The 72,089-nt window shown below is 47.1% G+C and overlaps 2 protein-coding genes across 2 annotated transcripts; both read left to right on the plus strand.

Moving 5' to 3' along the window:
• Window positions 1–24,174: 24,174 nt before the first annotated feature.
• Window positions 24,175–40,755, plus strand: LOC125383537 (integumentary mucin A.1-like). Its single transcript, XM_048401885.1, has 8 exons — window positions 24,175–24,216; window positions 24,936–24,977; window positions 25,560–25,607; window positions 29,917–29,956; window positions 30,960–31,140; window positions 37,738–37,759; window positions 38,557–38,857; window positions 40,184–40,755. The coding sequence occupies exons 1-8, from the start codon at window positions 24,175–24,177 to the stop codon at window positions 40,489–40,491; spliced, it is 984 nt and encodes a 327-aa protein (XP_048257842.1). The 3' UTR covers window positions 40,492–40,755.
• Window positions 40,670–57,463, plus strand: LOC124128737 (uncharacterized protein MAL13P1.304-like). Its single transcript, XM_048401886.1, has 13 exons — window positions 40,670–40,684; window positions 41,581–41,829; window positions 43,061–43,309; window positions 44,559–44,807; window positions 46,057–46,305; window positions 47,501–47,776; window positions 49,006–49,254; window positions 50,450–50,725; window positions 51,856–52,080; window positions 52,866–53,141; window positions 54,371–54,619; window positions 55,815–56,090; window positions 57,221–57,463. The coding sequence occupies exons 1-13, from the start codon at window positions 40,670–40,672 to the stop codon at window positions 57,461–57,463; spliced, it is 3,081 nt and encodes a 1,026-aa protein (XP_048257843.1).
• The last annotated feature ends 14,626 nt before the right edge of the window (window positions 57,464–72,089 follow it).

Genomic DNA, 72,089 nt, shown 5'->3' on the forward strand with positions numbered 1-72,089 from the left:
TTTTTATATCCACTCAGTTTACTCTAGCCACGTTCTGAAGGATATTTATGTGTCTGACAAAAATAATTTTATCATGATATACAAAAACGCCTATGTTATTAGACAGCCTGGGTACTTAATTTCATTCTTAAAGAACAACACGCGAGTGCCGTCACAGTAATACAATCCAAATTAATAACCTACATTACAACAAGAATCCTAAGAAAGCTAATTCAAATCATTTTCGTTGAAACATTACTTATGTACTTATCATAATCAAATCATTACTACTTTTACCAGCGTCACAAGTGCCACCAGCGCAACAAGCCCAACTAGTGCAACCAGCCCCACCAGTGCAACAAGTCCTACTAGCGCTACAAGTGCCACTAGTCCTACCAGCCCTACCAGCGCCACCAGTCCTACCAGTGCCACTAGTGCCACAAGTCCAACCAGCGCTACCAGTGCCACGAGTGCAACTGGTGCCACCAGCGCCACCAGTCCTACCAGCGCCACAAGTGCCACCAGCGCAACAAGCCCAACTAGTGCGACTAGCCCCACCAGTGCAACAAGTCCTACTAGCGCTACAAGTGCCACTAGTCCTACCAGCCCTACCAGCGCCACCAGTCCTACCAGTGCCACTAGTGCCACAAGTCCAACCAGCGCTACCAGTGCCACGAGTGCAACTAGTGCCACCAGCGCCACCAGTCCTACCAGCGCCACAAGTGCCACCAGCGCAACAAGCCCAACTAGTGCGACTAGCCCCACCAGTGCAACAAGTCCTACTAGCGCTACAAGTGCCACTAGTCCTACCAGCCCTACCAGCGCCACCAGTCCTACCAGTGCCACGAGTGCTACTAGTGCCACCAGCGCCACCAGTCCTACCAGCGCCACTAGTGTGGCTCCACCATCCAACTGTATTATGAACTGTGACGGTCTGTCTGATGGAAACTTTCAATCGTGTTACTCCTGCGGTGCCTTTGCAACCTGTATCCATGGGCACTTCATAGACAAAAGGCCGTGTCCTTCAAGTCTTGTCTGGGATGATGGACTTAAGATGTGCCTTATTTTTTCATCGACATGTCCATGAACAATAACACCATAAGTCAACTGCCTTTGGGGATCAGTTGATATGTGAAACCAACTATTATTAACGCTACAATCTCAAGCGCCGCAATTCGTTTTGCAGAGTTGCATCCCTTGGGCACGACAGAAACTTACATCGTGGGTTCGAATCCCCGTTCACCTCGATTATGTTTGTAGATTTGTCAGCGCCACAACATGTCTGTAAATCAACTAAGCCATCATGATTCATGCACTTTTCAACATTATTTTTATAGTAATATATTTAGATAATTTATTTCCTTGCACGATTTTTTTATCTGATATACGCAGTCATGAGATTGCAATATTTGTATTTGAATAAAAATGTCATATTCTTATTCTATTTACTTCCTGATTTTCTTAGGAGTAAAATGAAGAACATCACGTCGGCACCATTGGGGTCTATAGTCAGCACCATCACACTGTATCACAGCTGTTTATTGCCAGCAATATTACATTTATATCACAACGGTCTATAGTCAGCACCATCACAATGTATAACAGCTGTTTATTGCCAGCAATATTACACTTATATCTCAGCGGTCTATAGTCAGCACCATCACACTGTATCACAGCTGTTTATTGCCAGCAATATTACATTTATATCACAGCGGTCTATAGTCAGCACCATCACAATGTATCACAGCTGTTTATTGCCAGCAATATTACACTTATATAACAGCGGTCTATAGTCAGCACCATCACACTGTATCACAGCTGTTTATTGCCAGCAATATTACACTTATATCTCAGCGGTCTATAGTCAGCACCATTACACTGTATCACAGCTGTTTATTGCCAGCAATATTACATGTTTATCACAGCGGTCTATAGTCAGCACCATCACAATGTATCACAGCTGTTTATTGCCAGCAATATCACACCTATATCACAGCGGTATATAGTCAGCAACGTCACACTGTATCACAGCTGTTTATTGCCAGCAATATTACACTTATATAACAGCAGTCTATAGTCAGCACCATCACACTGTATCACAGCTGTTTATTGCCAGCAATATAACGCTTATATCACAGCGGTCTATAGTTATATGTTATATCAAGGCGTGTGTCAGTATGTCACGACATGTTATATCAAGGCGTGTGTCAGTATGTCACGGCATGTTAATTCGGAAGGGAAGAAACCATCCCATGCTATTAAAATGAAATCCGTGACTTCCGAATCTTCAGCACCGAGGAGAGGCAAAGAACGAAAACTTCCGGATAGAGTAAGGGTAAGATATTTATACCAGGCCGGTGAACTCGAAGGAGGCCTACGTCGTGCAACCGATCCCATATGGTCCCTTAAGACGTATAACATTAGTCGATTGGTTACGAAAGAAGGAGAGCCTATTCTTTATTATCTTCAAGATGGACCGGGTAGGGCATTTGTACGAGAAGAGTTGTTCATAGTTCCCGACGGTACGGTATTACCACCATAACCATAAGCATAGGTAGTTACACCATCATTATCAATCCATCTCTTTGTATCTAAGGGGGAAAGTCTTTAGTCAGCACCATCACAATGTATCACATCTGTTTATTGCCAGCAATATTACATTTATATCACAGCAGTCTATAGTCAGCACCATCACACTGTATCACAGCTGTTTATTGCCAGCAATATTACACTTATATAACAGCGGTCTATAGTCAGCACCATCACACTGTATCACAGCTGTTTATTGCCAGCAATATTACACTTATATCTCAGCGGTCTATAGTCAGCACCATTACACTGTATCACAGCTGTTTATTGCCAGCAATATTACATGTTTATCACAGCGGTCTATAGTCAGCACCATCACAATGTATCACAGCTGTTTATTGCCAGCAATATCACACCTATATCACAGCGGTATATAGTCAGCAACGTCACACTGTATCACAGCTGTTTATTGCCAGCAATATTACACTTATATAACAGCAGTCTATAGTCAGCACCTTCACACTGTATCACAGCTATTTATTGCCAGCAATATAACGCTTATATCACAGCGGTCTATAGTCAGCACCATCACAATGTATCACAGCTGTTTATTGCCAGCAATATTACACTTATATCTCACGTATAAATACGCTTTAACCGTTGTGGATGTGGCTAGTCGATACAAAGAGGCTGAACCATTAACATCGAAAGAATCAACAGAGGTAGCTAATGCACTGAGTCGCATATACAAACGTGGACCTCTAAAATGGCCTAAGCTATTTCAAGTAGATCCTGGTCGCGAGTTTATGGGATCGGTAACTAAACTCTTAACAAAGCACGATGTGGAAATCGTCCGTGGTGAAAGAGAGGCCCACCGCAGTCAAGCTATCGTCGAAAGATTTAACAGGACATTAGCGGAACGTTTGTTTGGCTATCAGTATGGGATCGAAATGAAATCCGAGCGATTGAGATCAACCGAATGGGTGACACGATTATCAGCCGTTGTATCAGCGCTGAATAATGAAGTAACGAGATTAATAGGGAAGAAACCATCCCATGCTATTAAAATGAAATCCGTGACTTCCGAATCTTCAGCACCGAGGAGAGGCAAAGAACGAAAACTTCCGGATAGAGTAAGGGTAAGATATTTATACCAGGCCGGTGAACTCGAAGGAGGCCTACGTCGTGCAACCGATCCCATATGGTCCCTTAAGACGTATAACATTAGTCGATTGGTTACGAAAGAAGGAGAGCCTATTCTTTATTATCTTCAAGATGGACCGGGTAGGGCATTTGTACGAGAAGAGTTGTTCATAGTTCCCGACGGTACGGTATTACCACCATAACCATTAGCATAGGTAGTTACACCATCATTATCAATCCATCTCTTTGTATCTAAGGGGGAAAGTGATGTCTTGTTCATTCTTAATCCATATATCCTATGATCGTAACTTCTTAAAGAGTTCATCTCGTGTTTGAACGTTCTACCGTTGAATAATGATTCTTTATACTGTTCATGTTTGATATGCTTTTTTACAACATACTTCTTAACGCCCTTAGCTTTTCTTATCTCTCCATTATCGGACTTCTTTATAGAATACATCTTAGGTCTTAATCCCACATACTCCGCTATAGGGGTCCCAGCACATTCATCCTTCATCTTACCTAACACCTTTTTATTTACTACGCTGTGCAGTGGATTATCTTTAGGGTAATCGCTCGTGTCGTACATATCTATTTTTTCTGCCATATCTTTATACACATCCTCGGTTTGTATTTCCATCAACAAAGAATCTGTGTCGGTATATAACACCTCGCATCTATCGCCGTATTGCTTCTTAAGTTCGTTGTAATAAAAGTCATACATTAAGTGTTTTGACAAGTCGAGAATACTCATACCGACGTACACCGGTCTGTTGAATTTTATATTACTCTTCTGCATATGCAACGCGGCTAAGTCGTTATCAAATATCTTGCTTCTGTTAAAAGCCGGACTGGCTATAAGTTTCCTGAGTCTTTCTTCCTCATTAGATCTGACTAATTTAACATCAATACGCTTCCTTAGATTCTCCATAGTTTTACCAAATACCGAGTTATTCATGAGCTTATACAGATTCTTTTCGAAATCGCTGGTAGCTATCTTTCTTAAATCTGTGTTCAACCTTATATAGGGCTCCATCCAAGGGCTTTGATCAAACTTTAGAACTCTGTGTATTTTCTTAAGTTTCATGCCTAACGATAGATACAACTGGAGATTTCTGTAGTGAACTATATATTTTGTTTTATCCATCAAATTTGGTACGAGTTTTTCTACGTTAGCTAACCTACTATTACCCATCAAGGAGCGTTGATATTCCGACATCCAATCTTTATTAACCATTAATCTTTCGGGAGCTAGCGGATAACTGTTATGATCTTTATGTAACGAACTTGGATATTCCAAGTCAACTTCTAGTATGTACCCTTTATTCACTTCGATATTATGGATATTATTCACATTGATATCATTGACCCATTCAAAACCACCCGTGGGTAAAGGTTGACTCATAGCCCATCCGTACAAATTGTTCGCGTCGAGATATAATATGTGCGTGTCGGGTTTACTGGGATCGTATCCTTCCACTAATTTATTATTAGCCTTAGAATACATTTAGCTGCCATCGATATACCACCTCTTAATCCTTTCTCAATAAACAAGTGCATATCGTAATCTGTGAGTAATTTTAGTTCTACGCCGGTCTTCTTCAACAATGCATCCCACGATAGTCCGGGACTGGAATAGTACCATGCCGGGTCCAAGCCATATTGTTTGAAACATGTCTTTCTAAATATCTCGAATATATCGGCGAGTAACAGTACATCGGTTTTTTAGTACAGATCGTGATAATCGCCTATATTCTTACAACCTAATTTATCCCACACCGTCAGAGCGTGTTCATAATCGGCATCTGTTATTCTAGATTCTGTTAAGTTACTATAGAATGATTCGAGGGGTGGTAATTCAGTTTCTTCGAATCTAGACCAATCATCCATATATTCGTAAGGATATACACCTTTTCTCAGCAACAAATGACGAGTTATCTTATCAGTATATTTATTTGTTATCGCGAAGTCATCGGGATTGTTCGCATTAGCTAAATTGTCCAGGGAAGATAACAGAAACTGTACGGAGTCTATGAATCTAAGCCCATTACTTTGCTTTGTTCTAGATTTCCCATCCTTGTCCCTATAATGTATAGGTTTAGTCAACGAGAACGATATGTATTTTTCCATATTATTAGGAATGCACGTTAAACCGCCGTCGGTCTTCGAGATAGCTTGCATAATGAGATGTGAATCGTATCCCCTAAGGTTATGAAACACAACGGGGATGGGTATTGTTTGAGAGTTCATTTTTAGTTTCAAGTTACACTCGTTATGCGCGGCTCCCTGATAATTACCCGTGACGTGACAATGATCTCTTACGGAATCCCCATCCAGGGGTTTATTACAAACGTGACAACTCGTTGACTTCTTATGGACCCTCCAATCATCCCTCGTCATACGCATGGGTTTCTTACACGATAATTTTTCCCTGATTATTCTCTCTTCATTTTGTAGATATTCTAGGAACTTTCCCGCTGCATCGGGACCTCTGTAAATCACGGGAGTGTTTGTTTTCCCATCATACCTTACAACTATATATCCAAACCCACAAGGAATATGTTCTTGAGTTTTGTACGTAAAACTATTATCTTGATTATTATCTTGATTATTTTCTATGGGTTTGATAAGCGCTTCGAAGTCGGCGTAAATTACGTACGGTACTGGCATTTGATTACAATAATGTTCAAATTTTAATATATTTTTTCCCTCTTTAGGCATATCGATCCTGATAGCATTCTGTCCAACACCTCTACAGTCTTCTTTATGAGCTTCTAATAGATCTTGTCTGCTGTACCCATGCAGGCATCTTTCGCAGAAATATTTCTTTTCTTTATGTTTTGTTTGATCGTATAGCAGCCTGTTTAAACTCTTTATCCACGTATAATGATATTTACCATCTTTTTCGATCAGAAATGAATTGATTCTGGGGATATTTTCCGGAGCGGAGCTTATCCTGTGTACAACAATTCCTTTAGAATGTCCGAAAACATTTATAGCTAAATTATTTTGCTTTTCCACCTTATCAATTTGTGATATTGGTGTAGGTTCGTCTATACCATCGAAGTTGAGTCCATCGTTTTGAGGATAGCTAGAAGGTCTATTTGCAATTTTAGAATCTACGAGGAACAATGCAGATCTTATCATCATTCTTAAACAGTCATCGGATTTATTTTTTACGTTAATTATGGCTTTTTTCTTCTTATAATACGGGGGTAAATCTATATAAGATCCACCTTTGAAGGGCATATAATTTGCTATATCTAAATATAAACTATCGATTTTATCCACACCCCAACCCGAACCTCTATTAGTCCAGCGTTCTAAAGTTTCCTGTATTCTCTGAATTGATGTATCTAATGATGAGTTTATAGTATCGGATTCGGTTATAACTTCTTGATTGCTACGGAAATATGGTTCGGTATATTCGGTGCTATCGTCTGTGTTACTTTTACTCAATGTCATTTTAATCGTCAGCTGGTATTTTATACTATGTAAATCATCTAATTCCTCGTTAATTTTACTCGATATGATGGGCTTAATATCGTTAACATCCATGTTGGAATTAATATCCATCTTCCAACCTCTTAGATATTTACCAACGCCGGCGGATGTGGGTACAAATATTAATTCTTGTTGTTGATTATCATTATCATTATTATGTTGATTATCAACATTATCAATAGGTTGATTATTATCTAGTAAAGCGATCAATTCAGCTCTTCTCATTCGAGAATAACCTCTCAGCCCACTGTTTCTCGCTCGAACTTTGAGTTCTCTAACAGTCTGGGGTCTGTTGTATTCCAAACCGAGTAAATCCATCAATTCAGCTTTTCTCATACGAGAATATCCATGCAGTCCACTTTGCTTTGCCATAGCTTTTAATTCTCTGACAAAAACCATTGTGGTTGAATGGTATATGCAAAATGAGACAAATGTCTAATTGGTTGTTTTCATATATCTAAATACATATTCTCCCCAACCTATTCCTCTCATTGATGTAATCTCTCTTCCTAGCATAAATAATTTGGTTCCTGACCCTATCAGCACCGTGTTCCTTGCATAAACAATAACGACCTTTGACCCCTATCCCGCATACAGAACACGTATAGTTGATGTTTCCGCGCCTGATGTAATAGTTGTGTATCCCGCAGTAAAAAAAATCAACACATCGTCGGTTACAAAGGGTAGTCTTTCCCATGAGTGTAAACTTGCAGTTATTCATGGTATATACATCTATCATATCATTTGTCTAAATGCAAATCACAGCTACACTATTGATTAGGCTATTTATAGATCGCTCATAGCCACAGCTGTCACTCTGACTTACGCATGGTATAGCTGAAAATCAATACAGAAGTCAATCCCAACATGATAAATGTGACCTCTCGGTTCTTTTGTTCCTCTGACGGTGTATAAAACTGACTCATTGTTGGTCTTGGTATCGGGTCTAGTTTTTTCCCATAAACGAGGAAGTATTCGTGCATGGCAGATTCGACATCCTTAAACGTTTGAATTGAATGTCCTTCCTTAATCAGTTGTTCATGAATAAAGTCTAATCTCTTCATTCTCTGCTGTGTATATTGTAACTGGGCTGCTTGGTATTGTTCTAAAGCTTCATTATGTCGTTTACGCTCCTCTTCAACTTCTTTAGCGTTTGATTCCCTCATACTGGAAAATAAATAATTACTCCCCTAAAAAGCTAGAGCATTAACAACAGCTCCACCGACCATCATCGCAATTGTTGCCATATTTATATGAATATAAATATTCAAATGTTTAATTACTTCATTATGTCTTCCGGGATTAGTCCTTGTTTGATGAGCATATCCTTCGTTGCCATAGCTAATCCAATATCCAGAACCATCATTGGTATGTCATATCCATTAAAATCTAGCTTGGGAGGTGTGGCTTTAGTAATCATTTTAGCCATACGGGCATAGCCAATGGCCAAGCCAGTGACCACCGCTGAATGATACGTCGCGTTTACCAACATTTTACCGTCTGTAGCTGGAGTAGTCATGCTTCTTATAGCATTATATGAGGACTAACCTCTAATTGAACTTGTTGTTGCGGCGGGGGTGACGTTTTCTCTTCTTCGGTCTTATAAAAGAACCATACAACCGCTATACCAGCAACTCCTACTAGTGCCCATGTTTTAATCGGATTTGAATTATTTATTAATTTCGCTTGTGCGCCAGCCCTCCCTTTCTTCCTGCAGCTATTTTCAAAGGATTCTTAGTAACTCTGGGTTGTTTTTTTGTTTTCTCATTCACATGTGGTGGTTCCTCATTCATTTGTTGTTCCGCAATCTGTTGTTGCGTTTCCACAATCTGTGGTTCCTCGTTCACAATCTGTGGTGTCACCTGTGTCTCCATTTATATTATTAAGTGGGCACGTATGTTTAAATTGACAATACCTAGCCGTTATTAAAGCTGTGGTGAACGGAGCTAAGAACATTCCGAATCTATGATAAAACTCACAGCTCACTGCGCTTATAGCGTGTTCGATGAATGGGTCTTTCTCGAGAGATTCGCATAAATACAGGCGATGTTCTGCCGGGATGGGGAGAAACGTACTAGCTACGGCTGTGTATAGTTGTAATATAGAAGACCCTATCGTTTTAGTCATGGTAGCTCCCAGTCTAGACTCGTAACGAGAGTACAGTTTTTTAATCTCTTCGTCGGTCATGTTATCAATTTTTTCGATGGTATAATTTTCCCCCAAATATTGGGAACATTTTCCACCGGCTACCAAAGCGGCGAGTCTTTCTCTATGTTTATCTAAAGATTTATCTAAAGATTTATCAGCATCAGATTCTTTGAGCATTTGTTCGATGAGTTCGTCGCATTCCATAATGTAATACCTAAGGAGATATTTAAGTCTAACATAATATAATATGACATATCCAATACATCCCGTAATAATGAACTGTTGCGAAAGAATGAGGATTTCGAACCACATTTTATGTAATATTAACCGCTAATGTTCAATTTGCTATAATTTGCTACATTTTGCTATAATTTTGCTACATTTTGCTATAATTTTGCTACATTTTTGCTATAATTTGCTAAGCAATTGCATAAGCAGCTGGTTGATCGGTTTTTAATACGAGTTTACAGTGCTTCGTTGCCGCTAACACTTTTCTGACTTTATCTCGTTCGCCCTTGGTATAAATAACATCATTTTCGCGTAAACATTCCTCGAATGAATCTCGGTCTTTGCAATGAAACAGCGCTACCCATTTGGTCTGCTCTCTGAGATCTTTCAGGACAGAGTTGTATTTTTGAGTAAGTACCCAAACGCTATGTTGAGTATGCCGACCGGAGAATGCTAAATACGAAAGCATATCTTTCTTTTTTGTGAGTTCTTTACTCGCGCTGCAGTCGTCTATTACGAAAAGGGTCGATTCTCCTTTGTATTTTTCGTGACATACTCGGAGGCAGTCTTGTAAACGATCGCCCGGATCGACTCTGTGTACCCCGTCGTCATTCATTATCCAATCTCTCGATAGGTAGGTTTTATTAACGCTTATAGTCGGGCACAGAATAATGATATGATCGAAAACGTCCCGATAATGACTTTCTAAAATATCTAGAATAAAAGCTGTTTTTCCGCAGCCCGTTTGCCCGCATATGATAGCGCAGTGCGGATCTTTAGGTAAAAGATTATCAATAGATTGCTTGCACGAATCTCCCATTCTGTATATTAAGTTGCGCATCCATAATCACGTACAAATATATGTTTAATTTACCAGCCGCTTCCTGAAGCTTCGTTATCTGTATGGTGGCACCCTCGCTAGCATTTTCTATTCTCCTCCCACTGCCGTGTAATTGGTCATCGTCCGTTGTTCGCATGTCGAGCCATAGCGCGTACTTCGTGGTGAGGTATTCACCCATCGATACACTCCCGAGAGACAGATCTTTCACGACCGCGTTAACTTCCGGAGAACGTTTTATAGAAGGAAGTTTTTTAATCTCATCCCACTGGTGATACGCTAGCATTCCTTGGCTATATAGTTGATTAGGAACGCCTTCGATAGTCAATTCTACTTTTGTAATCTTGGGATTGTAAAACTTCTCGGTATTTCTTTTAAACGCATCGGAGGGGTCCTCGAACAACATTAAAATACCCTTCAGCGACCTCGTGGGAACGTTTAGATTGATATTCCACATCGTATCTTTTTTGTCCCTCGTGATCTTTCGGTGTCGCAGCACGCGATCGTACAAAATGGCTAAACTTCCGGTATACTGGTTACGAGTTTGTCTGGCTAGTTCGGGATCCGTTATCATATCGTACTCCAGCGAGATATTGTTAATAGAATAGCTAGCATCATCATTAGCAGATCTGATTACTCTACCGTAGTCATTAAAAGTGAGTTCGTATTCTAACCTATCGCCTAGGGATGCTTGATAAAAGGGCATGTGGGAATCTAGTAATTCAAAGTCTAGGGGAACATAGAATCTGTTACCTAATGCGTCGGCAACGGCCTTATCTTTTTCGTTGGTATCAACACCATTTTCAGCACCCACACGCAGTCTCAATGTGTTCTTATTACAAATACCTTGGTACTGTAAGTTTTCCCGCTCTTTATCCGTTCTCCAGAGATCCATGTAACAATAGTATACATGGCTATCGTCGATACTCAAAACCTCATTACCGCTAATTTTAATGGCGATTTTCTTAACGATAGCACGACTTATGTTCTGAACAGGCTCCCTGTTAACGTCTGTAGAAGTCAAACTAATCGTAAACGCTAGTCGGACAGTTCCCGGAACTAACACATCGTGTGCGCCGAGATTAGGAAAGCGAACCAGAAGCGTTTGATTCTGATCTATGGTACTAGGGTTATTAGTTATAGTTACAGACTGACGAATTGCTTTGACCCCTAATGGATCTCGAAGTCTACGTTGTGGGTTTAACTTGCGTCCGTATTGCGAAGACATTGTTTATATTGAAATTATGTACCCTATGTTTAATATAAAAATGGCTAATTTTGAACATAATGTCTTAGATCTAAGTACATTTGATGACTTTGATAACCCAAATGAAGAGGGTACTGATGAAACCAACTTTGGTGGCACGAATCTTAACGATGAAATTTTACAATCAACCGTCAATAATTATTACGATGCCTTAAAAGATGATAAAAATTATGTTATCCCAATAGGTCGTGAGTATTCAAAGTTTATGCTTGATAGTAAAGGAATATTGCGACTGCGTGACTCTCCGCATATTGATCTTATGCATTATAGTACTCGTAAGCCCCTAGCCTTGTCTACTATAGCTGGTAAACATAGTCGCGAGTTTGTTCGTGATAAATTAGGTTTTGTAGAATACGGACGACTTCCCGCGAAGACTACTAAGGTTCTTCGAACCGTGCGTACTGAACTTGTTAATACAGATAATTTGGAAGAAGCCTCTAACGTGGCCTCGAACGGACTCGGAGAAATCTTAGATACCTATTACGATAATTCCACGGTCAGTGTATCACCATATTCAGAGTTCAGTATTAGGGAATTACGAGGTCTTGACAAGGCAATGCGAACAGTGCGGGGAGAACTCATCAATAATATAGCCAAGATATCCGAAATCGACAAGCATATAGCTCAAGAGAAAACAAAACTCGAACAGGCGGGCGATGAGTTCAGTAGTCGCCGCGTAGCAGAAAGATTACGTAACTTAGAAGACGAAAGATCGGCCCGCATCGAAGCTGCTTCCAGTAATAGAAAGGCACTTCGTTCGCAAATCAGTCGTATTCGAGAAACTATCGATCAAGTCCTTAACGATGACACTACACTAGCCGATAAAATTAAAACATTGTTCAGAGAACAGGGAATAACCATTGTCAGTATTTGAACCGCGTTGGGATTTATTATATCGACTTTGACTCTCTCGTTAACAGGTGGTAGTACAGGTGGAGGTACACCTCCTAGCGATAAAAATGGTATAAAAGAGTGGATAAAAAAGCATTTAAAAGCATTAGGTTCAGCACTGGGAAAGCTCGCTGAGAAAGCCGCGGCCGCACTTCCCGGTATAATAGGGAGTGTTGTTTCCTGGCTATTGAATTTATTAGCTAAGACCACCACTTGGCTTAGTCAAAACTTGTGGGGGTTGATCGTAGCAATTGCAGGGCTGTTGTACGTGTTTGCTAAGAACTATTTAACCAAATCATGAGTAAGCCAACCGAGACTCCACCCACTACGAGCGCTGTTTTTTCATCGATATGTTGTTGATTTTTAGCCTCAATATGCGGTGGTACTTGAGCATTAGTAGATGGTTGATCGATAAAAGATGGTTGAGCGATAGTTGGTGTTTGTGGCTTGACCCTTTTCGCCCGTGATCGTTTGCGTTATTAATTCAACGTTAATATCTGAATTTATACCTGGTTTTTGTTGATCGGTAGCGATAACAATTTTATTGTTATAGCCTATCACTTGACCGATCTTAAGTTCCATATTACTCGGAGACATGTATAGTCCCGGCGCATAAACGAAGTCCACTTTGGATTGAGCGTACTGTAATGCATCTTGAAAACGCTTTATAGACGATGGTATGTCAACTGGTGAATTAATGGCGTCCTCCACGTTTGCGACAAACTGTTTTTGTGCATCGAGCGCCGTCCCAGAACCGATAATGGATGTTCGTGTTTGCGATTGTGCACCAATGATGAGTTTTTAGAAAATAATCATACATTCTTATGTAAAGTTTGCTGGTATGCAACAACTTAAACGCATTAAATGGACCTTTGTTAACTTCTTTAAATAAATCATCGCTTTCTTCTTTGACGGTTATTTCCCCTGTGTAAGGAACACCTAGACCATGGTTTGCTCCTTTAATACGCCAATCTTTACTCGTAGAAACATTAAATTCCTGACAAATACGCTCATACGCGGACCTATTGTACGGATTATTTGTGGAATTCCACGCTCCATCCTGCGGTAATGGAGCACTAATTACTTTAAGTATACGTCTAATCTGATAATACACGTGAAATAATAAAACAGACTTATTTAGCATAAATCCTGGGGCATTAACAGATACGCCACATCCCGTTGTGGCACACCATATGGCAAAGTTTAACTGATTCTGCCAAAATTGCATCGGATTGTGAAACCAATCGTGCACCATTTTATCGCTAGTTGCCGTGACCCTGTACTTTTCAAAGATATCGGGGAATTTAACGAAAAATTCAGCACCAGAGGCAGTTACTATAATCGATTGATTAGTAATGTATCTCGATTTCATATTTAAGTTATGATATAGTATCATTGTATATTTAATATGTATGTTACACTCCCGGGAATAACAAATGGTCAGTCTATTGAACTGCTTCATACTATCGATAACTCGGATGGACAACTCGAAGTAGCTCTATGTGATGTAACGTATTACCCACGGTGGACCAATATAAATGCTTCGGAAGTTTATAAAGATATTATTATACCTAATGGTGGTTACATTACTATACCTGATGGGTATTACAGCGTATGCTCACTCAATGATGAAATTTTTAAGCCTAATGGATCTAGTCTAACACAAAATGAGGCGACTGGGAGACTGGAAATAAACAATGGGAAAAAAGATATATATATTCACGAGAACTTATTAGTTAAACTTGGATTTGCAACACCACCAAGTGGTATATACGGTTCTATGAGTTTAATACCTAGAAGAGCTTCTGGAGATAAATTACCCGATTTAGTTCCCTATAAAGAGTTGTGTATCCATCTTGATCAAATAAGCACGACGGATAATATTCAACTAGAAAGTCCTTCAACTATACTCAGATCTATTCCAGTGAAAAATGAAAAATACAATAGCGGTAGAACGGAATCATTCTCGTTATTACAATATAAAAAATTAAAGCGTGGTATTATTTCAGACCTCAAAATTTCTGTATTAGATGTAAAACACCAACCTGTACATATAGGATACTTAAGCGTAACACTCCATATTATAAATAATGGTTGATGCATCAGGCCCTGGAACAGCAAGACAATGTAATACAATTGCGCTTTCCGATCTCGGAGACACGGAAGGATTTGGTAAACCCGGCACCGATGGTAAGTTATACGCTTTACACTTACACGATAATGTATACAAGCGGAAAGAAGTCACATTCACGGGTAATCTAGGAGATTTAAGCGATGTCGATGTTAGTAGACTCCTTAAAAACACTTCGTACAATATTACTCGCAACAACGATAATAAATGGACTATGGTTGAAGCAAACATCGAGTGGCTACTGAATATCGTCATTACCCCACCTTATGTGATGATGGGTAAGGGACATAATTTAACTAAGATAATAAATAGTGGCATCGTATTCGCGGCTAATATCCCATCAAAACGAAAAGTGTGTTAGTTACCCCCCTGCCAGAAAACCCAGGTCATATGATATATAGTCGTCCGGCCTTAAAAAATGTTACTTTAAATTTGGTTACTGAATTCGAAGATATTAAAGATAACTTGAGTGCAATACCTAATCTTTCTACGCTTATTATTGAAGTCTTGTTCGGAGATGCACCGGAAGATGCCTTCGATATATTACCAGGTCTATCGATTAAATGGCTCAAGAAACACGAGCGTCAACGTTGCAGTATTATTCATATCGGAGCATCGCCCGTTGCAACCCTCGAGGGGGTCCAAATTATTAAAAGTGACAGTATTTCTCTTTCTAAGATATTCTTGCCGTATAATATACATTTGATAAGATTGATGTATAGTCTCAAAACATTTAAGCAAGACCAATTAAAGACTATTATATGAACGTAATATACACTATGAGTTTATATCCGACGCTCAGTGAAGCATTTGAAAAGATGGATACTGTTGATGGATTTCGATTACATCAAATAAGCGACATAAAACATCGAATAGGGAAGGAGAGGGAGTTGAGACTTGGATTGTATAAAAAGTATCGCAGAGCCGTGAATGCTCTGGACGGAGTTGACACCGCTCTTGTAGTATCTGGCATGGGACTCGGTGTAGCAGGTATCGGTTTACTATCAACTATAATCGCCGCGCCTATCGTGCTCGGCATGGAAATAACCGCTGGAGTCTCGGGACTGGCAGGAATAGCGATAAAATTCATTTCTCGTAGGTTACAAAAGAAAGCATTAAAACACGATAGTATTCGGATACTCGCCGAAGCAAAGTTGAACAGCATTGAGGATCATATTTCGACAGCAATGGCTGATTGTAAGATATCTGAGGATGAGTTTCGTTTAGTGCTGTCGGAGCTCAACAAATAGAATAAAATGAAGCAGGAGATTCGATCAAAATCTCATAAGACCAGTGGTATTAGCGAAGACGAGAAAAAAAAGTTCATAGAAGAGGGGAGGCAACAAGCGCGTCAATTATTCCGTGCCAAAACCAAAGAACTGGTTGGAGATTAAAAATAGATTGTTTACTATTGTGTGATTACATTTAGACAAATGCTAACATAAATATATAATAATGGAGAAAGCTATTCAATGGAAAGAATTACCACAAGGTTTTTATTATATCAGTGATGTCAAACCAACCAAATACGGTTATCAATTGTTTCTTATCAATTTACAAAAGAGTGTAGTTATATAGTCTGGTCTCCTAGTAAAATGAACGAAGAACTTAATAAAAATGTTGAATATCGCTTTATCGATAAAAATGATAAATAATATTTTTATTACCATTTAGACTCATCTAAAGCAATGATTGGCCCCAGGTATTGGTAGTGGTCCAGAACCATCATTACCTATAAAAAATTATATCATTGACTCCACCTAGAGCCAATTTAACTTAATCTTATGACTATCATTAAATCGCATCATCATTTTGGCATAAAAAATTCCTCCTGTAGTAGCAGTATAGGTATATGAATCCTGCTCCAGTGGAGTTGCGGCAGAACCCCCATTACCTATACTACTCAGTATGTCACTTCATGTTATATCAAGGCGTGTGTCAGTATGTCACTTCATGTTATATCAAGGCGTGTGTCAGTATGTCACGACATGTTATATCAAGGCGTGTGTCAGTATGTCACGACATGTTATATCAAGGCGTGTGTCAGTATGTCACGACATGTTATATCAAGGCTTGTCAGTATGTCACGACTTGTTATATCAAGTCGTATGTGTGTATGTCACGACATGTTATATCAAGGCGTGTGTCAGTATGTCACGACATGTTATATCAAGGCGTGTGTCAGTATGTCACGACATGTTATATCAAGGCGTGTGTCAGTATGTCTCGTCTTGTTATATCAAGGCGTGTGTCAGTATGTCACTTCATGTTATATCAAGGCGTGTGTCAGTATGTCACTTCATGTTATATCAAGGCGTGTGTCAGTATGTCACGACATGTTATATCAAGGCTTGTCAGTATGTCACGACTTGTTATATCAAGTCGTATGTGTGTATGTCACGACATGTTATATCAAGGCTTGTCAGTATGTCACGACTTGTTATATCAAGGCGTGTGTCAGTATGTCACTTCATGTTATATCAAGGCGTGTGTCAGTATGTCACGGCATGTTATATCAATGTGTGTGTCAGATATATCACGGCATGTTATATAAAGGCGTGTGTCAGTTTATCTCGTCATGTTATATAAAGGCGTGTGTCAGTATATCACGTCCTGTTATATCAAGGTGTGTGTCAGTATGTCACCGCATGTTATATCAAGGCGTGTGTCAGTATGTCACGTCATGTTATATCAAGGCGTGTGTCAATATGTCACGTCATGTTATATCAAGGTGTGTGTCAGTATTTCACGGCATGTTATATCAAGGTGTGTGTCAGTATGTCACGACATGTTATATCAAGGCGTGTGTCAGTATGTCACGGCATGTTATATCAAGGCGTGTGTCAGTATGTCACTTCATGTTATATCAAGGCGTGTGTCAGTATGTCACGGCATGTTATATCAATGTGTGTGTCAGATATATCACGGCATGTTATATAAAGGCGTGTGTCAGTTTATCTCGTCATGTTATATAAAGGCGTGTGTCAGTATATCACGTCCTGTTATATCAAGGTGTGTGTCAGTATTTCAAGGCATGATATATCAAGGCGTGTGTCAGTATGTCATGGCATGTTATATCAAGGCGTGTGTCAGGTATATCTCGTCATGTTATATCAAGGTGTGTGTCAGTTTGTCACGGCATGTTATATCAAGGCTTGTGTCAGGTATATCTCGTCATGTTATATCAAGTTGTGTGTCAGTATTTCACGGCATGTTATATCAAGAGATGTGTCAGTATGTCACGGCTTGTTATATCAAGGCGTGTGTCAGGTGTATCACGGCATGTTATATCAAGGCGTGTGTCAGTATGTCACGTCATGTTATATCAAGGTATGTGTCAGTATGTCACGTCATGTTATATCAAGGTGTGTGTCAGTATGTCACGACATGTTATATCAAGGCGTGTGTCAGTATGTCACGGCATGTTATATCAAGGCGTGTGTCAGTATGTCACGGCATGTTATATCAAGGTGTGTGTCAGTATTTCACGGCATGTTATATCAAGGTGTGTGTCAGTATGTCACGACATGTTATATCAAGGCGTGTGTCAGTATGTCACGGCATGTTATATCAAGGCGTGTGTCAGTATGTCACTTCATGTTATATCAAGGCGTGTGTCAGTATGTCACGGCATGTTATATCAAGGCGTGTGTCAGTATGTCACCGCATGTTATATCAAGGTGTGTGTCAGTATGTCACGTCATGTTATATCAAGGTGTGTGTCAGTATGTCACCGCATGTTATATCAAGGTGTGTGTCAGTATGTCACGTCATGTTATTTCAAGACGTGTGTCAGTATGTCACTTGATGTTATATCAAGGCGTGTGTCAGGTATATCTCGTCATGTTATATCAAGGTGTGTGTCAGTATGTCATGGCATGTTATATCAAGGCTTGTATCAGATATATCGCGGCATGTTATATCAAGGTGTGTGTCAGTTGTATCACGCATCTTGTATCAAGGCGTGTGTCAGATATATCAGGACATGTTATATCAAGGTGTGTGTCAGTATGTCACGACATGTTATATCAAGGCGTGTGTCAGTATGTCACGGCATGTTATATCAAGGCGTGTGTCAGTATGTCACTTCATGTTATATCAAGGCGTGTGTCAGTATGTCACGGCATGTTATATCAATGTGTGTGTCAGATATATCACGGCATGTTATATAAAGGCGTGTGTCAGTTTATCTCGTCATGTTATATAAAGGCGTGTGTCAGTATATCACGTCCTGTTATATCAAGGTGTGTGTCAGTATTTCAAGGCATGATATATCAAGGCGTGTGTCAGTATGTCATGGCATGTTATATCAAGGCGTGTGTCAGGTATATCTCGTCATGTTATATCAAGGTGTGTGTCAGTTTGTCACGGCATGTTATATCAAGGCTTGTGTCAGGTATATCTCGTCATGTTATATCAAGTTGTGTGTCAGTATTTCACGGCATGTTATATCAAGAGATGTGTCAGTATGTCACGGCTTGTTATATCAAGGCGTGTGTCAGGTGTATCACGGCATGTTATATCAAGGCGTGTGTCAGATATATCAGGACATGTTATATCAAGGCGTGTGTCAGTATGTCACGTCATGTTATATCAAGGTATGTGTCAGTATGTCACGTCATGTTATATCAAGGTGTGTGTCAGTATGTCACGACATGTTATATCAAGGCGTGTGTCAGTATGTCACGGCATGTTATATCAAGGCGTGTGTCAGTATGTCACGGCATGTTATATCAAGGTGTGTGTCAGTATTTCACGGCATGTTATATCAAGGCAAGTGTCAGGTATGTCACGGAATGTTATATCAAGGCGTGTGTCAGGTATGTCACGACATGTTATATCAAGGTGTGTGTCAGTATGTCACCGCATGTTATATCAAGGCGTGTGTCAGTATGTCACGTCATGTTATATCAAGGCGTGTGTCAATATGTCACGTCATGTTATATCAAGGTGTGTGTCAGTATTTCACGGCATGTTATATCAAGGCATGTGTCAGTATGTCACGGCATGTTATATCAAGGCATGTGTCAGGTATATCACGACATGTTATATCAAGGTGTGTGTCAGTATGTCATGGCATGTTATATCAAGGCTTGTATCAGATATATCACGGCATGTTATATCAAGGTGTGTGTCAGTTGTATCACGCATCTTATATCAAGGCGTGTGTCAGATATATCAGGACATGTTATATCAAGGCGTGTGTCAGTATGTCACGTCATGTTATATCAAGGTGTGTGTCAGTATGTCACGTCATGTTATATCAAGGTGTGTGTCAGTATGTCACCGCATGTTATATCAAGGTGTGTGTCAGTATGTCACGTCATGTTATTTCAAGACGTGTGTCAGTATGTCACTTGATGTTATATCAAGGCGTGTGTCAGGTATATCTCGTCATGTTTTTTCAAGGAATGTGTCAGATATATCACGTCATGTTATTTCAAGGAATGTGTCAGGTATATCGGGGCATGTTTTACCACGTATACCGCGTATATCAAAGTGTCGGGGAAGACACGCATGGGGAACAAAAGACCTATCCTGTCCCTGTATTCCTACGGACCATATCATTTAAAAACTCATCGATTCAAATAAAAAACTCAGACCCTCCGGCAGTGTCGGCTCGTGTACAAATTCTCTCTGTACTGGCTACTAGCCTAAGGCACAGACCACGCCCATCCGGCGTGCGATATCGGTGATATCTAAATTGTCAACGTGTTTTTTTTTCTCACCTGATCTGTTTGCTGTCATCTGTGGTTCTAATAAAGTACAACAAACACTTGATGAAACGACACCGCTCATGCACGGCGCCAAACTAAATCACACAATTTATGTTTCATTCACCGGGTGCTATATAAATAAGTGTGAAATATGTAAATAAGTGTGAAATATGTAAAATCGTGTAAAATATGTAAATTCATGTGAAACACCTAAAGTAGTGTGAACTATGTAAAATCGTGTGAAATATGTAAAATCGTTTGAAATATGTCAAATCGTGTGAACTATGTAAATAAGTGTGAAATATGTAAAATCGTGTGAAATATGTGAATAAGTGTGAAATATGAAATATGTGTGAAATGTGTAAATAAGTGTGAAATGTGTAAATTGGTGTGGAAAATGTGAATTAGTGTGAAAAATGAAACGTGTAAAATATGTAAAATCGTGTGAAATACCTAAAGTAGTGTGAAATATGTAAATAAGTGTGAAATATGTGAATTAGTGTGAAATACCAAATATGTGTGAAATGTGTAAATTAGTGTGAAATATGTAAATTAGTGTGAAATATGAAATACTCATCAATATTCTACCTATATGACGGCAGTCTGTAAATAATCGGGTCTGGACAAGACAATCTAGTGATTGATATCATGAGCTTCGATCCACGCAATTGGGATACGATGACATCAAGCAGGTCAGCGAGCCTGACCACCCGATCCCATTAGTGGCCTCTTACGACAAGCACTGTCGCCTTTTATGGCAAGCATGGGTTTCTGAAGACCTGTTCTAACCTGGATTGACAGTTGGCAGTGACTAAGAAGAAAACGAATGTTGACCATTTTAGAAACCCTCCCCCAATACAGATCGCAGTTAGATTTTAAATATATCGTTTGATTATATTGAGTCTGAAAGAATCTTATATCAGAGATATTTTCACTGAAGGTGATGATGAAAGATGGATCAGGGAATTGTGTGATGACCGAAATAATGTAACAAGCTTAAAACTTACAGGCAATTTAAGACGTAAAATGGTGCTGAATATTATGTTTAAAATGTAAAATATGGGGATCACTGTCGAATTTTAGCTCGGTTTAGATGGGGTTATATACCCCTTGCCATGGAAACTGGACGTTTAAACGACCTACCCATCTTCCAAGTATAATAATGTTTTAAACAGTTTAATTACAGAATTATTGAAGACGAATGACGTTTCCTAATATTGTTATTTTTATGAACATTTAAGACACGCACTTTTTAAAATATTATATGTTATTCAATTCTACCTTTACAAATATGACTGGTTTAACTGACTGTCTTATTTAACAAACAAACAAATTTTATAAATTGTATAAACGAAAACAGTATTTAATTCGTGAAAATTATATTAACTATGTATATTGCCATGTATAATAATGTTTGTACAGGATACGAACGGTATCCTTCTAATGTTTTATGTCATGTTTTTTTTATATTTCGTTATTTGGCTGGACGTAACTTTTGAATTATATTTCTTACTTTTATATATACACAGCTTTTTTAACGTGTGACACATAAATTAACTATTTCTGTGTGTGTCAACATTCTAATTTGACGTTTTCTAAATCTACAGCGACCACGATATATACTGCAGACATGATTATATCAATTATGAAACCTGTTGATTGTGTTATACATGTGTATATTGCCCGGGGGGGGGACAGTCAAACGATATGTCCAGGTACCACCCCCGGCATTAAAAAGGTTATAATGCCCCTGACCAACTCTCACGCTGACCATTCAATTAGCTGACCGGCGTTCTGGCTACATTGTTTCAAACTGACCACCACGCCCTGACCAGACACCCGTTGTCATGCGTAAACAATTCTATAATCTGCGCTGACCATATCGTAAGGTAATATCCAGCTTTTGGTTTGTTGTACATACCGTATTTGTTTTGTTTCTATTTACCAACTGACCTTATAGTGTGTTATTTTTTATTTATTTAGCTAAATTCTGGTTCTGGATGCCCATTTTAAAAATTATCCAAAAGGTCGCTCTAATGTGTTCTGTATTTGTTTAAATCATTTCCGTTTAAAACATGCATGTACTCAGAAGTACGGTGTTCGCCTGCATGTACTCAGCATTATGGTGTTCGCCTGCATGTACTCAGCACTACGGTGTTCGCCTGCATGTACTCAGCAGTACGGTGTTCGCCTACATGTACTCATCATTACGGTGTTCGCCTGCATGTACTCAGCAGTACGCTGTTCGCCTGCATTTAATACACATGTATGCTGCGGATGTCAGTACAAGGACAATACAGTAGAAGTTGTAGAACTCGTGGCTGTAGATGTTGTTGCAGTAGTCGTAGATGTAATAATTGCAGTTGACGCTATCACCCTGACTAATCCAGACTGTTGGTACTGGACCAAAAATAAGGAAGGGATTTCTCTACGTTAATTTCTCATCAATGCCGTGTCCCGACCAACACTGTGGGGCAAGGGAGACAACTTGTCATGTAGCTGATAGTAAACGCGTTACGGTCAATTAACTTTACAGCTTTGTTCACAACCTCACAACCGTATTTCTACTCGATTCTGTCAGTATGTTCAGTTAGTTAACAACACGTTATGAGCCGGATGTTTCTCACAATTGTTATTTGTTCTAACCAGTGAACTGGTGATGCATAACACACATCGATTAAGATTGGGTTGATCTGTTATCGATGTAGAAGCACATGTAATGGCGTTGTTACATCAGCTTGCCACTGGCGACTCCGGGTAAATCACTATCGGGATATCAGATGTAACGCCACAACGCCGGGGGCGTCACATGCCGCCCACAGCGCATCACTGTAAGACGTACGCGGGCGTCATACGCCGCCCACCGGGATACATCTAGGGGCACGCCTATTTACTGCTGTTGACTCCGCCATACATCACAGTAGTAGTAGTAGGAGTAGCAGCAGCAGCTGTAGTAGTAGTAGTAGTAGTAGTAGCAGAGGCGGTAGTGGTAGAAGTAGTAGAAGTAGTAGCAGTAGTAGCAGTAGTAGTAGTAGCAGTAGTAGTAGTAGTAGTAGTAGTAGTAGTAGTAGCAGTAGTAGTAGTAGTAGTAGTAGCAGTAGTAGTAGTAGTAGTAGTAGTAGTAGCAGTAGTGGTTGTAGTGGTAGTAGTAGTAGTAGCAGCAGCAGCAGTAGTAGTTGTAGTAGTAGTAGTAGTAGCAGTAAAAAAGCAGTAACCGTTCCATCAATAATAGCAATAGTGGTGGTTGTATTAAAAGTAGAAAAGATTATTGTATCGTCTTGGGTGTTTGTACTGGGTTTAATATTGAGTGAGTGAGTTTTTTAACGCAGCTTTTTTATTCCAGTTATATCACGGCTTGATGTGCCTCACTCCAGATGTGAATCCCGGATGGGACTCAATCCCCAAAAGTACTAGAATCTGTACTTTACTAAGAGAGTGTTACTCAAAGCTGACAAACCTAGAAATATAATCGTGGCGAACCCTGATTCGAACTCATAATCATACGTTTCTGGCGTGCCCAAGGGACGCAACTCTGACATATTTGTATCACTTTGTTTCCCACCAGTTGATGCTCAACAGGATGATGTTTTTTCCGGCAGTGCTCTCTCTTCTTCTCGTGCGTCTCTGTCACGCTCTCACAGGTAAGTAGACCACGCCCATCTCTACTCCACGCTCTTACAGGTAAGTAGACCACGCCCATCTCTACTACACGCTCTCACAGGTAAGTAGACCACGCCCATCTCTACTACACGCTCTCGTAGGTAAGTAGACCACGCCCATCTCTACTACACGCTCTCACATGAAAGTAGACCACGCCCATCTCCACTCCACGCTCTCAGAGGTAAGTAGACCACGCCCATCTCTACTCCATGCTCTCACAGGTAAGTAGACCACGCCCATCTCTACTCCACGCTCTCACAGGTAACTCTACCACGCCCGTCTCTACTACACGCTCTCACAGGTAACTATCACGCCCATCTCTACTCCACGCTCTCACAGGTAAGTAGACCACGCCCATCTCTACTCCACGCTCTCACAGGTAAATATAACGCCCATCTCTACTCCACGCTCTCACAGGTAACTACCACGCCCATATCTACTATACGCTCTCACAGGTAACTATCACGCTCATCTCTACTCCACGCTCTCACAGGTAACTCTACCACGCCCGTCTCTACTACACGCTCTCACAGGTAACTCTACCACGCCCGTCTCTACTACAGGCTCTCACAGGTAACTACCACGCCCATCTCTACTCCACGCTCTCACAGGTAAATATAACGCCCATCTCTTTTTTATTCCAGTTATATCACGGCTTGATGTGCCTCACTCCAGATGTGAATCCCGGGTGGGACTCAATCCCCAAAAGTACTAGAATCTGTACTTTACTAAGAGAGTGTTACTCAAAGCTGACAAACCTAGAAATATAATCGTGGCGAACCCTGATTCGAACTCATAATCATACGTTTCTGCCGTGCCCAAGGGACGCAACTCTGACATATTTGTATCACTTTGTTTCCCACCAGTTGATGCTCAACAGGATGATGTTTTTTCCGGCAGTGCTCTCTCTTCTTCTCGTGCGTCTCTGTCACGCTCTCACAGGTAAGTAGACCACGCCCATCTCTACTCCACGCTCTTACAGGTAAGTAGACCACGCCCATCTCTACTACATGCTCTCACAGGTAAGTAGACCACGCCCATCTCTACTACACGCTCTCACAGGTAAGTAGACCACGCCCATCTCTACTACACGCTCTCACAGGTAAGTAGACCACGCCCATCTCTTGTCCACGCTCTCATAGGTAAGTAGACCACGCCCATCTCTACTCCATGCTCTCACAGGTAAGTAGACCACGCCCATCTCTACTCCACGCTCTCACAGGTAACTCTACCACGCCCGTCTCTACTACACGCTCTCACAGGTAACTATCACGCCCATCTCTACTACACGCTCTCACAGGTAAGTAGACCACGCCCATCTCTACTCCACGCTCTCACAGGTAAATATAACGCCCATCTCTACTCCACGCTCTCACAGGTAACTACCACGCCCATATCTACTACACGCTCTTACAGGTAACTATCACGCTCATCTCTACTACACGCTCTCACAGGTAACTCCACCACGCCCGTCTCTACTACACGCTCTCACAGGTAACTCTACCACGCCCGTCTCTACTACAGGCTCTCACAGGTAACTACCACGCCCATCTCTACTCCACGCTCTCACAGGTAAATATAACGCCCATCTCTACTACACGCTCTCACAGGTAACTACCACGCCCATCTCTACTACACGCTCTCACAGGTAACTCTACCACGCCCGTCTCTACTCCACACTCTCACAGGTAACTATCACGCCCATCTCTACTACACGCTCTCACAGGTAACTCCACCACGCCCATATCTACTACACGCTCTCACAGGTAACTATCACGCCCATCTCTAATCCACGCTCTCACAGGTAAATATAACGCCCATCTCTACTACACGCTCTCACAGGTAACTCTACCACGCCCGTCTCTACTACACGCTCTCACAGGTAAATATAACGCCCATCTCTACTACACGCTCTCACAGGTAACTCTACCACGCCCGTCTCTACTACACGCTCTCACAGGTAACAATCACGCCCATCTCTACTACACGCTCTCACAGGTAACTCTACCACGCCCATCTCTAGTACACGCTCTCACAGGTAACTCTACCACGCCCATCTCTACTACACGCTCTCACAGGTAACTACCATGCCCATCTCTACTCCACGCTCTCACAGGTAAATATAACGCCCATCTCTACTACACGCTCTCACAGGTAACTACCACACCCATCTCTACTCCACGCTCTCACAGGTAACTCTACCACGCCCATCTCTACTACACGCTCTCACAGGTAACTACCACGCCCATCTCTACTACACGCTCTCACAGGTAACTCTACCACGCCCGTCTCTACTACACGCTCTCACAGGTAACAATCACGCCCATCTCTACTACACGCTCTCACAGGTAACTCTACCACGCCCATCTCTAGTACACGCTCTCACAGGTAACTCTACCACGCCCATCTCTACTACACGCTCTCACAGGTAACTACCATGCCCATCTCTACTCCACGCTCTCACAGGTAAATAGAACGCCCATCTCTACTACACGCTCTCACAGGTAACTACCACACCCATCTCTACTCCACGCTCTCACAGGTAACTCTACCACGCCCATCTCTACTACACGCTCTCACAGGTAACTACCATGCCCATCTCTACTCCACGATCTCACAGGTAAATATAACGCCCATCTCTACTACACGATCTCACAGGTAACTACCACACCCATCTCTACTCCACGCTCTCACAGGTAACTCTACCACGCCCATCTCTACTACACGCTCTCACAGGTAACTACCACGCCCATCTCTACTCCACGCTCTCACAGGTAACTATCACGCCCATCTCTACTACACGCTCTCACATGTAACTATCACGCCCATCTCTACTACACGCTCTCACAGGTAACTACCACGCCCATCTCTACTCCACGCTCTCACAGGTAACTATCACGCCCATCTCTACTACACGCTCTCACAGGTAAATATAACGCCCATCTCTACTACACGCTCTCACAGGTAACTATCACGCCCATCTCTATTACACGCTCTCACAGGTAAATATAACGCCCATCTCTACTACACGCTCTCACAGGTAACTACCACGCCCATCTCTACTACACGCTCTCACAGGTAACTACCACGCCCATCTCTACTACACGCTCTCACAGGTAACTACCACGCCCATCTCTACTACACGCTCTCACAGGTAACTACCACGCCCATCTCTACTCCACGCTCTCACAGGTAACTATCACGCCCGTCTCTACACCACACTCTTACAGGTAACTCTACCACGCCCATCTCTACTCCACGCTCTCACAGGTAACTATCACGCCCGTCTCTACTCCACACTCTCACAGGTAACTCTACCACGCCCATCTCTACTACACGCTCTCACAGGTAACTCTACCACGCCCATCTCTACTCCACACTCTCACAGGTAACTATCACGCCCATCTCTACTACACGCTCTCACAGGTAACTATCACGCCCGTCTTTACTACACGCTCTCACAGGTAAGTAGACCACGCCCATCTCTACTCCACGCTCTCACAGGTAAGTAGACCACGCCAATCTCTACTCCACGCTCTCACAGGTAACTACCACGCCCATCTCTACTCCACGCTCTCACAGGTAACTACCACGCCAATCTCTACTACACGCTCTCAAAGGTAACTCGACCACGCCCATCTCTACTCCACGCTCTCACACGTAACTCTACCACGCCCATCTCTACTACACGCTCTCACAGGTAACTACCACGCCCATCTCTCCTACACGCTCTCAAAGGTAACTCTACCACGCCCATCTCTACTCCACATTCTCACACGTAACTCTACCACGCCCATCTCTACTACACGCTCTCACAGGTAACTACCACGCCAATCTCTACTATACGCTCTCAAAGGTAACTCTACCACGCCCATCTCTACTCCACATTCTCACACGTAACTGTACCACGCCCATCTCTACTCCACATTCTCACACGTAACTCTACCACGCCCATCTCTACTCCACGCTCTCACAGGTAAGTAGACCACGCCCGTCTCTACTCCACGCTCTCACAGGTAACTACATGTACGTACCACGCCCATCTCTACTAGACGCTCTCACAGGTAACTCTACCACGCCAAATTCTACTCTACACTCTCACAGATAACTCTGCCACGCCCATCTCTACTCCACGCTCTCACAGGTAACTACATGTACGTACCACGCCCATCTCTACTACGCGCTCTCACAGGTAACTACATGTACGTACCACGCCCATCTCTACTAGACGCTCTCACAGGTAACTCTACCACGCCAAATTCTACTCTACACTCTCATAGATAACTCTGCCACGCCCATCTCTACTCCACGCTCTCACAGGTAACTCTACCACGCCAAATTCTACTCTACACTCACACAGGTAACTCTACCACGCCCATATCTACTAAGCGCTCTCACAGGTAACTACGTACCACGCCCATCTCTACTACACCCTCTCACTGGTAACTCTACCACGCCAAATTCTACTCTACACTCTCACAGGTAACTCTACCACGCCTATCTCTACTGCACGCTCTCGCAGGTAAGCCGACCACGCCCATCTCTTCTCCACGCTGTCTTAGGTAAGTCGACCACGCCCATCTCTACTCCACACTCTCACAGGTAAATCTAACACGCCCATCTCTACTCCACGCTGTCTTAGGTAAGTCGACCACGCCCATCTTTACTCCACGCTGTCTTAGGTAAGTCGACCACGCCCATCTCTAATCCATGCTGTCTTAGGTAAGTCGACCACGCCCATCTCTACTCCACGCTGTCTTAGGTAAGTCGACCACTTCTATCCCTACTCCATGCTGTATTAGGTAAGTCGACCACGCCCATCTTTACTCCATGCTGTCTTATGTAAGTCGACCACGCCCATCTTTACTCCATGCTGTCTTAGGTAAGTCGACCACGCCCATCTCTAATCCATGCTGTTTTAGGTAAGTCGACCACGCCCATCTCTACTCCACGCTGTCTTAGGTAAGTCGACCACTTCTATCCCTACTCAATGCTGTCTTAGGTAAGTCGACCACGCCCATCTTTACTAAACGCTGTCTTAGGTAGGTCGACCACGCCCATCTCTACTCCACGCTCTCACAGGTAAATCTAACACGCCTATCTCTACTCAACGCTGTCTCAGGTAAGTCGACCACGCCCATCTCTACTCCATGCTGTCTTAGGTAAGTCGACCACGCCCATCTCTACTCCATGCTGTCTTAGGTAAATCGACCACGCCCATCTCTACTCCATGCTGTCTTAGGTAAGTCGACCACGCCCATCTCTACTCCATGCTGTCTTAGGTAAATCGACCACGCCCATCTCTACTCCATGCTGTCTTAGGTAAATCGACCACGCCCATCTCTACTCCATGCTGTCTTAGGTAAATCGACCACGCCCATCTCTACTCCATGCTGTCTTAGGTAAATCGACCACTTCTATCCCTACTCCATGCTGTCCTAGGTAAGTCGACCACGCCCATCTCTATCCAACGCTCTGACAGGTAACTCTACCACGCCCATCTGTACTCCACACTCTCACAGGTAAATCTAACACGCCATCTGTACTCCACACTCTCACAGGTAAGTAAACCACTCCTATCTCCACTCCACGTCCTCCAAGGTGAATCTACCACGCCCATCTCTACGCAACGTTCTCACAGGTCAACCTAACACGCCCATCTCTACTCCACGCTCTCACAGGTAAGTAAACCACTCCTATCTCTACTCCACGCCCTCCCAGGTGAATCTACCACGCCCATCTCTACGCAACGCTCTCACAGGTAAGTCGACCACGTCTATATCTAATCCACGCTCTTGCAGGTAAGCCGACCACACCTATCTCTACTCCACGCTGTCTCAGGTAAGTCGAGCACGACCATCTCTACTCCACGCTCTCACAGGTAAGTCCACCACGCCCATCCCTGCTCTACGCTCTCACAGGTAAGTGTACCACGCCCGTCTCTACTCCACACTCGCACAGGTAAGTCGAAAACGCCTATCTCTACTCCACACTCTCACATGTAACTCTACCACGCCCATCTGTACTCCACACTCTCACATGTTACTCTACCACGCCTATCTCTACTCCACACTCTCACATGTTACTCTACCACGCCAATCTTTACTCCACACTCTCACATGTAACTCTACCACGCCTATCTCTACTCCACACTCTCACATGTAAGTCCACCACGCCCATCTCTACTCCACACTCTCACATGTAACTCTACCACGCCTATCTCTACTCCACAATCTCACATGTAAGTCCACCACGCCTATCTCTACTCCACACTCTCACATGTAACTCTACCACGCCTATCTCTACTCCACACTCTCACATGTTACTCTACCACGCCTATCTCTACTCCACACTCTCACATGTAAGTCAACCACGCCCATCCCTACTCCACACTCTCACATGTTACTCTACCACGCCAATCGTTACTCCACACTCTCACATGTAAGTCCACCACGCCCATCCCTACTCCACACTCTCACATGTTACTCTACCACGCCTATCTCTACTCCACACTCTCACATGTAAGTCCACCACGCCCATCTTTACTCCACACTCTCACATGTAACTCTACCACGCCTATCTCTACTCCACACTCTCACATCTAACTCTACCACGACCATCTCTACTCCACGCTCTGACATGTAACTCTACCACGACCATTTCTATTCTACGCCTTCACGGGCAACTCTGCCATGTCATCTCTAGTCCACGCCTTCACGTGTTATCATTTATTCCTTTTAGATCTCATAGTACTTGTACAGGGTGAGTGAGTGAGTGAGGGTTTATTAAGAACACCTGGGGGAGTATAATCTGCATTATCAACAATACCATACAGTGCACACAATCAGGAAAATACATTTGCCGCATATATACCTTTATTGCATCCTATAGTTTGTAATACAAATATGAATGCCCTTGTTTCAGCTTATCCCACTTGTGTCGCCAACTGCGCGGGACAGGCGGATGGTCAATATCCATCGTGCGCGTCATGTGACATCTACCTAATCTGTGTGCTGGGAAACACCTTCACCGTGAGCTGCCCCACGTCCCTCGTCTACGACGCCGACCTCGGTGTGTGTAACTACGCCTCGCAAGCCAGATGTGGGTAGGTGGTCTTTCTACAAACTAGGGGTGTGTAGGTGGTCTTTCTACGAGCTAGATGTGGGTAGGTGGTCTTTCTACAAACTAGGGGTGGGTAGGTGGTCTTTCTATAAGCCAAATGAGGGTAGGTATTCTTTCTTCAAACTAGGGGTGGGTAGGTGGTCTTTCTACGAGCTAGATGTGGGAAGGTGGTCTTTCTACAAACTAGGGGTGGGTAGGTGGTCTTTCTACGAGCTAGATGTGGGTAGGTGGTCTTTCTACAAACTAACGGTGTGTAGGGGGTCTTACTACGAGCCAGATGTTGGTAGGTGGTCCTTCTACAAGCCAGTTGTTGGTAGTTGGTCTTTCTACAAACTAGGGTTGGGTAGGTGGTCTTTCTACAAACTAGGGCTGGGTAGGTGGTCTTTCTACAAAGTAGGGGTGGGTAGGTGGTCTTTCTACAAATCAGATGTGGGTAGGTGGTCTTTCTTCAAGCCAGATGTGGGTAGCTGGTCCATCTATAAGCCAGATGTGGACAGGTGGTCTGTCTACAAACTAGGGTTTGGTAGGTGGTCTGTCTACAAACTAGATGTTGGTAGATGGTCCATCTACAAGCAAAATGTGGTAGGTGGTCTTTCTAGAAAAATAATGTGGATAGGTAGTATTTTCACAAACTAGGGTTGGGAAGGTGGTCTTTCTACCAACTAGGGATGGGTAGGTGGTCTTTCTACAAGCCAGATGTGGGTAGGTGGTCTGTCTACAAACTAGATGTGGGTAGGTAGTCTTTCTACAAACTAGGGGTGGGCAGGTGGTCTTCCTACAAACTATGGGCGGGTAGGTGGTCTTTCTACAAGCCAGATGTGGGAAGGTTGTCTTTCTACAAACTAGATGTGGGTAGGTAGTCTTTCTACAAACTAGCGGTGGTTGGGAGGTCTTTCTACAAGCCAGATGTGGGTAGGTGGTCTTTCTACAAACTGGGGTTGGGAAGGTGGTCTTTCTACAAGCCAGATGTGGGTAGGTGGTCTTTCTACAAGCCAGATGTGGGTAGGTGCTCTTACTACAACCTAGGGGTTGGTAGGTGGTCTTTCTACAAACTAGGGTTGGATAGGTGGTCCTTCTACAAGCCAGATGTTGGTAGGTGCTCTGTCTACAAACTAGGGTTGGGTAGGTTGTCTTTCTACAAGCCAGATGTGGGTAGGTGGTCTGTCTACAAGCCAGATGTGGGTAGGTGGTCTTTCTACAAGCCAGATGTGGGTAGGTGGTCTGTCTACAAGCCAGATGTGGATAGGTGGTCTTTCTACAAGCCAGATGTGGGTAGGTGGTCTTTCTACAAGCCAGATGTGGGAAGGTGGTCTGTCTACAAACTAGGGATTAGTAGGTGGTCTTTCTACAAGCCAGATGTTGGTAGGTGCTCTGTCTACAAACTAGGGTTGGGTAGGTGGTCTTTCTACAAGCCAGATGTGGGAAGGTGGTCTTTCTACAAGCCAGATGTGGGTAGGTGGTCTTTCTACAAGCCAGATGTGGGTAGGTGGTCTTACTACAACCTAGGGGTTGGTAGGTGGTCTTTCTACAAACTAGGGTTGGATAGGTGGTCTTCCTACAAACTATGGGCGGGTAGGTGGTCTTTCTACAAGCCAGATGTGGGAAGGTTGTCTTTCTACAAACTAGATGTGGGTAGGTAGTCTTTCTACAAACTAGGGTTGGGTAGGAGGTCTTTCTACAAACTAGCGGTGGTTGGGAGGTCTTTCTACAAGCCAGATGTGGGTAGGTGGTCTTTCTACAAACTGGGGTTGGGAAGGTGGTCTTTCTACAAGCCAGATGTGGGTAGGTGGTCTTTCTACAAGCCAGATGTGGGTAGGTGCTCTTACTACAACCTAGGGGTTGGTAGGTGGTCTTTCTACAAACTAGGGTTGGATAGGTGGTCCTTCTACAAGCCAGATGTTGGTAGGTGCTCTGTCTACAAACTAGGGTTGGGTAGGTTGTCTTTCTACAAGCCAGATGTGGGTAGGTGGTCTGTCTACAAGCCAGATGTGGGTAGGTGGTCTTTCTACAAGCCAGATGTGGGTAGGTGGTCTGTCTACAAGCCAGATGTGGGTAGGTGGTCTTTCTACAAGCCAGATGTGGGTAGGTGGTCTTTCTACAAGCCAGATGTGGGTAGGTGGTCTGTCTACAAGCCAGATGTGGGTAGGTGGTCTTTCTACAAGCCAGATGTGGGTAGGTGGTCTTTCTACAAGCCAGATGTGGGTAGGTGCTCTGTCTCCAAACTACTGGTGGGTAGGTGGTCTTTCTACAAGCCAGATGTGGGTAGGTGGTCTTTCTACAAGCCAGATGTGAGTATGCGGTCTGTCTATAAACTAGGGATTAGTAGGTGGTCTGTCTACAAACTAGGTCTGGGTAGGTGGTCTGTTTACAAGCAAAATGTGGTAGGTGGTCTTTCTACAAGCAAAATGTGGATAGGTAGTCTTTCTACAAACTAGGGGTGGGTAGGTGGTTTTTCTACAAACTATTGGTAGGTAGGTGGTCTTTCTACAAACTAGGGTTGGGTAGGTGGTCTTTCTACAAGCCAGACGTGGGTAGGTGGTCTTTCTACAAACTAGGTTTGGGTAGGTGGTCTTTCTACAAACTAAGGTTGGGTAGGTGGTCTTTCTACAAGCCAGGTGTGGGTAGGTGTTCTTTCTACAAACTAGGGGTGGGTAGGTGGTCTTCCTAGAAACTATTGGTAGGTAGGTTGTCTTTCTACAAACTAGGGTTGGGTAGGTGGTCTTTCTACAAGCCAGATGTGGGTAGGTGGTCTTTCTACAAACTAGGTTTGGGTAGGTGGTCTTTCTACAAACTAGGGTTGGGTAGGTGGTCTTTCTACAAGCCAGATGTGGGTAGGTGGTCTTTCTACAAACTAGTGGTGGGTAGGTGGTCTTTCTACAAACTAAGGTTGGATTGGGGGTCCTTCTACAAGCCAGATGTGGATAGGTGGTCTTTCTACAAGCCAGATGTGGGTAGGTGGTCTTTCTACAAACTAAGGTTGGATTGGGGGTCTTTTTTCAAGCCAGATGTGGATAGGTGGTCTTTCTACAAGCCAGATGTGGGTAAGTGGTCTTTCTACAAACTAGAGGTAGGTAGGTGGTCTTTGTACAAACTAGGGTTGGATAGGTGGTCCTTTTACAAGCCGGATGTGGATAGGTGGTCTTTCTACAAGCCTGATGTTGGTAGGTGGTCTTTCTACAAGCCACATGTGGGTAGGTGGTCTTTCTACAAGCCAGATGTTGGTAGGTGCTCTTTCTACAAACTAGGGTTGGGTAGGTGGTCCTTTTACAAGCCAGATGTGGATAGGTGGTCTTTCTACAAGCCTGATGTTGGTAGGTGGTCTTTCTACAAGCCAGATGTGGGTAGGTGGTCTTTCTACAAGCCAGATGTGGGTAGGTGGTCTTACTACAACCTAGGGGTTGGTAGGTGGTCTTTCTACAAACTAGGTTTGGATAGGTGGTCCTTCTACAAGCCAGATGTTGGTAGGTGCTCTGTCTACAAACTAGGGTTTGGTAGGTGGTCTTTCTACAAGCCAGATGTGGGTAGGTGGTCTGTCTACAAGCCAGATGTGGGTAGGTGGTCTTTCTACAAGCCAGATGTGGGTAGGTGGTCTTACTACAACCTAGGGGTTGGTAGGTGGTCTTTCTACAAACTAGGGTTGGATAGGTGGTGCTTCTACAAGCCAGATGTTGGTAGGTGCTCTGTCTACAAACTAGGGTTGGGTAGGTTGTCTTTCTACAAGCCAGATGTGGGAAGGTGGTCTTTCTACAAGCCAGATGTGGGTAGGTGGTCTTTCTACAACCTAGGGGTTGGTAGGTGATCTTTCTACAAACTAGGGTTGGATAGGTTGTCTTTCTACAAGCCAGATGTGGGAAGGTGGTCTTACTACAAGGCAGATGTGGGTATGCGGTCTGTCTATAAACTAGGGATTAGTAGGTGGTCTGTCTACAAACTAGGGTTGGGTAGGTGGTCTTTCTACAAGCCAGATGTGGGAAGGTGCTCTGTCTACAAACAAGGGTTGGGTAGGTGGTCTTTCTACAAGCCAGATGTGGGAAGGTGGTCTTTCTACAAGCCAGATGTGGGTAGGTGGCCTTCTACAAGCCAGATGTGGGTAGGTGGTCTGTCTACAAACTAGGGATTAGTAGGTGGTCTTTCTACAAGCCAGATGTTGGTAGGTGCTCTGTCTACAAACTAGGGTTGGGTAGGTTGTCTTTCTACAAGCCAGATGTGGGGAGGTGGTCTGTCTACAAGCCAGATGTGGGTAGGTGGTCTTTCTACAAGCCAGATGTGGGTAGGTGGTCTTACTACAAGCTAGATGTGGGTAGGTGGTCTGTCTACAAACTAGGGATTAGTAGGTGGTCTTTCTACAAGCCAGATGTGGGTAGGTGCTCTGTCTACAAACTAGGGTTGGGTAGGTGGTCTTTCTACAAGCCAGATGCGGGTAGGTAGTCTTTCTACAAGCCAGATGTGGGTATGCGGTCTGTCTATAAACTAGGGATTAGTAGGTGGTCTGTCTACAAACTAGGTCTGGGTAGGTGGTCTGTTTACAAGCAAAATGTGGTAGGTGGTCTTTCTACAAGCAAAATGTGGATAGGTAGTCTTTCTACAAACTAGGGGTGGGTAGATGGTTTTTTCTAGAAACTATTGGTAGGTAGGTGGTCTTTCTACAACTAGGGTTGGGTAGGTGGTCTTTCTACAAGCCAGATGTGGGTAGGTGGTCTTTCTACAAACTAGGTTTGGGTAGGTGGTCTTTCTACAAACTAAGGTTGGGTAGGTGGTCTTTCTACAAGCCAGGTGTGGGTAGGTGTTCTTTCTACAAACTAGGGGTGGGTAGGTGGTCTTTCTAGAAACTATTGGTAGGTAGGTTGTCTTTCTACAAACTAGGGTTGGGTAGGTGGTCTTTCTACAAGCCAGATGTGGGTAGGTGGTCTTTCTACAAACTAGGTTTGGGTAGGTTGTCTTTCTACAAACTAAGGTTGGGTAGGTGGTCTTTCTACAAGCCAGATGTGGGTAGGTGGTCTTTCTACAAACTAGTGGTGGGTAGGTGGTCTTTCTACAAACTAAGGTTGGATTGGGGGTCCTTCTACAAGCCAGATGTGGATAGGTGGTCTTTCTACAAACCAGATGTGGGTAGGTGGTCTTTCTACAAACTAAGGTTGGATTGGAGGTCCTTCTACAAGCCAGATGTGGATAGGTGGTCTTTCTACAAGCCAGATGTGGATAGGTGGTCTTTGTACAAGCCAGATGTGGGTAAGTGGTCTTTCTACAAGCCAGATGTGGATAGGTGGTCTTTGTACAAGCCAGATGTGGATAGGTGGTCCTTCAGCAAGCCAGATGTTGGTAGGTGCTCTGTCTACAAACTAGGTCTGGGTAGGTGGTCTGTTTACAAGCAAAATGTGGTAGGTGGTCTTTCTACAAGCAAAATGTGGATAGGTAGTCTTTCTACAAACTAGGGGTGGGTAGGTTGTTTTTCTACAAACTATTGGTAGGTAGGTGGTCTTTCTACAAACTAGGGTTGGGTAGGTGGTCCTTCTACAAGCCAGATGTGGATAGGTGGTCTTTCTACAAGCCTGATGTTGGTAGGTGGTCTTTCTACAAACTAGAGGTAGGTAGGTGGTCTTTCTACAAACTAGGGTTGGATAGGTGGTTTTTCTACAAACTATTGGTAGGTAGGTGGTCTTTCTACAACTAGGGTTGGGTAGGTGGTCTTTCTACAAGCCAGATGTGGGTAGGTGGTCTTTCTACAAACTAGGTTTGGGTAGGTGGTCTTTCTACAAACTAAGGTTGGGTAGGTGGTCTTTCTACAAGCCAGGTGTGGGTAGGTGTTCTTTCTACAAACTAGGGGTGGGTAGGTGGTCTTTCTAGAAACTATTGGTAGGTAGGTTGTCTTTCTACAAACTAGGGTTGGGTAGGTGGTCTTTCTACAAGCCAGATGTGGGTAGGTGGTCTTTCTACAAACTAGGTTTGGGTAGGTTGTCTTTCTACAAACTAAGGTTGGGTAGGTGGTCTTTCTACAAGCCAGATGTGGGTAGGTGGTCTTTCTACAAACTAGTGGTGGGTAGGTGGTCTTTCTACAAACTAAGGTTGGATTGGGGGTCCTTCTACAAGCCAGATGTGGATAGGTGGTCTTTCTACAAACCAGATGTGGGTAGGTGGTCTTTCTACAAACTAAGGTTGGATTGGAGGTCCTTCTACAAGCCAGATGTGGATAGGTGGTCTTTCTACAAGCCAGATGTGGATAGGTGGTCTTTGTACAAGCCAGATGTGGGTAAGTGGTCTTTCTACAAGCCAGATGTGGATAGGTGGTCTTTGTACAAGCCAGATGTGGATAGGTGGTCCTTCAGCAAGCCAGATGTTGGTAGGTGCTCTGTCTACAAACTAGGTCTGGGTAGGTGGTCTGTTTACAAGCAAAATGTGGTAGGTGGTCTTTCTACAAGCAAAATGTGGATAGGTAGTCTTTCTACAAACTAGGGGTGGGTAGGTTGTTTTTCTACAAACTATTGGTAGGTAGGTGGTCTTTCTACAAACTAGGGTTGGGTAGGTGGTCCTTCTACAAGCCAGATGTGGATAGGTGGTCTTTCTACAAGCCTGATGTTGGTAGGTGGTCTTTCTACAAACTAGAGGTAGGTAGGTGGTCTTTCTACAAACTAGGGTTGGATAGGTGGTCCTTTTACAAGCCAGATGTGGATAGGTGGTCTTTCTACAAGCCTGATGTTGGTAGGTGGTCTTTCTACAAACTAGAGGTGGGTTGGTGGTCTTTCTACAAACTAGGGTTGGATAGGTGGTCCTTTTATAGGTGGTCTGTTTGCAAGCAAAATGTGGATAGGTAGTCTTTTCACAAACTAGGGTTGGGTAGGTGGTCTTTCTACCAACTAAGGGTGGGTAGGTGGTCTTTCTACAAACTAGATATGGGTAGGTGGTCTGTCAACAAACTAGGGTTTGGTAGGTGTTTTTTTACAAGCCAGATATAGGTAGGTGGTCTGTCTACAAACTAGGGTTTGGTAGGTGGTCTTTCTACAAACTAGGGGTTAGTAGGTGGTCTTTCTACAAACTAGTGTAGGGTAGGTGGTCTGTCTACAAACCAGGGTTGGGTAGGTAGTCTTTCTACAAACTAGATGTGGAAAGGTGGTCTTTCTACAAGCCATATGTGGGTTCGTGGTCTTTCTATAAGAAGGAGTCAAAAATTCTGTTCACATCAAACGTTTTGAGCGGCGTAAAACCAGAGACAAAAGCAACTATTTCTAGTATTTTCTGGAACAAATTAATTAACTATTCCATCATGTTTTCTTCTTCTTCTTTTTAATAATTAAACTCAACTTACAACCATATGGCCTTCTAGGACGACCAGTGCAACCACTGCAACAAGCGCCACAAGTCCTACCAGCGCCACAAGTCCAACAAGCGCCACAAGTCCTACAAGCGCCACAAGTCCAACAAGCGCCACGAGTCCTACAAGCGCCACAAGTCCAACAAGCGCCACAAGTCCAACAAGCGCCACGAGTCCTACAAGCCGTACGGGATCCACGGGTCCAACCAGTGCCACAAGTCAGACATCAGCAACATCACCTTCGCCAGCAACATCACCCACGTCACCTACATCATCAGCTACATCACCAACGTCCCCGACATCACCAACGTCACCTACATCAGCGACATCACCGACATCACCAACGTCAGCAACATCGCCTACGACAACTGTTCCTATCTGTGTGACATCGTGTGTAGGGCTGAGTGACGGCAACTATCAGTCATGTTCGGGCTGCACCGTCTATGCCACGTGTATCGGGGAGCGGATCATTGACAACAGACCCTGCCCAGGAGGCCTTGCCTGGGACGACACTATCAAGAGCTGTACCTCCACATCGTCCTCTTGGTAAGAAACACTATTCGCCAAATTGTTTTAAATCATTTTGTCTGTTGTACACGATTAAGTTGATGGGAATGCCGTGCTTTAAAACGTACCTCTATCAACTGTTTGTTTGGCTATTTTAGTAAACAGAAAAATGTTGTAAATCATATCGAACAAATCTACATTAACATATTACAGAAATCGGCATGCCACTCTCAATAGTTAGACCTATATATTATCTGAAATGTACAATTCAGCAAATACTATCAACATTAAGACAGGTATGCAGTGATTGTTCAGGAGACAAATAACAATCAGATATGTTCATGCTTTTATCAATTGTAACAAGACATTCTTCTACATCGTTACTAAATTTGAAAAGGATCTTCAGGACATTCAATATTACCATCAGTCAACGTCCGAGGCAATGAGGTGAGGTGACGTCGCGTCCAAGATTATTGCACTTACATAGCGACGTGCATGTACGTGTGTGTGTGTGTGTGGCTGCTTGTACTAGTCCGGACTGATGCCGATTTATAGTGCTAGCTCACTGAGATACCATGCCGCAGTTTAACATGAATTCCCCACTCAGACACAGTATACTGACTCCGAGCCGACCAGTCCTTGTTTTAGCCCCTTAATGCCGAGGGCCAGACAGGGTAACAACAAGTACCATCTTTTAACGTCTTTTGGTATGACGCGGCCGGGGATCGAACCCCGGACCTTCCGCTCTCGGGGCGAATGCTCTCCCACTAGACCACGGAGGAGGTCCCCAAGGCAATGAACCGATCTGAAAACCTGATTATGAAAGGGAGTTAGCCTTGAAAAGGGCAATAAAAATATAATTAGCTGTCTGGCAAGTAACAATACCTTGCTTCATTCGTTCTGTTGATGTATGCTGTGTTTCTTTTCCAAAGCACGACAAGTCCAACAAGCGCCACAAGTCCAACCAGCGCTACAAGCCCAACAAGCGCCACAAGTCCAACCAGCGCCACAAGTCCAACAAGCGCCACAAGTCCAACAAGCGCCACAAGTCCAACCAGCGCCACAAGTCCAACCAGCGCCACAAGTCCAACAAGCACCACAAGTCCAACAAGCGCCACAAGTCCAACCACCGCTACTGGTCCTACCGGACCAACCAGTCAGACATCAGCAACATCACCCACGCCAGCAACATCACCCACGTCAACTACATCAGCAACATCACCAACGTCACCTACATCGCCAACGTCACCGACATCACCAACGTCACCTACATCAGCGACATCACCAACATCACCAACGTCACCGACATCACCAACGTCAGCAACATCGCCTACGACAACTGTTCCTATCTGTGTGACATCGTGTGTAGGGCTGAGTGACGGCAACTATCAGTCATGTTCGGGCTGCACCGTCTATGCCACGTGTATCGGGGAGCGGATCATTGACAACAGACCCTGCCCAGGAGGCCTTGCCTGGGACGACACTATCAAGAGCTGTACCTCCACATCGTCCTCTTGGTAAGAAACACTATTCGCCAAATTGTTTTAAATCATTTTGTCTGTTGTACACGATTAAGTTGATGGGAATGCCGTGCTTTAAAACGTACCTCTATCAACTGTTTGTTTGGCTATTTTAGTAAACAGAAAAATGTTGTAAATCATATCGAACAAATCTACATTAACATATTACAGAAATCGGCATGCCACTCTCAATAGTTAGACCTATATATTATCTGAAATGTACAATTCAGCAAATACTATCAACATTAAGACAGGTATGCAGTGATTGTTCAGGAGACAAATAACAATCAGATATGTTCATGCTTTTATCAATTGTAACAAGACATTCTTCTACATCGTTACTAAATTTGAAAAGGATCTTCAGGACATTCAATATTACCATCAGTCAACGTCCGAGGCAGTGAGGTGAGGTGACGTCGCGTCCAAGATTATTGCACTTACATAGCGACGTGCATGTACGTGTGTGTGTGTGTGTGTGGCTGCTTGTACTAGTCCGGACTGATGCCGATTTATAGTGCTAGCTCACTGAGATACCATGCCGTAGTTTAACATGAATTCCCCACTCAGACACAGTATACTGACTCCGAGCCGACCAGTCCTTGTTTTAGCCCCTTAATGCCGAGGGCCAGACAGGGTAACAACAAGTACCATCTTTTAACGTCTTTTGGTATGACGCGGCCGGGGATCGAACCCCGGACCTTCCGCTCTCCGGGCGAATGCTCTCCCACTAGACCACGGAGGAGGTCCCCAAGGCAATGAACCGATCTGAAAACCTGATTATGAAAGGGAGTTAGCCTTGAAAAGGGCAATAAAAATATAATTAGCTGTCTGGCAAGTAACAATACCTTGCTTCATTCGTTCTGTTGATGTATGCTGTGTTTCTTTTCCAAAGCACGACAAGTCCAACAAGCGCCACAAGTCCAACCAGCGCTACAAGTCCAACAAGCGCCACAAGTCCAACCAGCGCCACAAGTCCAACAAGCGCCACAAGTCCAACAAGCACCACAAGTCCAACAAGCGCCACAAGTCCAACCAGCGCCACAAGTCCAACAAGCACCACAAGTCCAACAAGCGCCACAAGTCCAACAAGCGCCACAAGTCCAACCACCGCTACTGGTCCTACCGGACCAACCAGTCAGACATCAGCAACATCACCCACGCCAGCAACATCACCCACGTCAACTACATCAGCAACATCACCAACGTCACCTACATCGCCAACGTCATCGACATCACCAACGTCACCTACATCAGCGACATCACCAACATCACCAACGTCACCGACATCGCCAACGTCAGCAACATCGCCTACGACAACTGTTCCTATCTGTGTGACATCGTGTGTAGGGCTGAGTGACGGCAACTATCAGTCATGTTCGGGCTGCACCGTCTATGCCACGTGTATCGGGGAGCGGATCATTGACAACAGACCCTGCCCAGGAGGCCTTGCCTGGGACGACACTATCAAGAGCTGTACCTCCACATCGTCCTCTTGGTAAGAAACACTATTCGCCAAATTGTTTTAAATCATTTTGTCTGTTGTACACGATTAAGTTGATGGGAATGCCGTGCTTTAAAACGTACCTCTATCAACTGTTTGTTTGGCTATTTTAGTAAACAGAAAAATGTTGTAAATCATATCGAACAAATCTACATTAACATATTACAGAAATCGGCATGCCACTCTCAATAGTTAGACCTATATATTATCTGAAATGTACAATTCAGCAAATACTATCAACATTAAGACAGGTATGCAGTGATTGTTCAGGAGACAAATAACAATCAGATATGTTCATGCTTTTATCAATTGTAACAAGACATTCTTCTACATCGTTACTAAATTTGAAAAGGATCTTCAGGACATTCAATATTACCATCAGTCAACGTCCGAGGCAATGAGGTGAGGTGACGTCGCGTCCAAGATTATTGCACTTACATAGCGACGTGCATGTACGTGTGTGTGTGTGTGTGTGGCTGCTTGTACTAGTCCGGACTGATGCCGATTTATAGTGCTAGCTCACTGAGATACCATGCCGTAGTTTAACATGAATTCCCCACTCAGACACAGTATACTGACTCCGAGCCGACCAGTCCTTGTTTTAGCCCCTTAATGCCGAGGGCCAGACAGGGTAACAACAAGTACCATCTTTTAACGTCTTTTGGTATGACGCGGCCGGGGATCGAACCCCGGACCTTCCGCTCTCCGGGCGAATGCTCTCCCACTAGACCACGGAGGAGGTCCCCAAGGCAATGAACCGATCTGAAAACCTGATTATGAAAGGGAGTTAGCCTTGAAAAGGGCAATAAAAATATAATTAGCTGTCTGGCAAGTAACAATACCTTGCTTCATTCGTTCTGTTGATGTATGCTGTGTTTCTTTTCCAAAGCACGACAAGTCCAACAAGCGCCACAAGTCCAACCAGCGCTACAAGTCCAACAAGCGCCACAAGTCCAACCAGCGCCACAAGTCCAACAAGCGCCACAAGTCCAACAAGCGCCACAAGTCCAACCAGCGCCACAAGTCCAACCAGCGCCACAAGTCCAACAAGCACCACAAGTCCAACAAGCGCCACAAGTCCAACCACCGCTACTGGTCCTACCGGACCAACCAGTCAGACATCAGCAACATCACCCACGCCAGCAACATCACCCACGTCAACTACATCAGCAACATCACCAACGTCACCTACATCGCCAACGTCACCGACATCACCAACGTCACCTACATCAGCGACATCACCAACATCACCAACGTCACCGACATCACCAACGTCAGCAACATCGCCTACGACAACTGTTCCTATCTGTGTGACATCGTGTGTAGGGCTGAGTGACGGCAACTATCAGTCATGTTCGGGCTGCACCGTCTATGCCACGTGTATCGGGGAGCGGATCATTGACAACAGACCCTGCCCAGGAGGCCTTGCCTGGGACGACACTATCAAGAGCTGTACCTCCACATCGTCCTCTTGGTAAGAAACACTATTCGCCAAATTGTTTTAAATCATTTTGTCTGTTGTACACGATTAAGTTGATGGGAATGCCGTGCTTTAAAACGTACCTCTATCAACTGTTTGTTTGGCTATTTTAGTAAACAGAAAAATGTTGTAAATCATATCGAACAAATCTACATTAACATATTACAGAAATCGGCATGCCACTCTCAATAGTTAGACCTATATATTATCTGAAATGTACAATTCAGCAAATACTATCAACATTAAGACAGGTATGCAGTGATTGTTCAGGAGACAAATAACAATCAGATATGTTCATGCTTTTATCAATTGTAACAAGACATTCTTCTACATCGTTACTAAATTTGAAAAGGATCTTCAGGACATTCAATATTACCATCAGTCAACGTCCGAGGCAGTGAGGTGAGGTGACGTCGCGTCCAAGATTATTGCACTTACATAGCGACGTGCATGTACGTGTGTGTGTGTGTGTGTGGCTGCTTGTACTAGTCCGGACTGATGCCGATTTATAGTGCTAGCTCACTGAGATACCATGCCGTAGTTTAACATGAATTCCCCACTCAGACACAGTATACTGACTCCGAGCCGACCAGTCCTTGTTTTAGCCCCTTAATGCCGAGGGCCAGACAGGGTAACAACAAGTACCATCTTTTAACGTCTTTTGGTATGACGCGGCCGGGGATCGAACCCCGGACCTTCCGCTCTCCGGGCGAATGCTCTCCCACTAGACCACGGAGGAGGTCCCCAAGGCAATGAACCGATCTGAAAACCTGATTATGAAAGGGAGTTAGCCTTGAAAAGGGCAATAAAAATATAATTAGCTGTCTGGCAAGTAACAATACCTTGCTTCATTCGTTCTGTTGATGTATGCTGTGTTTCTTTTCCAAAGCACGACAAGTCCAACAAGCGCCACAAGTCCAACCAGCGCTACAAGTCCAACAAGCGCCACAAGTCCAACCAGCGCCACAAGTCCAACAAGCGCCACAAGTCCAACAAGCACCACAAGTCCAACAAGCGCCACAAGTCCAACCAGCGCCACAAGTCCAACAAGCACCACAAGTCCAACAAGCGCCACAAGTCCAACAAGCGCCACAAGTCCAACCACCGCTACTGGTCCTACCGGACCAACCAGTCAGACATCAGCAACATCACCCACGCCAGCAACATCACCCACGTCAACTACATCAGCAACATCACCAACGTCACCTACATCGCCAACGTCATCGACATCACCAACGTCACCTACATCAGCGACATCACCAACATCACCAACGTCACCGACATCGCCAACGTCAGCAACATCGCCTACGACAACTGTTCCTATCTGTGTGACATCGTGTGTAGGGCTGAGTGACGGCAACTATCAGTCATGTTCGGGCTGCACCGTCTATGCCACGTGTATCGGGGAGCGGATCATTGACAACAGACCCTGCCCAGGAGGCCTTGCCTGGGACGACACTATCAAGAGCTGTACCTCCACATCGTCCTCTTGGTAAGAAACACTATTCGCCAAATTGTTTTAAATCATTTTGTCTGTTGTACACGATTAAGTTGATGGGAATGCCGTGCTTTAAAACGTACCTCTATCAACTGTTTGTTTGGCTATTTTAGTAAACAGAAAAATGTTGTAAATCATATCGAACAAATCTACATTAACATATTACAGAAATCGGCATGCCACTCTCAATAGTTAGACCTATATATTATCTGAAATGTACAATTCAGCAAATACTATCAACATTAAGACAGGTATGCAGTGATTGTTCAGGAGACAAATAACAATCAGATATGTTCATGCTTTTATCAATTGTAACAAGACATTCTTCTACATCGTTACTAAATTTGAAAAGGATCTTCAGGACATTCAATATTACCATCAGTCAACGTCCGAGGCAATGAGGTGAGGTGACGTCGCGTCCAAGATTATTGCACTTACATAGCGACGTGCATGTACGTGTGTGTGTGTGTGTGTGGCTGCTTGTACTAGTCCGGACTGATGCCGATTTATAGTGCTAGCTCACTGAGATACCATGCCGTAGTTTAACATGAATTCCCCACTCAGACACAGTATACTGACTCCGAGCCGACCAGTCCTTGTTTTAGCCCCTTAATGCCGAGGGCCAGACAGGGTAACAACAAGTACCATCTTTTAACGTCTTTTGGTATGACGCGGCCGGGGATCGAACCCCGGACCTTCCGCTCTCGGGGCGAATGCTCTCCCACTAGACCACGGAGGAGGTCCCCAAGGCAATGAACCGATCTGAAAACCTGATTATGAAAGGGAGTTAGCCTTGAAAAGGGCAATAAAAATATAATTAGCTGTCTGGCAAGTAACAATACCTTGCTTCATTCGTTCTGTTGATGTATGCTGTGTTTCTTTTCCAAAGCACGACAAGTCCAACAAGCGCCACAAGTCCAACCAGCGCTACAAGTCCAACAAGCGCCACAAGTCCAACCAGCGCCACAAGTCCAACAAGCGCCACAAGTCCAACAAGCACCACAAGTCCAACAAGCGCCACAAGTCCAACCAGCGCCACAAGTCCAACAAGCACCACAAGTCCAACAAGCGCCACAAGTCCAACAAGCGCCACAAGTCCAACCACCGCTACTGGTCCTACCGGACCAACCAGTCAGACATCAGCAACATCACCCACGCCAGCAACATCACCCACGTCAACTACATCAGCAACATCACCAACGTCACCTACATCGCCAACGTCATCGACATCACCAACGTCACCTACATCAGCGACATCACCAACATCACCAACGTCACCGACATCGCCAACGTCAGCAACATCGCCTACGACAACTGTTCCTATCTGTGTGACATCGTGTGTAGGGCTGAGTGACGGCAACTATCAGTCATGTTCGGGCTGCACCGTCTATGCCACGTGTATCGGGGAGCGGATCATTGACAACAGACCCTGCCCAGGAGGCCTTGCCTGGGACGACACTATCAAGAGCTGTACCTCCACATCGTCCTCTTGGTAAGAAACACTATTCGCCAAATTGTTTTAAATCATTTTGTCTGTTGTACACGATTAAGTTGATGGGAATGCCGTGCTTTAAAACGTACCTCTATCAACTGTTTGTTTGGCTATTTTAGTAAACAGAAAAATGTTGTAAATCATATCGAACAAATCTACATTAAAATATTACAGAAATCGGCATGCCACTCTCAATAGTTAGACCTATATATTATCTGAAATGTACAATTCAGCAAATACTATCAACATTAAGACAGGTATGCAGTGATTGTTCAGGAGACAAATAACAATCAGATATGTTCATGATTTTATCAATTGTGACAAGACATTCTTCTACATCGTTACTAAATTTGAAAAGGATCTTCAGGACATTCAATATTACCATCAGTCAACGTCCGAGGCAATGAGGTGAGGTGACGTCGCGTCCAAGATTATTGCACTTATATAGCGACGTGCATGTACGTGTGTGTGTGTTTGTGTGGCTGCTTGTACTAGTCCGGACTGATGCCGATTTATAGTGCTAGCTCACTGAGATACCATGCCGCAGTTTAACATGAATTCCCCACTCAGACACAGTATACTGACTCCGAGCCGACCAGTCCTTGTTTTAGCCCCTTAATGCCGAGCGCCAGACAGGGTAACAACAAGTACCATCTTTTAACGTCTTTTGGTATGACGCGGCCGGGGATCGTACCCCGGACCTTCCGCTCTCCGGGCGGACGCTCTACCAATAGACAACGGAGGAGGTCCCCAAGGCAATGAACCGATCTGAAAACCTGATTATGAAAGGGAGTTAGCCTTGAAAAGGGCAATAAAAATATAATTAGCTGTCTGGCAAGTAACAATACCTTGCTTCATTCCTTCTGTTGACGTATGCTTTATTTCTTTTCAAAAGCACGACAAGTCCAACAAGCGCCACGAGTCCAACAAGCGCCACAAGTCCAACAAGCGCCACAAGTCCAACAAGCACCACAAGTCCAACCAGCGCCACGAGTCCAACAAGCGCCACAAGTCCAACAAGCGCCACAAGTCCAACCAGCGCCACAAGTCCAACCAGCGCCACGAGTCCTACCACCGCTACTGGTCCCACGGGACCAACCAGTGCTACAAGTCAGACATCAGCAACATCACCCACGCCAGCAACATCACCCACGTCACCCACATCAGCAACATCACCAACGTCACCTACATCGCCAACGTCACCGACATCACCGACATCCCCAACGTCACCTACATCACCGACATCACCAACGTCACCGACATCACCAACGTCAGCAACATCGCCTACGACAACTGTTCCTATCTGTGTGAAATCGTGTGTAGGACTCAGTGACGGCAACTATCAGTCATGTTCGGGCTGCACCGTCTATGCCACGTGTATCGGGGAGCGGATCATTGACAACAGACCCTGCCCAGGAGGCCTTGCCTGGGACGACACTATCAAGAGCTGTACCTCCACATCGTCCTCTTGGTAAAAAACACTATTCGCCAAATTGTTTTAACTCATCTTGTATATTGTACACAATTTAGTTGATGGGAATGTCGGGCTTTAAAACGTACCTCTATCAACTGTTTGTTTGGCTATTTTAGTAAACAGAAAAATGTTGTAAATCATATCGAACAAATCTACATTAACATATTACAGAAATCGGCATGCCACTCTCAATAGTTAGACCTATATATTATCTGAAATGTACAATTCAGCAAATACTATCAACATTAAGACAGGTATGCAGTGATTGTTCAGGAGACAAATAACAATCAGATATGTTCATGCTTTTATCAATTGTAACAAGACATTCTTCTACATCGTTACTAAATTTGAAAAGGATCTTCAGGACATTCAATATTACCATCAGTCAACGTCCGAGGCAATGAGGTGAGGTGACGTCGCGTCCAAGATTATTGCACTTACATAGCGACGTGCATGTACGTGTGTGTGTGTGTGTGGCTGCTTGTACTAGTCCGGACTGATGCCGATTTATAGTGCTAGCTCACTGAGATACCATGCCGCAGTTTAACATGAATTCCCCACTCAGACACAGTATACTGACTCCGAGCCGACCAGTCCTTGTTTTAGCCCCTTAATGCCGAGGGCCAGACAGGGTAACAACAAGTACCATCTTTTAACGTCTTTTGGTATGACGCGGCCGGGGATCGAACCCCGGACCTTCCGCTCTCGGGGCGAATGCTCTCCCACTAGACCACGGAGGAGGTCCCCAAGGCAATGAACCGATCTGAAAACCTGATTATGAAAGGGAGTTAGCCTTGAAAAGGGCAATAAAAATATAATTAGCTGTCTGGCAAGTAACAATACCTTGCTTCATTCGTTCTGTTGATGTATGCTGTGTTTCTTTTCCAAAGCACGACAAGTCCAACAAGCGCCACAAGTCCAACCAGCGCTACAAGTCCAACAAGCGCCACAAGTCCAACCAGCGCCACAAGTCCAACAAGCGCCACAAGTCCAACAAGCGCCACAAGTCCAACAAGCGCCACAAGTCCAACCAGCGCCACAAGTCCAACAAGCACCACAAGTCCAACAAGCGCCACAAGTCCAACCACCGCTACTGGTCCTACCGGACCAACCAGTCAGACATCAGCAACATCACCCACGCCAGCAACATCACCCACGTCAACTACATCAGCAACATCACCAACGTCACCTACATCGCCAACGTCACCGACATCACCAACGTCACCTACATCAGCGACATCACCAACATCACCAACGTCACCGACATCGCCAACGTCAGCAACATCGCCTACGACAACTGTTCCTATCTGTGTGACATCGTGTGTAGGGCTGAGTGACGGCAACTATCAGTCATGTTCGGGCTGCACCGTCTATGCCACGTGTATCGGGGAGCGGATCATTGACAACAGACCCTGCCCAGGAGGCCTTGCCTGGGACGACACTATCAAGAGCTGTACCTCCACATCGTCCTCTTGGTAAGAAACACTATTCGCCAAATTGTTTTAAATCATTTTGTCTGTTGTACACGATTAAGTTGATGGGAATGCCGTGCTTTAAAACGTACCTCTATCAACTGTTTGTTTGGCTATTTTAGTAAACAGAAAAATGTTGTAAATCATATCGAACAAATCTACATTAAAATATTACAGAAATCGGCATGCCACTCTCAATAGTTAGACCTATATATTATCTGAAATGTACAATTCAGCAAATACTATCAACATTAAGACAGGTATGCAGTGATTGTTCAGGAGACAAATAACAATCAGATATGTTCATGATTTTATCAATTGTGACAAGACATTCTTCTACATCGTTACTAAATTTGAAAAGGATCTTCAGGACATTCAATATTACCATCAGTCAACGTCCGAGGCAATGAGGTGAGGTGACGTCGCGTCCAAGATTATTGCACTTATATAGCGACGTGCATGTACGTGTGTGTGTGTTTGTGTGGCTGCTTGTACTAGTCCGGACTGATGCCGATTTATAGTGCTAGCTCACTGAGATACCATGCCGCAGTTTAACATGAATTCCCCACTCAGACACAGTATACTGACTCCGAGCCGACCAGTCCTTGTTTTAGCCCCTTAATGCCGAGCGCCAGACAGGGTAACAACAAGTACCATCTTTTAACGTCTTTTGGTATGACGCGGCCGGGGATCGTACCCCGGACCTTCCGCTCTCCGGGCGGACGCTCTACCAATAGACAACGGAGGAGGTCCCCAAGGCAATGAACCGATCTGAAAACCTGATTATGAAAGGGAGTTAGCCTTGAAAAGGGCAATAAAAATATAATTAGCTGTCTGGCAAGTAACAATACCTTGCTTCATTCGTTCTGTTGAAGTATGCTTTATTTCTTTTCAAAAGCACGACAAGTCCAACAAGCGCCACAAGTCCAACCAGCGCCACAAGTCCAACAAGCGCCACAAGTCCAACAAGCGCCACAAGTCCAACCAGCGCCACGAGTCCAACAAGCGCCACAAGTCCAACAAGCGCCACAAGTCCAACCAGCGCCACAAGTCCAACCAGCGCCACGAGTCCTACCACCGCTACTGGTCCCACGGGACCAACCAGTGCTACAAGTCAGACATCAGCAACATCACCCACGCCAGCAACATCACCCACGTCACCCACATCAGCAACATCACCCACGTCACCTACATCGCCAACGTCACCGACATCACCGACATCACCAACGTCACCTACATTACCGACATCACCAACGTCACCGACATCACCAACGTCAGCAACATCGCCTACGACAACTGTTCCTATCTGTGTGACATCGTGTGTAGGACTCAGTGACGGCAACTATCAGTCATGTTCGGGCTGCACCGTCTATGCCACGTGTATCGGGGAGCGGATCATTGACAACAGACCCTGCCCAGGAGGCCTTGCCTGGGACGACACTATCAAGAGCTGTACCTCCACATCGTCCTCTTGGTAAAAAACACTATTCGCCAAATTGTTTTAACTCATCTTGTATATTGTACACAATTTAGTTGATGGGAATGTCGGGCTTTAAAACGTATCTCTATCGACTGTTTGTTTGGCTATTTTAGTAAACAGCAACATGTTGTATATCATATGGGACAAATCTACCTTTACATATCACAGAACTTGGTATGCCATTCTAAAAGAAATACCTATATATTATCTGAACACTATTAAAATTCTAACAGGTATGCAATGATTATTTGAGTGAGACAAATACCTTTCAGCCATGTTCATGATTTAATCAATTGTGACAAGAGATTCTTCTACATCGTTACTACATTTGGAAAGGATCTTCAGAACATTTTATATAACCATCAGTCAACGTCCTAGAAAATGAACCGTTCTGTAAACCTGATTATGAAAGGGAGTTACCCTTGAAAAAGGCAATACAAATATAAGTAGCTGTCTGGCAAGTAACAATACCTTGTTTCATTCCTTTTGTTGACGTATGCTATATTTCTTTTCAAAAGCACGACAAGTCCAACCAGCGCCACAAGTCCAACCAGCGCCACAAGTCCAACCAGCGCCACCAGTCCAACAAGCGCCACAAGTCCAACCAGCGCCACAAGTCCAACAAGCGCCACAAGTCCAACCAGCGCCACAAGTCCAACAAGCGCCACAAGTCCAACCAGCGCCACCAGTCCAACAAGCGCCACAAGTCCAACAAGCGCCACAAGTCCAACCAGCGCCACCAGTCCAACAAGCGCCACAAGTCCAACAAGCGCCACAAGTCCAACAAGCGCCACAAGTCCAACCAGCGCCACCAGTCCAACCAGCGCCACCAGTCCAACAAGCGCCACCAGTCCAACAAGCGCCACAAGTCCAACAAGCGCCACAATTCCTACCAGCGCCACAAGTCCAACAAGCGCCACAAGTCCAACAAGCACCACAAGTCCAACAAGCGCCACAAGTCCAACCAGCGCCACAAGTCCAACCAGCGGCACGGGATCCACGGGTCCAACCAGTGCCACAAGTCAGACATCAGCAACATCACCTTCGCCAGCAACATCACCCACGTCACCTACATCATCAGCACCATCACCAACGTCCCCGACATCACCAACGTCACCTACATCAGCGACATCACCGACATCACCAACGTCAGCAACATCGCCTACGACAACTGTTCCTATCTGTGTGACATCGTGTGTAGGACTCAGTGACGGCAACTATCAGTCATGTTCGGGCTGCACCGTCTATGCCACGTGTATCGGGGAGCGGATCATTGACAACAGACCCTGCCCAGGAGGCCTTGCCTGGGACGACACTATCAAGAGCTGTACCTCTACATCGTCCTCTTGGTAAAAAACACTATTCGCCAAATTGTTTTAACTCATCTTGTATATTGTACACAATTTAGTTGATGGGAATGTCGGGCTTTAAAACGTACCTCTATCAACTGTTTGTTTGGCTATTTTAGTAAACAGAAAAATGTTGTAAATCATATCGAACAAATCTACATTAAAATATTACAGAAATCGGCATGCCACTCTCAATAGTTAGACCTATATATTATCTGAAATGTACAATTCAGCAAATACTATCAACATTAAGACAGGTATGCAGTGATTGTTCAGGAGACAAATAACAATCAGATATGTTCATGCTTTTATCAATTGTAACAAGACATTCTTCTACATCGTTACTAAATGAACCGATCTGAAAACCTGATTATGAAAGGGAGTTAGCCTTGAAAAGGGCAATAAAAATATAATTAGCTGTCTGGCAAGTAACAATACCTTGCTTCATTCCTTCTGTTGACGTATGCTTTATTTCTTTTCAAAAGCACGACAAGTCCAACAAGCGCCACGAGTCCAACAAGCGCCACAAGTCCAACAAGCGCCACAAGTCCAACAAGCACCACAAGTCCAACCAGCGCCACGAGTCCAACAAGCGCCACAAGTCCAACAAGCGCCACAAGTCCAACCAGCGCCACAAGTCCAACCAGCGCCACGAGTCCTACCACCGCTACTGGTCCCACGGGACCAACCAGTGCTACAAGTCAGACATCAGCAACATCACCCACGCCAGCAACATCACCCACGTCACCCACATCAGCAACATCACCCACGTCACCTACATCGCCAACGTCACCGACATCACCGACATCCCCAACGTCACCTACATCACCGACATCACCAACGTCACCGACATCACCAACGTCAGCAACATCGCCTACGACAACTGTTCCTATCTGTGTGAAATCGTGTGTAGGACTCAGTGACGGCAACTATCAGTCATGTTCGGGCTGCACCGTCTATGCCACGTGTATCGGGGAGCGGATCATTGACAACAGACCCTGCCCAGGAGGCCTTGCCTGGGACGACACTATCAAGAGCTGTACCTCCACATCGTCCTCTTGGTAAAAAACACTATTCGCCAAATTGTTTTAACTCATCTTGTATATTGTACACAATTTAGTTGATGGGAATGTCGGGCTTTAAAACGTACCTCTATCAACTGTTTGTTTGGCTATTTTAGTAAACAGAAAAATGTTGTAAATCATATCGAACAAATCTACATTAACATATTACAGAAATCGGCATGCCACTCTCAATAGTTAGACCTATATATTATCTGAAATGTACAATTCAGCAAATACTATCAACATTAAGACAGGTATGCAGTGATTGTTCAGGAGACAAATAACAATCAGATATGTTCATGCTTTTATCAATTGTAACAAGACATTCTTCTACATCGTTACTAAATTTGAAAAGGATCTTCAGGACATTCAATATTACCATCAGTCAACGTCCGAGGCAATGAGGTGAGGTGACGTCGCGTCCAAGATTATTGCACTTACATAGCGACGTGCATGTACGTGTGTGTGTGTGTGTGGCTGCTTGTACTAGTCCGGACTGATGCCGATTTATAGTGCTAGCTCACTGAGATACCATGCCGCAGTTTAACATGAATTCCCCACTCAGACACAGTATACTGACTCCGAGCCGACCAGTCCTTGTTTTAGCCCCTTAATGCCGAGGGCCAGACAGGGTAACAACAAGTACCATCTTTTAACGTCTTTTGGTATGACGCGGCCGGGGATCGAACCCCGGACCTTCCGCTCTCGGGGCGAATGCTCTCCCACTAGACCACGGAGGAGGTCCCCAAGGCAATGAACCGATCTGAAAACCTGATTATGAAAGGGAGTTAGCCTTGAAAAGGGCAATAAAAATATAATTAGCTGTCTGGCAAGTAACAATACCTTGCTTCATTCGTTCTGTTGATGTATGCTGTGTTTCTTTTCCAAAGCACGACAAGTCCAACAAGCGCCACAAGTCCAACCAGCGCTACAAGTCCAACAAGCGCCACAAGTCCAACCAGCGCCACAAGTCCAACAAGCGCCACAAGTCCAACAAGCGCCACAAGTCCAACAAGCGCCACAAGTCCAACCAGCGCCACAAGTCCAACAAGCACCACAAGTCCAACAAGCGCCACAAGTCCAACCACCGCTACTGGTCCTACCGGACCAACCAGTCAGACATCAGCAACATCACCCACGCCAGCAACATCACCCACGTCAACTACATCAGCAACATCACCAACGTCACCTACATCGCCAACGTCACCGACATCACCAACGTCACCTACATCAGCGACATCACCAACATCACCAACGTCACCGACATCGCCAACGTCAGCAACATCGCCTACGACAACTGTTCCTATCTGTGTGACATCGTGTGTAGGGCTGAGTGACGGCAACTATCAGTCATGTTCGGGCTGCACCGTCTATGCCACGTGTATCGGGGAGCGGATCATTGACAACAGACCCTGCCCAGGAGGCCTTGCCTGGGACGACACTATCAAGAGCTGTACCTCCACATCGTCCTCTTGGTAAGAAACACTATTCGCCAAATTGTTTTAAATCATTTTGTCTGTTGTACACGATTAAGTTGATGGGAATGCCGTGCTTTAAAACGTACCTCTATCAACTGTTTGTTTGGCTATTTTAGTAAACAGAAAAATGTTGTAAATCATATCGAACAAATCTACATTAAAATATTACAGAAATCGGCATGCCACTCTCAATAGTTAGACCTATATATTATCTGAAATGTACAATTCAGCAAATACTATCAACATTAAGACAGGTATGCAGTGATTGTTCAGGAGACAAATAACAATCAGATATGTTCATGATTTTATCAATTGTGACAAGACATTCTTCTACATCGTTACTAAATTTGAAAAGGATCTTCAGGACATTCAATATTACCATCAGTCAACGTCCGAGGCAATGAGGTGAGGTGACGTCGCGTCCAAGATTATTGCACTTATATAGCGACGTGCATGTACGTGTGTGTGTGTTTGTGTGGCTGCTTGTACTAGTCCGGACTGATGCCGATTTATAGTGCTAGCTCACTGAGATACCATGCCGCAGTTTAACATGAATTCCCCACTCAGACACAGTATACTGACTCCGAGCCGACCAGTCCTTGTTTTAGCCCCTTAATGCCGAGCGCCAGACAGGGTAACAACAAGTACCATCTTTTAACGTCTTTTGGTATGACGCGGCCGGGGATCGTACCCCGGACCTTCCGCTCTCCGGGCGGACGCTCTACCAATAGACAACGGAGGAGGTCCCCAAGGCAATGAACCGATCTGAAAACCTGATTATGAAAGGGAGTTAGCCTTGAAAAGGGCAATAAAAATATAATTAGCTGTCTGGCAAGTAACAATACCTTGCTTCATTCGTTCTGTTGAAGTATGCTTTATTTCTTTTCAAAAGCACGACAAGTCCAACAAGCGCCACAAGTCCAACCAGCGCCACAAGTCCAACAAGCGCCACAAGTCCAACAAGCGCCACAAGTCCAACCAGCGCCACGAGTCCAACAAGCGCCACAAGTCCAACAAGCGCCACAAGTCCAACCAGCGCCACAAGTCCAACCAGCGCCACGAGTCCTACCACCGCTACTGGTCCCACGGGACCAACCAGTGCTACAAGTCAGACATCAGCAACATCACCCACGCCAGCAACATCACCCACGTCACCCACATCAGCAACATCACCCACGTCACCTACATCGCCAACGTCACCGACATCACCGACATCACCAACGTCACCTACATTACCGACATCACCAACGTCACCGACATCACCAACGTCAGCAACATCGCCTACGACAACTGTTCCTATCTGTGTGACATCGTGTGTAGGACTCAGTGACGGCAACTATCAGTCATGTTCGGGCTGCACCGTCTATGCCACGTGTATCGGGGAGCGGATCATTGACAACAGACCCTGCCCAGGAGGCCTTGCCTGGGACGACACTATCAAGAGCTGTACCTCCACATCGTCCTCTTGGTAAAAAACACTATTCGCCAAATTGTTTTAACTCATCTTGTATATTGTACACAATTTAGTTGATGGGAATGTCGGGCTTTAAAACGTATCTCTATCGACTGTTTGTTTGGCTATTTTAGTAAACAGCAACATGTTGTATATCATATGGGACAAATCTACCTTTACATATCACAGAACTTGGTATGCCATTCTAAAAGAAATACCTATATATTATCTGAACACTATTAAAATTCTAACAGGTATGCAATGATTATTTGAGTGAGACAAATACCTTTCAGCCATGTTCATGATTTAATCAATTGTGACAAGAGATTCTTCTACATCGTTACTACATTTGGAAAGGATCTTCAGAACATTTTATATAACCATCAGTCAACGTCCTAGAAAATGAACCGTTCTGTAAACCTGATTATGAAAGGGAGTTACCCTTGAAAAAGGCAATACAAATATAAGTAGCTGTCTGGCAAGTAACAATACCTTGTTTCATTCCTTTTGTTGACGTATGCTATATTTCTTTTCAAAAGCACGACAAGTCCAACCAGCGCCACAAGTCCAACCAGCGCCACAAGTCCAACCAGCGCCACCAGTCCAACAAGCGCCACAAGTCCAACCAGCGCCACAAGTCCAACAAGCGCCACAAGTCCAACCAGCGCCACAAGTCCAACAAGCGCCACAAGTCCAACCAGCGCCACCAGTCCAACAAGCGCCACAAGTCCAACAAGCGCCACAAGTCCAACCAGCGCCACCAGTCCAACAAGCGCCACAAGTCCAACAAGCGCCACAAGTCCAACAAGCGCCACAAGTCCAACCAGCGCCACCAGTCCAACCAGCGCCACCAGTCCAACAAGCGCCACCAGTCCAACAAGCGCCACAAGTCCAACAAGCGCCACAATTCCTACCAGCGCCACAAGTCCAACAAGCGCCACAAGTCCAACAAGCACCACAAGTCCAACAAGCGCCACAAGTCCAACCAGCGCCACAAGTCCAACCAGCGGCACGGGATCCACGGGTCCAACCAGTGCCACAAGTCAGACATCAGCAACATCACCTTCGCCAGCAACATCACCCACGTCACCTACATCATCAGCACCATCACCAACGTCCCCGACATCACCAACGTCACCTACATCAGCGACATCACCGACATCACCAACGTCAGCAACATCGCCTACGACAACTGTTCCTATCTGTGTGACATCGTGTGTAGGACTCAGTGACGGCAACTATCAGTCATGTTCGGGCTGCACCGTCTATGCCACGTGTATCGGGGAGCGGATCATTGACAACAGACCCTGCCCAGGAGGCCTTGCCTGGGACGACACTATCAAGAGCTGTACCTCTACATCGTCCTCTTGGTAATTCCCAATTAACTTCAATTCACATGTATCATCTTCTGATCAAGATTGTGTATTCAGTGTTTCTGGCCATATTTCACATCGTATAGTTTGTTTTCCATGTGAGGGGGGACTTCTGGCCCAGCCGTCCAAGGCGCCGCAATTCGCTGTGCAGTTGCATCCCTTGGGTACGCTAGAAAGATGTGATCACGTGTTCGAATCCCGTCCTCCTTGAATAGCTGTAGATTGTCATTATTGTTTACGTGTTTGTTTGCCACAGACCACATTAAACTGGAAATTTTCCTAGTAGTAATTCCCCCATTTGTTTTATCAAGGTTTACTTCTAAGCCCCACTTAGGTACACGACGATTAGGAACCGTGTTTTCTGCAGTCATTGACGTGAGAAGAACTCATCGGCAACAACATCTATCACACTATGTTAATACCGCTGTTATATGTTCGTTTATGTAAAAATAGGAAAAAGTATCGGACTTACTTGACACCCTTGGCGAACTCCAATAGTAGCATTCGTTACTTTCCACACCAGTTTTCAACAAATATAGTTTTTGTGACCATAGTAAGAGGTTTATTTTTTACTGAATACACGACGAACTTAAACCCTCAATCCGTTGTAGAACAATTGTGTCGAAATCAATCCTCAACTTTCCACATCAACTTATTTAACTGTAGCCACGTCCTGAAGGATCTTTAAGCGACTGATAGAAATACGCATTTCAATATTCAAACAGAAACTCATAATTATGTAATAACTAAGTCTTATATACATATCGTAACAAACGTATTACTACTTCTAACAGCGTCACCAGTCCTACCAGCGCCACAAGTGCCACCAGCGCAACAAGCCCAACTAGTGCGACTAGCCCCACCAGTGCAACAAGTCCTACTAGCGCTACAAATGCCACTAGTCCTACCAGCCCTACCAGCGCCACTAGTCCTACCAGTGCCACCAGTGCCACCAGTGCCACAAGTCCAACCAGCGCTACCAGTGCCACGAGTGCAACCAGCGCTACCAGTGCCACGAGTGCAACTAGTGCCACCAGCGCCACCAGTCCTACCAGCGCCACAAGTGCCACCAGCGCAACAAGCCCAACTAGTGCGACTAGCCCCACCAGTGCAACAAGTCCTACTAGTGCTACAAGTGCCACTAGTCCTACCAGCCCTACCAGCGCCACCAGTCCTACCAGTGCCACTAGTGCCACAAGTCCAACCAGCGCTACCAGTGCCACGAGTGCAACTAGTGCCACCAGCGCCACCAGTCCTACCAGCGCCACAAGTGCCACCAGCGCAACAAGCCCAACTAGTGCGACTAGCCCCACCAGTGCAACAAGTCCTACTAGCGCTACAAGTGCCACTAGTCCTACCAGCCCTACAAGGGCCACCAGTCCTACCAGTGCCACTAGTGCCACAAGTCCAACCAGCGCTACCAGTGCCACGAGTGCAACTAGTGCCACCAGTCCTACCAGCGCCACAAGTGCCACCAGCCCAACAAGCCCAACTAGTGCGACTAGCCCCACCAGTGCAACAAGTCCTACTAGCGCTACAAGTGCCACTAGTCCTACCAGCCCTACCAGCGCCACCAGTCCTACCAGTGCCACTAGTGCCACAAGTCCAACCAGCGCTACCAGTGCCACGAGTGCAACTAGTGCCACCAGCGCCACCAGTCCTACCAGCGCCACAAGTGCCACCAGCGCAACAAGCCCAACGAGTGCGACTAGCCCCACCAGTGCAACAAGTCCTACTAGCGCTACAAGTGCCACTAGTCCTACCAGCCCTACCAGCGCCACCAGTCCTACCAGTGCCACTAGTGCCACAAGTCCAACCAGCGCTACCAGTGCCACGAGTGCAACTAGTGCCACCAGCGCCACCAGTCCTACCAGCGCCACAAGTGCCACCAGCGCAACAAGCCCAACGAGTGCGACTAGCCCCACCCGTGCAACAAGTCCTACTAGCGCTACAAGTGCCACTAGTCCTACCAGCCCTACCAGCGCCACCAGTCCTACCAGTGCCACTAGTGCCACAAGTCCAACCAGCGCTACCAGTGCCACGAGTGCAACTAGTGCCACCAGCGCCACCAGTCCTACCAGCGCCACAAGTGCCACCAGCGCAACAAGCCCAACTAGTGCGACTAGCCCCACCAGTGCAACAAGTCCTACTAGCGCTACAAGTGCCACTAGTCCTACCAGCCCTACCAGCGCCACCAGTCCTACCAGTGCCACTAGTGCCACAAGTCCAACCAGCGCTACCAGTGCCACGAGTGCAACTAGTGCCACCAGCGCCACCAGTCCTACCAGCGCCACAAGTGCCACCAGCGCAACAAGCCCAACTAGTGCGACTAGCCCCACCAGTCCAACAAGTCCTACTAGCGCTACAAGTGCCACTAGTCCTACCAGCCCTACCAGCGCCACCAGTCCTACCAGTGCCACTAGTGCCACAAGTCCAACCAGCGCTACCAGTGCCACGAGTGCAACTAGTGCCACCAGCGCCACCAGTCCTACTAGCGCCACAAGTGCCACCAGCGCAACAAGCCCAACTAGTGCGACTAGCCCCACCAGTGCAACAAGTCCTACTAGCGCTACAAGTGCCACTAGTCCTACCAGCCCTACCAGCGCCACCAGTCCTACCAGTGCCACTAGTGCCACAAGTACAACCAGCGCTACTAGTGCCACGAGTGCAACTAGTGCCACCAGCGCCACCAGTCCTACCAGTGCCACAAGTGCCACCAGCGCAACAAGCCCAACTAGTGCGACTAGCCCCACCAGTGCAACAAGTCCTACTAGCGCTACAAGTGCCACTAGTCCTACCAGCCCTACCAGCGCCACCAGTCCTACCAGTGCCACTAGTGCCACAAGTCCAACCAGCGCTACCAGTGCCACGAGTGCAACTAGTGCCACCAGCGCCACCAGTCCTACTAGCGCCACAAGTGCCACCAGCGCAACAGGCCCAACTAGTGCGACTAGCCCAACCAGTGCAACAAGTCCTACTAGCGCTACAAGTGCCACTAGTCCTACCAGCCCTACCAGCGCCACCAGTCCTACCAGTGCCACTAGTGCCACAAGTCCAACCAGCGCTACCAGTGCCACGAGTGCAACTAGTGCCACCTGCGCCACCAGTCCTACCAGCGCCACAAGTGCCACCAGCGCAACAAGCCCAACTAGTGCGACTAGCCCCACCAGTGCAACAAGTCCTACTAGCGCTACAAGTGCCACTAGTCCTACCAGCCCTACCAGCGCCACCAGTCCTACCAGTGCCACTAGTGCCACAAGTCCAACCAGTGCTACCAGTGCCACGAGTGCAACTAGCGCCACCAGCGCCACCAGTCCTACCAGCGCCACAAGTGCCACCAGCGCAACAAGCCCAACTAGTGCGACTAGCCCCACCAGTGCAACAAGTCCTACTAGCGCTACAAGTGCCACTAGTCCTACCAGCCCTACCAGCGCCACCAGTCCTACCAGTGCCACTAGTGCCACAAGTCCAACCAGCGCTAACAGTGCCACGAGTGCAACTAGTGCCACCAGCGCCACCAGTCCTACCAGCGCCACAAGTGCCACCAGCGCAACAAGCCCAACTAGTGCGACTAGCCCCACCAGTGCAACAAGTCCTACTAGGGCTACAAGTGCCACTAGTCCTACCAGCCCTACCAGCGCCACCAGTCCTACTAGCGCTACAAGTGCCACTAGTCCTACCAGCCCTACCAGCGCCACCAGTCCTACCAGTGCCACTAGTGCCACAAGTCCAACCAGCGCTACCAGTGCCACGAGTGCAACTAGTGCCACCAGTCCTACCAGCGCCACAAGTGCCACCAGCGCAACAAGCCCAACTAGTGCGACTAGCCCCACCAGTGCAACAAGTCCTACTAGCGCTACAAGTGCCACTAGTCCTACCAGCCCTACCAGCGCCACCAGTCCTACCAGTGCCACTAGTGCCACAAGTCCAACCAGTGCTACCAGTGCCACGAGTGCAACTAGTGCCACCAGCGCCACCAGTCCTACCAGCGCCACAAGTGCCACCAGCGCAACAAGCCCAACTAGTGCGACTAGCCCCACCAGTGCAACAAGTCCTACTAGCGCTACAAGTGCCACTAGTCCTACCAGCCTTACCAGCGCCACCAGTCCTACCAGTGCCACTAGTGCCACAAGTCCAACCAGTGCTACCAGTGCCACGAGTGCAACTAGTGCCACCAGCGCCACCAGTCCTACCAGCGCCACAAGTGCCACCAGCGCAACAAGCCCAACTAGTGCGACTAGCCCCACCAGTGCAACAAGTCCTACTAGCGCTACAAGTGCCACTAGTCCTACCAGCCCTACCAGCGCCACCAGTCCTACCAGTGCCACTAGTGCCACAAGTCCAACCAGCGCTACCAGTGCCACGAGTGCAACTAGTGCCACCAGCGCCACCAGTCCTACCAGCGCCACCAGTGCCACCAGCGCAACAAGCCCAACTAGTGCGACTAGCCCCACCAGTGCAACAAGTCCTACTAGCGCTACAAGTGCCACTAGTCCTACCAGCCTTACCAGCGCCACCAGTCCTACCAGTGCCACTAGTGCCACAAGTCCAACCAGCGCTACCAGTGCCACGAGTGCAACTAGTGCCACCAGCGCCACCAGTCCCACCAGCGCCACAAGTGCCACCAGCGCAACAAGCCCAACTAGTGCGACTAGCCCCACCAGTGCAACAAGTCCTACCAGCGCTACAAGTGTCACTAGTCCTACCAGCCCTACCAGCGCCACCAGTCCTACCAGTGCCACTAGTGCCACAAGTCCAACCAGCGCTACCAGTGCCACGAGTGCAACTAGTGCCACCAGCGCCACCAGTCCTACCAGCGCAACAAGCCCAACTAGTGCGACTAGCCCCACCAGTCCAACAAGTCCTACTAGCGCTACAAGTGCCACTAGTCCTACCAGCCCTACCAGCGCCACCAGTCCTACCAGTGCCACTAGTGCCACAAGTCCAACCAGCGCTACCAGTGCCACGAGTGCAACTAGTGCCACCAGCGCCACCAGTCCTACCAGCGCCACAAGTGCCACCAGCGCAACAAGCCCAACTAGTGCGACTAGCCCCACCAGTGCAACAAGTCCTACTAGCGCTACAAGTGCCACTAGTCCTACCAGCCCTACCAGCGCCACCAGTCCTACCAGTGCCACTAGTGCCACAAGTCCAACCAGCGCTACCAGTGACACGAGTGCAACTAGTGCCACCAGCGCCACCAGTCCTACCAGCGCCACAAGTGCCACCAGCGCAACAAGCCCAACTAGTGCGACTAGCCCCACCAGTGCAACAAGTCCTACTAGCGCTACAAGTGCCACTAGTCCTACCAGCCCTACCAGCGCCACCAGTCCTACCAGTGCTACTAGTGCCACAAGTCCAACCAGCGCTACCAGTGCCACGAGTGCAACTAGTGCCACCAGCGCCACCAGTCCTACCAGCGCCACAAGTGCCACCAGCGGAACAAGCCCAACTAGTGCGACTAGCCCCACCAGTGCAACAAGCCCTACTAGCGCTACAAGTGCCACTAGTCCTACCAGCCCTACCAGCGCCACCAGTCCTACCAGTGCCACTAGTGCCACAAGTCCAACCAGTGCTACCAGTGCCACGAGTGCAACTAGTGCCACCAGCGCCACCAGTCCTACCAGCGCCACAAGTGCCACCAGCGCAACAAGCCCAACTAGTGCGACTAGCCCCACCAGTGCAACAAGTCCTACTAGCGCTACAAGTGCCACTAGTCCTACCAACCCTACCAGCGCCACCAGTCCTACCAGTGCCACTAGTGCCACTAGTGCCACAAGTCCAACGAGCGCTACCAGTGCCACGAGTGCAACTAGTGCCACCAGCGCCACCAGTCCTACCAGCGCCACAAGTGCCACCAGCGCAACAAGCCCAACTAGTGCGACTAGCCCCACCAGTGCAACAAGTCCTACTAGCGCTTCAAGTGCCACTAGTCCTACCAGCCCTACCAGCGCCACCAGTCCTACCAGTGCCACTAGTGCCACAAGTCCAACCAGCGCTACCAGTGCCACGAGTGCAACTAGTGCCACCAGCGCCACCTGTCCTACCAGCGCCACAAGTGCCACCAGCGCAACAAGCCCAACTAGTGCGACTAGCCCCACCAGTGCAACAAGTCCTACTAGCGCTACAAGTGCCACTAGTCCTACCAGCCCTACCAGCGCCACCAGTCCTACCAGTGCCACTAATGCCACAAGTCCAACCAGAGCTACCAGTGCCACGAGTGCAACTAGTGGCACCAGTCCTACCAGCGCCACAAGTGCCACCAGCGCAACAAGCCCAACTAGTGCCACTAGCCCCACCAGTGCAACAAGTCCTACTAGCGCTACAAGTGCCACTAGTCCTACCAGCCCTACCAGCGCCACCAGTCCTACCAGTGCCACTAGTGCCACAAGTCCAACCAGTGCTACCAGTGCCACGAGTGCAACTAGTGCCACCAGCGCCACCAGTCCTACCAGCGCCACAAGTGCCACCAGCGCAACAAGCCCAACTAGTGCGACTAGCCCCACCAGTGCAACAAGTCCTACTAGCGCTACAAGTGCCACTAGTCCTACCAGCCCTACCAGCGCCACCAGTCCTACCAGTGCCACTAGTGCCACAAGTCCAACCAGCGCTACCAGTGCCACGAGTGCAACTAGTGCCACCAGCGCCACCAGTCCTACCAGCGCCACAAGTGCCACCAGCGCAACAAGCCCAACTAGTGCGACTAGCCCCACCAGTGCAACAAGTCCTACTAGCGCTACAAGTGCCACTAGTCCTACCAGCCCTACCAGCGCCACCAGTCCTACCAGTGCCACTAGTGCCACAAGTCCAACCAGCGCTACCAGTGCCACGAGTGCAACTAGTGCCACCAGTCCTACCAGCGCCACAAGTGCCACCAGCGCAACAAGCCCAACTAGTGCAACTAGCCCCACCAGTGCAACAAGTCCTACTAGCGCTACAAGTGCCACTAGTCCTACCAGCCCTACCAGCGCCACCAGTCCTACCAGTGCCACTAGTGCCACAAGTCCAACCAGCGCTACCAGTGCCACAAGTGCAACTAGTGCCACCAGCGCCACCAGTCCTACCAGCGCCACAAGTGCCACCAGCGCAACAAGCCCAACTAGTGCGACTAGCCCCACCAGTGCAACAAGTCCTACTAGCGCTACAAGTGCCACTAGTCCTACCAGCCCTACCAGCGCCACCAGTCCTACCAGTGCCACTAGTGCCACAAGTCCAACCAGCGCTACCAGTGCCACGAGTGCAACTAGTGCCACCAGCGCCACCAGTCCTACCAGCGCCACAAGTGCCACCAGCGCAACAAGCCCAACTAGTGCGACTAGCCCCACCAGTGCAACAAGTCCTACTAGCGCTACAAGTGCCACTAGTCCTACCAGCCTTACCAGCGCCACCAGTCCTACCAGTGCCACTAGTGCAACAAGTCCAACCAGCGCTACCAGTGCCACGAGTGCAACTAGTGCCACCAGCGCCACCAGTCCCACCAGCGCCACAAGTGCCACCAGTGCAACAAGCCCAACTAGTGCGACTAGCCCCACCAGTGCAACAAGTCCTACCAGCGCTACAAGTGTCACTAGTCCTACCAGCCCTACCAGCGCCACCAGTCCTACCAGTGCCACTAGTGCCACAAGTCCAACCAGCGCTACCAGTGCCACGAGTGCAACTAGTGCCACCAGCGCCACCAGTCCTACCAGCGCCACAAGTGCCACCAGCGCAACAAGCCCAACTAGTGCGACTAGCCCCACCAGTGCAACAAGTCCTACTAGCGCTACAAGTGCCACTAGTCCTACCAGCCCTACCAGCGCCACCAGTCCTACCAGTGCCACTAGTGCCACAAGTCCAACCAGCGCTACCAGTGCCACGAGTGCAACTAGTGCCACCAGCGCCACCAGTCCTACCAGCGCCACAAGTGCCACCAGCGCAACAAGCCCAACTAGTGCGACTAGCCCCACCAGTGCAACAAGTCCTACTAGCGCTACAAGTGCCACTAGTCCTACCAGCCCTACCAGCGCCACCAGTCCTACCAGTGCCACTAGTGCCACAAGTCCAACCAGCGCTATCAGTGCCACGAGTGCAACTAGTGCCACCAGCGCCACCAGTCCTACCAGCGCCACAAGTGCCACCAGCGCAACAAGCCCAACTAGTGCGACTAGCCCCACCAGTGCAACAAGTCCTACTAGCGCTACAAGTGCCACTAGTCCTACCAGCCCTACCAGCGCTACCAGTCCTACCAGTGCTACTAGTGCCACAAGTCCAACCAGCGCTACCAGTGCCACGAGTGCAACTAGTGCCACCAGCGCCACCAGTACTACCAGCGCCACAAGTGCCACCAGCGGAACAAGCCCAACTAGTGCGACTAGCCCCACCAGTGCAACAAGTCCTACTAGCGCTACAAGTGCCACTAGTCCTACCAGCCCTACCAGCGCCACCAGTCCTACCAGTGCCACTAGTGCCACAAGTCCAACCAGCGCTACCAGTGCCACGAGTGCAACTAGTGCCACCAGCGCCACCAGTCCTACCAGCGCCACAAGTGCCACCAGCGCAACAAGCCCAACTAGTGCGACTAGCCCCACCAGTGCAACAAGTCCTACTAGCGCTACAAGTGCCACTAGTCCTACCAACCCTACCAGCGCCACCAGTCCTACCAGTGCCACTAGTGCCACAAGTCCAACCAGCGCTACCAGTGACACGAGTGCAACTAGTGCCACCAGCGCCACCAGTCCTACCAGCGCCACAAGTGCCACCAGCGCAACAAGCCCAACTAGTGCGACTAGCCCCACCAGTGCAACAAGTCCTACTAGCGCTACAAGTGCCACTAGTCCTACCAGCCCTACCAGCGCCACCAGTCGTACCAGTGCCACTAGTGCCACAAGTCCAACCAGCGCTACCAGTGCCACGAGTGCAACTAGTGCCACCAGCGCCACCAGTCCTACCAGCGCCACAAGTGCCACCAGCGCAACAAGCCCAACTAGTGCGACTAGCCCCACCAGTGCAACAAGTCCTACTAGCGCTACAAGTGCCACTAGTCCTACCAGCCCTACCAGCGCCACCAGTCCTACCAGTGCCACTAGTGCCACAAGTCCAACCAGCGCTATCAGTGCCACGAGTGCAACTAGTGCCACCAGCGCCACCAGTCCTACCAGCGCCACAAGTGCCACCAGCGCAACAAGCCCAACTAGTGCGACTAGCCCCACCAGTGCAACAAGTCCTACTAGCGCTACAAGTGCCACTAGTCCTACCAGCCCTACCAGCGCTACCAGTCCTACCAGTGCTACTAGTGCCACAAGTCCAACCAGCGCTACCAGTGCCACGAGTGCAACTAGTGCCACCAGCGCCACCAGTACTACCAGCGCCACAAGTGCCACCAGCGGAACAAGCCCAACTAGTGCGACTAGCCCCACCAGTGCAACAAGTCCTACTAGCGCTACAAGTGCCACTAGTCCTACCAGCCCTACCAGCGCCACCAGTCCTACCAGTGCCACTAGTGCCACAAGTCCAACCAGCGCTACCAGTGCCACGAGTGCAACTAGTGCCACCAGCGCCACCAGTCCTACCAGCGCCACAAGTGCCACCAGCGCAACAAGCCCAACTAGTGCGACTAGCCCCACCAGTGCAACAAGTCCTACTAGCGCTACAAGTGCCACTAGTCCTACCAACCCTACCAGCGCCACCAGTCCTACCAGTGCCACTAGTGCCACAAGTCCAACCAGCGCTACCAGTGACACGAGTGCAACTAGTGCCACCAGCGCCACCAGTCCTACCAGCGCCACAAGTGCCACCAGCGCAACAAGCCCAACTAGTGCGACTAGCCCCACCAGTGCAACAAGTCCTACTAGCGCTTCAAGTGCCACTAGTCCTACCAGCCCTACCAGCGCCACCAGTCCTACCAGTGCCACTAGTGCCACAAGTCCAACCAGCGCTACCAGTGCCACAAGTGCAACTAGTGCCACCAGCGCCACCAGTCCTACCAGCGCCACAAGTGCCACCAGCGCAACAAGCCCAACTAGTGCGACTAGCCCCACCAGTGCAACAAGTCCTACTAGCGCTACAAGTGCCACTAGTCCTACCAGCCCTACCAGCGCCACCAGTCCTACCAGTGCCACTAGTGCCACAAGTCCAACCAGCGCTACCAGTGCCACGAGTGCAACTAGTGCCACCAGCGCCACCAGTCCTACCAGCGCCACCAGTGCCACCAGCGCAACAAGCCCAACTAGTGCGACTAGCCCCACCAGTGCAACAAGTCCTACTAGCGCTACAAGTGCCACTAGTCCTACCAGCCTTACCAGCGCCACCAGTCCTACCAGTGCCACTAGTGCCACAAGTCCAACCAGCGCTACCAGTGCCACGAGTGCAACTAGTGCCACCAGCGCCACCAGTCCCACCAGCGCCACAAGTGCCACCAGCGCAACAAGCCCAACTAGTGCGACTAGCCCCACCAGTGCAACAAGTCCTACCAGCGCTACAAGTGTCACTAGTCCTACCAGCCCTACCAGCGCCACCAGTCCTACCAGTGCCACTAGTGCCACAAGTCCAACCAGCGCTACCAGTGCCACGAGTGCAACTAGTGCCACCAGCGCCACCAGTCCTACCAGCGCCACAAGTGCCACCAGCGCAACAAGCCCAACTAGTGCGACTAGCCCCACCAGTGCAACAAGTCCTACTAGCGCTACAAGTGCCACTAGTCCTACCAGCCTTACCAGCGCCACCAGTCCTACCAGTGCCACTAGTGCCACAAGTCCAACCAGCGCTACCAGTGCCACGAGTGCAACTAGTGCCACCAGCGCCACCAGTCCCACCAGCGCCACAAGTGCCACCAGCGCAACAAGCCCAACTAGTGCGACTAGCCCCACCAGTGCAACAAGTCCTACCAGCGCTACAAGTGTCACTAGTCCTACCAGCCCTACCAGCGCCACCAGTCCTACCAGTGCCACTAGTGCCACAAGTCCAACCAGCGCTATCAGTGCCACGAGTGCAACTAGTGCCACCAGCGCCACCAGTCCTACCAGCGCCACAAGTGCCACCAGCGCAACAAGCCCAACTAGTGCGACTAGCCCCACCAGTGCAACAAGTCCTACTAGCGCTACAAGTGCCACTAGTCCTACCAGCCCTACCAGCGCCACCAGTCCTACCAGTGCTACTAGTGCCACAAGTCCAACCAGCGCTACCAGTGCCACGAGTGCAACTAGTGCCACCAGCGCCACCAGTCCTACCAGCGCCACCAGTGCCACCAGCGCAACAAGCCCAACTAGTGCGACTAGCCCCACCAGTGCAACAAGTCCTACTAGCGCTACAAGTGCCACTAGTCCTACCAGCCCTACCAGCGCCACCAGTCCTACCAGTGCCACTAGTGCAACAAGTCCAACCAGCGCTACCAGTGCCACGAGTGCAACTAGTGCCACCAGCGCCACCAGTCCCACCAGCGCCACAAGTGCCACCAGTGCAACAAGCCCAACTAGTGCGACTAGCCCCACCAGTGCAACAAGTCCTACCAGCGCTACAAGTGTCACTAGTCCTACCAGCCCTACCAGCGCCACCAGTCCTACCAGTGCCACTAGTGCCACAAGTCCAACCAGCGCTACCAGTGCCACGAGTGCAACTAGTGCCACCAGCGCCACCAGTCCTACCAGCGCCACAAGTGCCACCAGCGCAACAAGCCCAACTAGTGCGACTAGCCCCACCAGTCCAACAAGTCCTACTAGCGCTACAAGTGCCACTAGTCCTACCAGCCCTACCAGCGCCACCAGTCCTACCAGTGCCACTAGTGCCACAAGTCCAACCAGCGCTACCAGTGCCACGAGTGCAACTAGTGCCACCAGCGCCACCAGTCCTACCAGCGCCACAAGTGCCACCAGCGCAACAAGCCCAACTAGTGCGACTAGCCCCACCAGTGCAACAAGTCCTACTAGCGCTACAAGTGCCACTAGTCCTACCAGCCCTACCAGCGCCACCAGTCCTACCAGTGCCACTAGTGCCACAAGTCCAACCAGCGCTATCAGTGCCACGAGTGCAACTAGTGCCACCAGCGCCACCAGTCCTACCAGCGCCACAAGTGCCACCAGCGCAACAAGCCCAACTAGTGCGACTAGCCCCACCAGTGCAACAAGTCCTACTAGCGCTACAAGTGCCACTAGTCCTACCAGCCCTACCAGCGCCACCAGTCCTACCAGTGCTACTAGTGCCACAAGTCCAACCAGCGCTACCAGTGCCACGAGTGCAACTAGTGCCACCAGCGCCACCAGTACTACCAGCGCCACAAGTGCCACCAGCGGAACAAGCCCAACTAGTGCGACTAGCCCCACCAGTGCAACAACTCCTACTAGCGCTACAAGTGCCACTAGTCCTACCAGCCCTACCAGCGCCACCAGTCCTACCAGTGCCACTAGTGCCACAAGTCCAACCAGCGCTACCAGTGCCACGAGTGCAACTAGTGCCACCAGCGCCACCAGTCCTACCACCGCCACAAGTGCCACCAGCGCAACAAGCCCAACTAGTGCGACTAGCCCCACCAGTGCAACAAGTCCTACTAGCGCTACAAGTGCCACTAGTCCTACCAACCCTACCAGCGCCACCAGTCCTACCAGTGCCACTAGTGCCACAAGTCCAACCAGCGCTACCAGTGCCACGAGTGCAACTAGTGCCACCAGCGCCACCAGTCCTACCAGCGCCACAAGTGCCACCAGCGCAACAAGCCCAACTAGTGCGACTAGCCCCACCAGTGCAACAAGTCCTACTAGCGCTTCAAGTGCCACTAGTCCTACCAGCCCTACCAGCGCCACCAGTCCTACCAGTGCCACTAGTGCCACAAGTCCAACCAGCGCTACCAGTGCCACAAGTGCAACTAGTGCCACCAGCGCCACCAGTCCTACCAGCGCCACAAGTGCCACCAGCGCAACAAGCCCAACTAGTGCGACTAGCCCCACCAGTGCAACAAGTCCTACTAGCGCTACAAGTGCCACTAGTCCTACCAGCCCTACCAGCGCCACCAGTCCTACCAGTGCCACTAGTGCCACAAGTCCAACCAGCGCTACCAGTGCCACGAGTGCAACTAGTGCCACCAGCGCCACCAGTCCTACCAGCGCCACAAGTGCCACCAGCGCAACAAGCCCAACTAGTGCGACTAGCCCCACCAGTGCAACAAGTCCTACTAGCGCTACAAGTGCCACTAGTCCTACCAGCCTTACCAGCGCCACCAGTCCTACCAGTGCCACTAGTGCCACAAGTCCAACCAGCGCTACCAGTGCCACGAGTGCAACTAGTGCCACCAGCGCCACCAGTCCCACCAGCGCCACAAGTGCCACCAGCGCAACAAGCCCAACTAGTGCGACTAGCCCCACCATTGCAACAAGTCCTACCAGCGCTACAAGTGTCACTAGTCCTACCAGCCCTACCAGCGCCACCAGTCCTACCAGTGCCACTAGTGCCACAAGTCCAACCAGCGCTACCAGTGCCACGAGTGCAACTAGTGCCACCAGCGCCACCAGTCCTACCAGCGCCACAAGTGCCACCAGCGCAACAAGCCCAACTAGTGCGACTAGCCCCACCAGTCCAACAAGTCCTACTAGCGCTACAAGTGCCACTAGTCCTACCAGCCCTACCAGCGCCACCAGTCCTACCAGTGCCACTAGTGCCACAAGTCCAACCAGCGCTACCAGTGCCACGAGTGCAACTAGTGCCACCAGCGCCACCAGTCCTACCAGCGCCACAAGTGCCACCAGCGCAACAAGCCCAACTAGTGCGACTAGCCCCACCAGTGCAACAAGTCCTACTAGCGCTACAAGTGCCACTAGTCCTACCAGCCCTACCAGCGCCACCAGTCCTACCAGTGCCACTAGTGCCACAAGTCCAACCAGCGCTATCAGTGCCACGAGTGCAACTAGTGCCACCAGCGCCACCAGTCCTACCAGCGCCACAAGTGCCACCAGCGCAACAAGCCCAACTAGTGCGACTAGCCCCACCAGTGCAACAAGTCCTACTAGCGCTACAAGTGCCACTAGTCCTACCAGCCCTACCAGCGCCACCAGTCCTACCAGTGCTACTAGTGCCACAAGTCCAACCAGCGCTACCAGTGCCACGAGTGCAACTAGTGCCACCAGCGCCACCAGTCCTACCAGCGCCACAAGTGCCACCAGCGGAACAAGCCCAACTAGTGCGACTAGCCCCACCAGTGCAACAAGTCCTACTAGCGCTACAAGTGCCACTAGTCCTACCAGCCCTACCAGCGCCCCCAGTCCTACCAGTGCCACTAGTGCCACAAGTCCAACCAGCGCTACCAGTGCCACGAGTGCAACTAGTGCCACCAGCGCCACCAGTCCTACCAGCGCCACAAGTGCCACCAGCGCAACAAGCCCAACTAGTGCGACTAGCCCCACCAGTGCAACAAGTCCTACTAGCGCTACAAGTGCCACTAGTCCTACCAGCCCTACCAGCGCCACCAGTCCTACCAGTGCCACTAGTGCCACAAGTCCAACCAGCGCTATCAGTGCCACGAGTG

The sequence above is a fragment of the Haliotis rufescens genome, unplaced genomic scaffold (genome assembly GCF_023055435.1).
Source record: "Haliotis rufescens isolate VD_foot unplaced genomic scaffold, xgHalRufe1.0.p SCAF_24, whole genome shotgun sequence".
Lineage (NCBI taxonomy): Eukaryota > Metazoa > Mollusca > Gastropoda > Lepetellida > Haliotidae > Haliotis > Haliotis rufescens.

Bases quoted from the DNA above. Each gene is read 5' to 3' on its own strand.
- LOC125383537 (XM_048401885.1), top strand. From the start codon at position 24,175: ATGAAAGTAGACCACGCCCATCTCCACTCCACGCTCTCAGAG. The intron at 29,957-30,959 runs GTAAGTGTACCA...CCCTTGTTTCAG, and splicing joins CCTGCTCTACGCTCTCACAG to CTTATCCCACTTGTGTCGCC. The intron at 38,858-40,183 runs GTAGGGCTGAGT...CAACTACATCAG, and splicing joins CTATCTGTGTGACATCGTGT to CAACATCACCAACGTCACCT.
- LOC124128737 (XM_048401886.1), top strand. The intron at 47,777-49,005 runs GTGTGTAGGACT...AAGTCCAACAAG, and splicing joins GTTCCTATCTGTGTGAAATC to CGCCACAAGTCCAACCACCG. The intron at 53,142-54,370 runs GTGTGTAGGACT...AAGTCCAACAAG, and splicing joins GTTCCTATCTGTGTGAAATC to CGCCACAAGTCCAACCACCG.